This window comes from Vanessa cardui, chromosome 14 (genome assembly GCF_905220365.1).
Source record: "Vanessa cardui chromosome 14, ilVanCard2.1, whole genome shotgun sequence".
Classification (NCBI taxonomy): Eukaryota; Metazoa; Arthropoda; class Insecta; order Lepidoptera; family Nymphalidae; genus Vanessa; species Vanessa cardui.
The window spans coordinates 10,393,690-10,465,778 of NC_061136.1; the positions used below are offsets into that span (position 1 = coordinate 10,393,690).

Genomic DNA, 72,089 nt, shown 5'->3' on the forward strand with positions numbered 1-72,089 from the left:
AAATGCAAAGAACTCACTCGAGAAAAGCACATGAAAACTTCTTATGAAATGTTCTAGTTTCATTTACTTCTAGTTTACAAATTACAGTAACGGGAATTGTAGCTTTTAATTATTATTAGTTATAAATGCAAATATTATACAAGTACAACCATTCAAGCAAGAAATATAATAAAAAAATACTTGAATTTCTAGATAAAGTTAATTTCTTCATTGAGTTTTTTTATACCTACCTACAGAAATGTTATCTCCAATTAGCGTACATATACTTACTCGTACAGGAAACTGGTTATAAGATTGTGCGTGTAAAATATTCGTTCATATAATATATATATTTATAAAAATACCTCACGTATTGTGACGCTATTGTGTCGTAACAGGATTTTTTTATAGATATAAAAACACATAATAATTACTTCCGACCACTAATATAGCCAGTATTACCTACTCACGTTTCTTATATGTTTTATATTAACTAATCGTGCAAATATATGTTAAACCTAACAGTTTGCTAGCCTAAATTTCATTATAATTTATGAATCTATATTAATATTACAGCCTCTGTCTATCTGTATGTCGCTCTTTTACGACCAAATCGCTGAGACGAATTTGATGAAATTGGTACGAAGCAAACTTAAACTCCAAGAAGGGACATAAGCTACTTTATTGCCTGATTCAATAATTATAACAATACCCTAAAACGCGAGCGAACCTGCGGGCGACTACTACTTCACTATAAAGTTACGTAGCAAATAGATGATGTCAAATCGTTTATATTTATGAGATCTCCAAACTTTTACTAGAGGGGTTTTACATACGAATTCTGAGCAGTAAAGTAAAGTAAAAAAGTAAATTAACAGCCTGTAAATTTCCCACTGCTGGGATAAGGCCTCTTCGTCCATTAATGAGAGGGTTTGGAACATGTTGCACCGCGCTGTTCCAATGCGGGTTGGTGGAATGCACATGTGGCAGAATTTTGATGAAATTAGACAAATACAGGTTTCCTCAGGATGTTTTCCTGAGATGAATTCTAAACACATATTAAGCATATATATATAGTGGTGCTTGCCTGGGTTTGAACCCGCAATCATCGGTTAAGATGCACGCGTTCTAACCACTGGACCATCTAATTCTGAGCATTAAATATATCTTAATATAAATATGTATCTTTTATAATCCTTAAACCTTAGTTTGGTTCATAGATATATTGTTATCTTTCACGACAATCGAATTGATAATGTTATAAAAGAAGAACGTTTTTTAATTTACAAAAGAACACTGAGATAACAACGCGTGCTCAAAAAAAAATTGTAAGTTGTAAAGAAATAACGATATATTATGTCAAAAGTTTACGACCCGAACGTATGTATGCAATATCCAATATCAAATTTCTGATTAAAATATATGTCAAACTTAACCGTTTTATGTATGCGCATGTTTTAAAAATTAACTTTACATTTGGACGCAGAAAAAAAATTGTTATTACATTTAAATGTCAACTATAGTTTCTCCTAATAGTAGTCCCACATTCGATCTTTCTCAAAGGATGCAAATAATAAATTGCAAACACTGTTTACTAAACTATACACAAAATTAAAACTATAAGTATATAAAGACTACCCAAAGCCCCCCAAAAAATAATCCCAAGTGAACTTAAGACTGATTTAAGTTTATTAGAAAATTATTATTAAAATCGTAGGAAAATCTAGTAAAGGAAAACATACTTTTAAATCGTATTCATTAAAAACAAATATTAAAAAAGTATTTAAGTGGTCAAGTAATATATCGGTTCGAATGTACATACTGTTATTCGAAAAATAATAATGCTACAGATTATATTTAATATTCTTATACGACATATAATTAAGTAAGCGTATGCGAGAAGCATTCCGAATAAACCAATATAAATATTAAGTAAACTTTTAGAATACCCGACACAGTCTTCATACTTATACTTTGAGCATATGACATGCATACATATGGCATTATCTTCATAGATTTAATTTAGTCGAAACCGTATTGCAAATCCTAATTCTCTGCAAACAAGACAATCCTCCGAGTCTCATAACAGCTCGTATACAAAATTGCTTTTCCCATATCAGACGCCAGCAGGGAATTCAGTGTTTGTTGTTGTAATAGAGCGAGAAAGTTAACCATATTATGGGATAAAAGAAATATAATATGTAACTTATAAACGATACCTAACGCTCTGCTGGAATAATGCATATATAATGTATATACATAGTAAATGAGGAAGTAGCGCTCTTATGTATAATGTACGTTTATTGAGCCTATGCAGCTGAATTGATTTCATTATACCTTAAGTCTTAATACAGGATAGTAGACTTAGTGAAATGTAACTTCACAAGTGATTCAGTATGTTCGTGAGTTTTACGCGAACAAATTGCGAATACCTACTTATCAACACTGTTAACACAAACTATTTCATAGAGATAAATAATCGTTGGATAGTTTTTATAACCGATACGATGAAATATTTACACATATATAGTTATTTAAAAGTTTAATATGTGTGTGTGGAGGTTTGAAATAGAAATTTTATAGATATATTTCAATAAAACTTTTCTATTTGAAACAGTTCCCTAGGTTAATGTAATATCAAACACATATTACTATAGGGAATGGAAGAGCTCTATGGCGGAATGGAAAAATACATCGAAATTATGCAAACGACTGCATGCGGACTAACTTTTGAACATAGTATCATGTTTTTATTATGAAAACCCCGACGACCGATATATTTCCCTGAGTTTATTTTAAAGCTAGTTCCACGTTATGCGTTTTTTATTACAGCAAATTTAAAAAAAAATTATAACGACCTTCAATAAATATGTGTGTGTGTCTTCGGTTTAACTTTTAGCTCAATGAAATTTAAATTATAATTCAACCAGGAAATTCGATCTTCAATATTCTAGCATACATTACAAATTCAATAAGAAAGTACTATTAATATTACAATTATTAAAATCGATATTGTATTATTTAAAGCGATAAATAAAATGACATGATAAATTTCTACCTACAGTATGAAGGGCACTTAAGTTAACCCGCTTGTTGCTTTTATTTCATGAGTATACCGTATCAGATCAGAATAATTTTCCTACTAGAGTTAACGATTATTACCGATGGTGATGACAACAGGTACGACGGTTTTGAATTTGAACGCTACCGACGTACGGTTAGCAAAATTGTTACCGTAACTCGATGCCGTAACCGTAAAGGAAAGATTATTTGGTTGCCGCAGTATGTTCCGTATAAATAAGACTGCCATCTAATCTATGGCTTATGCATACTTTTTAAAGTATACGCAAATAATACGATTCTTTATTCGTATTTGCAATCGAGACATGCTCCTGGTTTAACAAATTCGTCATTATTTTTATTTTTATTTTTTACCCATAATACAAACTTTATTATTTTTGTGATTGAAGTTTCCAATTAATATTATAATTGTTCTTTAAGTATAATGAATATAAAGATTCATACTTTCTATAATATAAAAAAAATCGTCGTTTTTAAGATTAAAAAAAGTTTTATGGAACTTATCAGCTTCAACAGCTTATATAATCTCTGTCGCTATGATAAATAAAATCAGCAAAGACCCAATTCAGTACGACCCGTGAACATGTGAGTTCAAAGAGATCTTATAAATATTTTCGGCGAGAACAGCTTGACTTGTGTTGGTTAAACCAACACGAAGTTAACAACATTGTAAAACGTAATGGCTGCATGTTACTCGCAATTTCATCGTCCGCGTCGAGCGTTAATAGCTACTGCAATGCTATACTATAGATTGCATTTGGAGTTTCATTGCGACAGTATCTCGGTAATACAAGATAATTAGGGACGATATTTGCTTAAGCTTTCCGAACGCTTGTTTTTGTTGCGATCAATATATTCTTTACCAGTTTTCGCCCGCGGTTTCGCTCGCGTTTCAGGAGTTTGTTTCGTGTGTTGAAAAAAATAGCCAAAGTCCTTCTTACAACAATAACAACAACAGCCTGTAAATTACCACTGCTGGGCTAAAGGCCTCCTCTCCCTTTGAGGAGAAGGTTTGGATCATACTCCACCACGCTGTTTCAATGCGGGTTGGTGGAATACACATGTGGCAGAATTTCTATGAAATTTGTCACATGCAGGTTTCCTCGCGATGTTTTCCTTCACCGCTGAGCACGAGATGAATTATAAAGACAAATTAAGCACATAAATCATCGGTGCTTGCCTGGGTTTGAACCCGCAATTATCGGTTAAGATGCACGCGTTCAAACCACTGGACCATCTCGACTCTTGTCCTTCTTAGGAGGACTTAAATTTGCTTCATACCCAATTTCATGAAATTCGGTTCAGCGGTTTAGCAGTGAAGAAACGACAGACAGACAGGGTGACTGTCACATTTGTTCTCTTAGTATGGATAATATAATCTATACTAAATTATAACATTTTTCGGTAATATGTCAAATGGGCGATAAGAGGGGTAACCACAGATCGTAGATATCAGCACCGTAAAAATACTGTAAACTAGGATCTTAGGTCCTTTAGTTACACTGACTTACTCACCCTTCCGACGATACCTCTCGAAAACACAATATACATAATTCGGTACGGGATTTACTTAAGCTTTCCAGTCGCTTCTTGTGTTTCATTGCGATTTTATCGTGATAATAACGTAACGCAATATTGTTGAGACCTTCAAATATCATTGCTAAAAGTTTGGGATATTTTATTTTAATAAAATGACATCCTATCGACATCAAAGAAAATAATGTTTGCACAACTAACCTCAATGATTTTAGTGATATACCAAAACAGATTAATTTCATTCAAAAATTACAAAAAAGAATATGTTTTGATAAATGTATTATGAAGATTACCAATTATGTACATCGATATTTCAAAACCTTTAGAGTTTTTAGAAAAGAATCTGCATAAGTTCGAAAATAACGCGTATAATTGAATGAAATGGAATATGTCTCGTTATTATTTCACCGAAATTTCAAACCATCACTATGACTTTCTATTATATTGTAAGTATAAGAGTGCATAATATAAATGACTACACCCTAACACAGACTGAGATACATCTCTAAAGAAACATGTAAACGAAAGAAGTTGTGGACAAAGTAACAAACCGATTTGAAATTGCAACGATCGATTAATTGACATGTCTTAAATAAAATAGTCTTATATTTGAAATGGAGAAGTATAGTACTACTAAGTATGTTTCTTCTTTAAATAATAATAGAAAGCGGCGTTATAATAAATCTATGCAATTTTTATTAATATTGCGTACAATTAATACGAATAAGTAGATACCCGTTAATAACACATTGTGTTAAGTTATGAATACTATATCACTTAGAAACCGTTGTCAAAAAAATGTAGCGATGTTGACGTAACTCCATGTCAAATTAGACTTTATAGTTCTCATAATTTCAAATGAATTAACTCATGACTCATATTCTCGTTTTGTGAATTGTATCATAAGATTACGTGTACTGAAGTACCCTAACGTCTAAAATATTAAATCAAATATTTATATCGGGAAAAAAAATAAAATGTTTTATTAGTATTAAATCCCATCCTATATAGCTACGCAGTAATGAAATAAACAGTAGCTATAGCGGCAAAAGTACTATGACGTTGAATTTTTAATAATACCTCCTTATTCGAGTATAGTGTATGTTACAAATAAAAGGTTTTATAGAGAGTATTATCAAAATACTCTTTATTAAAGTGGGCAAGTCATGTTACATGATTAAAGGAGTACGGAATGTAGATTCTATCCAAAAGAAGCACAGGTAACTTTTGGTGTAAAAAAGTCAAAATAAAAGGCATTTGGTAAACGACTATGAAATCTTAACCATCGAATAAACTTTAGAAAGACTTTGTAGAAGTAATTCATCGCCTCTACTCTCTAGAGTGTGGACATATTCCATATGAGATAAATTTGGATATATATATGTATTAGAAAAAAGCGTAATATCTGTGCGGGGTGACTACCATGTATTGATGCAACATCTAAATTGGCGCGCAATTTAGATGTTCCATCAAATGGCTGAATCGAATGCCTTAGCGCATAACGGCATGACGCTTTCTTACAAACTGACGCCGGCCTGGCCCCGCTCCGGTGCTGCTCTTTACTCTCTTATATGTAGATACTACGCGTATAAGCCTATTTCTCTTAGAGACGAAACTAAGATTATTCTATCTTTGTTCATATCTTTTTTTTAATCTTTAAATTACTATCTATTATCGAATCTTCAGGATTGTTTGTGACTTTGAATGAACGAAACCCTCAATTTTTTTTTGTTGATGGCTTCGTTGTTATGCCGTATGATTAAATATATCATTTAAATCAAAGCATAGACTTGTATATAATTTTTCTAAGTAATTGATTCGTTACCTTTTTGTGTGATATTAAAATTTATCAGCGGGTAATTAATCATGTGTAATTAATTAAAGATGATAATTTTAAATCTGACAGAAATATATAATTTAATAACAATATATAGCCTTTATCTGATACCTATATTGTATTTCATATATACGTTTAATTGTCATTATATAATCGTGAAAAGAAGGCTCTTTTACGCCCTTAATATTCAAAAAACTCAAAAAAATGGCTCCGAATAGAAGCATTCATTTTAATTTCCCGTACCAACAATGATTGTTTTCTTTCAATTGTTTTATGATTAAGTCATAGCCGTTGTTTATTAAATTTTCTTATCGCGTTTGTCAAGATAACGTGAACCTTTAAAAATGAGAAAAGTTTTAATGCCGTCTATAAAACAAGACTTAGCGGCTTCGTCGGCGAAATCTCATCGAGGGTAAAGGTGATCAAAAGTTATATTAAAAGCAAAAGTTGTCAGGCGAATATGAACAGAATCAGTGAAAATGACTAGAGTCGAATTTTAATGATTTAAAAATGTGATGAATTTAAAAAATAAAAAAATAAAAATTAAACAAAAATAACTTATACGTTACCATAACAGAAGCATTGAGGGCTGCAGCTAAATTCGAAGCACGGCATCTGTAAAAATGCAAACATTATGTTTAATATTTTTTTCACAAAGAGTAAACGATAAGATAAAATTAATGTCAGTTAGAAGACTAGTCAAAACAAAATAGAAACAACAAGTCAACAACACTTGTACGCGTCACTCAGTGAAAGGTGAGGGTACAGAATCACATTAGGGAGCGTTTGACGCAATCAAATTATACCGGAACTTCGTCCCCGGGGACCTTTCGGCGAGTTAACACTAACAAATAAAACAAATAAAAGAGAAATAGTCACAATACATACCTTTGGATTCAGTTTCTATGAACATTGTTGAAATTGAATTTTAAAATGAATCTCTGAACAGAATTCGCATGAAGTGTCGTTATCGTCAGCAGCTCAGTCGCGTCTAACTTTGCGGCGAGCCGCGCCCCTACACGCTACTTGTACTGAGTCTCTACCCCTATTCCGGGCTTTGGGAGGCGGAAATATTCCAAAATGAACAATCATATAATTCCAGAGATGTAACAATTAAAATTCCACTTTAAAGCGTTGTACTACAGTTCAAATTAGAAAATACGCGATGGAACTTACGTCCTTTCAAAGTCTGCCGAGTGCATTTGGATACCCGGGGATGCTGCGCAAAATAGGAGCACGAAATATGAACGAGACTGCGAGGCGCTGGCGGGTGGGGAGGGGTGTGAACAGACAGGGGATATTTGAATAGACCTCGCCGGCTCTTTCCCGCGGCAATCAGCGGGGGAAACAGAATCCGCGGGCAAGTTTTGTATCGGAACTCGGAACTACGCTCCACGGTACAAATCGGCAATGTACACTGCACAATAAATGTGCACTTTCCATCACTGCTTTTATCAGGACTCGTTTGTTTCTTGTAGAGAAAAACAAAAGAACGCAGGATAATTGAATTTGCCCTCATTACATTATCTGCGAAGCAAGATGTTTCTAAGGAAATTGTGTACAATTCTTTTAAATTGCTACTATATACAATTCATTGTTATTCTACTTTTGTTTTGATTTCTTTACATTTAATTAAAGAAACTCATTTCATGTACAAAATAATCTAGCCTAAGCATGTAACTATTAGCTTAGAATCAAATTACGCATCCATAAATCGCTATACACCTAAACTGGAGGCATAAATTCATAATGTACAATGTCCAAGTCAGTCATAACAACAGATTGTCGGGATTATGTAGCGGTCACGCGTATTAAACCGATGATAAATCCCCATGTTGTCTCAGAGCGGCCGACTGGAATCCGAAGATAATTCTACACACTAAGTACTAAGATATTGCTGGATGTAAAGTAAATTAATAAAGATTTCGGTTAAACATTCTGGTATGTGATTAAAGTGGACATACAAGAGATCTCGTACATTGTTAACATAAATCTTTTTTTTAATGTTAGAAAAATATTTGGACGTACGTTACGTATGTATAATAAAAAAATAGGCCAATATTATCATTGGCAAAATATCAGTAAATATTGCAGATGGGATATGTATTTTTTTAAGTTTTAAACTAATTTTTGAGATCGCAATATTGTTAATAATTATTATATTAGGAGTGCAGTAATTAGTAACTATTCTAATATAATGCGTATACTACTTCTACTTAATTTCCTATGTGAAATCCATAAACATAGTAAGAAGCTAAAGCTAGAACACTCTCAAGTGATGCTGACAGCTAATGATTTATAACCATCTTACATCGCACGGGTTTAAGATTATGTATTTTCGGCTCCTTAGAAAACCTCGTCCTGTCAAGTGTATGAAAATAAGAAAATTCATCAAAAATATTCGAGGTTGAACATTTTATAAATGTTTCATGATTTCTGCTTAGAAGAAAAGAGCCTTGAATGAGTTTTGGGGTGTTTATCTCGATAGATATCCAACAGGTTTTTTGTGGATGAGTTTCTCGTATGTATAGCGTTATTTGTGAAGAAAATTTACCTTTTCATTACTTATTCTTGTTATCAGAAAATTATGCAATCGAAATATACAAATCACAATATCACAAATATTTTATTTATTTAACTAAACATAAGAATTAATACAAACTCATGGAATAAAGTCAATAAAGATTTTTTGGTATGAAAATTATAATACGTATCGAATTATAATTATAAGTAGTAAAAGGACACTTAAATTTGTATATTTAAATGTTTATAAATACGTATATTGTCAGCTGTTTCGGCACAATACGATGCATTATCGTTGAGTGGTTGGTGATTCTGGTTGTCAGCCAGGTAAGTGCGAAGGTCCCGTTTTACGTCGGATTAATGATTATGATCGATCACAATATATGAGTATTACTTATATTTGTCGTGCTTGTGTTTAATTAAATAAAATTATTTATGGTCCGTATGACGGCAACTCGTTCATCAAAAACTATTTAAAAATAAACAATAAACTAATTATAGTTTAAACAAATATATATAGGTATTTCAAAGATGTTTTCAAAAAATATTACGTAATTATTCTCAAATAATTTTGCAGTATCAAAATACCCATTTGCTAATTAATTCAGAGCTAAAAATGTACAAAAACATTTCCACTATTCCACGACCGTTCGTAGGGAAGTAAGCAAACTAATTAATGGAGTATGTAACAAAGAGGAAGCCCATACAGTTCAAACAATATCTACCAGTCGCGTATAGCAAGTTTCAAACACAAATTCGCTATACAAAACCCCATTAATTGGACAAGGCGACACCAGCTTGGGTCGCCGCCAATTTAATGTATTACTTGGCTCGGCCATACTAATCCTACGGCGAATATTATTACATTAATATACATTTGTAGCATTTAATACTAGCATTTTTAAATGTTTTTACTGAAATTATATTACAGCGTACAGAAGTATGTACCTATATTAAAGTTTTTGGTTTCTATTCTATTATATATATGAGTTAAAAGAGAATTAAAATTAGATATTAAATAACGAGTAAGTTTCGGAAATAGACGTACTTCTATCAGTTTGAATGATAAGTGCAATCCTTTGGTACCGTTCCAAATAGGTCTTGAATATTATTTTTCAAAATACGGAATGACTTCATAAAAGTTTATTTTTAAAACGTTATGTGACGATTTTAAATAAGTTACTTTCGTCCTGTCGTAACTGAAGTAGTCAATTAAATTGATTAAACATTCAATATTTATAATGCTTCTATATTTAATAAATTATTTTGACACATTCTGATAATTACTTTAAATATTTAAGATCGTTTTTAAGTAAAAAACATTTATCGTTGCTATATTATATTGCTTTAAATTGTAACCGATATTTTTATGTTCACAAACGTTGAACATATAATATACTCATTTGATTATTTCTGATAAAAATATGGACAAACACTCACACTTTTCTAAACATCGCAAATAATTATTTTCTAAAATTTTAATGGTCGCGTTTGTATTTTATTCTTTTACCATCTAAGTAAATTTCAAGTTGACTCTTTTTGATACTTTCAGAAACGTGGAACGCTTAACGGTTTAAACATACATGTACCAATCCACTTGAATAGAATTTAAATATATCTATTACTAGCAAACCGCCCTGTCTTCGCACGGTTGCAATGCTGATTTTCAGTCATTCTCTACTAAATTGTGCAAGTATAATACATATAAACCTTTCTCTTGAATCAATCTATGTATAAAGAAAACCGTTTCGAAATCCGTTATTTGATTTTAAAGATCTAAGCATACATAACAACAGACGGATACAGATATAGAGTGGTAAACGACTTTATTTTATACTCTACAATGACCTTATTTTATACTTGTATTTGCCCGCGGATTTGCTCGCCTTTTAGAGATTGCTTGTCATATGTTAGGCAAAAATAAAGTGTCCTAGGAGCCACAGTTTACTTCAAATCCAATTCGGTTCAGTGGTTTGGTAGCAAAAGAGCGACAGACAGTCAGACAGACAGAGTAACTTTCGCATTTATAATATTAGTTAGTATAGATATAGATTTTTTGACGACCTCCGCGGTCGAGTGGTGGGTACACCGGTTTTCATGGGTACGCCACTTCGAGGTCCCGGGTTCGATTCCCGGTCGAGTCGATGTAGATTACCATTAGTTTTCTTTGTTGTCTTGGGTCTGGGTGTTTGTGGTACCGTCGTTACTCTTAATTTTCCATAACACAAGTGCTTAGCTACTTACATTGGGATCAGAGTAATGTATGTAATGTTGTCTCATATTTATTTATTATTATAGATATTCATTTTTAATATATTTACAAATTAAAACAGAACTGTACCGCTGTAACAGATAATGGGTTCAATATTGACGATAGTTGGGAGTTCGCTTTAATTTAACATAATGTGCGGCTGATATGCGCTTGCCACGGACAGCTACAATTTAGGAGCCTATGAAGTTTTGTGTTTTGGCATTAATGCGAAACCCTTCAGCAGTAATATTCGGCCATGTTCTGTTTATTAATTATTACTAGAAACATTACATATTTAATTAACGCCCTTAAGCAACGTATTATAAAATATATTAAGAAGAATTTTAATTAGGAATAATATATTGGTATATTATTCCTAATTACAATGCTTTAGCATATTTTTTATTTCTTCGAATTTTCATTTACATATACTTCGAATATTAATTCGCTGTTGTCATAAATACAAAAAAATCAATAAATACCTACGTACAAAATTTCTGAAAGCCGATACAATGGGAGTTTATTGCAATATGCAAAGATTACTTCAATATTTTAACGGCTTAATATACACGAAACAGTAAAGTTATTTTGTAGGATATAAAACACTGTATTTTGACTGGTTGGTCGAGGTCGGTAAATTTATTTTAGTGACCCGTTCTCGTAAAGCTCCAAAAATTGGATGCGCTGAATCACAGATTTATTAACGCCAAAGTCTGGATTTATGCTATAACAAGGACATTTGGATGCTTTATAAAGTAAAAACTTTATTGAAATGTGTTTGTGAATTTTATTTTTAGAATACTCCAACATTCATAGATTTATATATAAAACGCAAACTGTACAATTTTCTTAAAAAATATATTTACTAGCTTTTGTTATTATTTGGAGAATAGCAGAAATAAAGAAATGACAACTTATATGAGAAATTGTTCGAATAAATGTTTTTTTTCCTGATGGCCGACTCTGTGTATAATTTTTTCACTTGTCTGGAATACTGGTTGCATAAATCATCATCATCAATAATACTTTAAGGACATCTACTACGGACATACATTTGATATTTCTTTATGTGACGTATGATGTCTTCCGAATTCAACCTATACATGTTCGAAAGGAGCAAGCTCTATCGGATCTGGCAAGCGTGCTGCAAGCGATACTTCGATTTCAATATTTTTACCATTACAATATTCAGCTCTTTTCCAACAACTGACCTTGGGTCGGATCTTTTCCGGTGTATAAATAAATTTTCGCCCATTTCACAGAATAAACCCTTTTCCTTATATTCTCATTATTCTGTTCTTCTATGATCTTCTATGATTTTGCTGTTCACTTCTCAATATCAACTATCTTAATTCGTTTCAAAATAATTCGTAGTAATAACTTAGATCCGTAATTAAAATAAAATTTATCGTCGTTGGCGATTCTTACCTTTTTGCAACCCTGTCCTTTCATCCATTAGCACTATCGACGCGAAAACCTTTAAATACAAGGTATAGTATAAAATATGCCCCATTTCAACTTATATTGAATTATTTAAACAATTTAAACTGAGTTATACAATTTTCTACTCGCAATATTTGAGCTTGACTTAAGAGGAGGTATCCGCTTCGCCAAGAACCGATTAAAACCTAACATTAAGTGTAACTGACGTACGTAACAAAATCAAAAAGATTTTTACAAGTATATATGGCGTAGATAGATTATGTCGAAGATATTATTAATAATATTAACGTCCCGGCTTCAATATTTATTAATATATTAGCTAAATATTAATATTAAGCTTTATGCGATCTCATATACGTATTTAACAATGTAATTTAAGCAGAATATTGAAGTTATGCTCACGACTATCAAGTACTATACTGATTTTGATAGAGAATTTATGACGTCATTAAATTAATGCAGAAATAGTGCAGTGACAAACAAATACGGTCAGCATAAAAAATATGTTTTTTTATGTTTATTTAATATATTCTAAGATTAGGGCATTATTATTGTATATTCACCAAAAAACGATTTCGTTAGAAAAAATAATGGATAGCTTACCAATATATTTTTTAAGACTAGTCTACCAAACGGTGAAACTTAAACTATATTTACTGGCGTTACAAAAATCTTTGACTCAATTTAAATTTCTCAATATTTTACAGAAATTGGAAAAAAATAATTTCATGAATAAATATGAAAATATATTACACGATAAATTCAACATAATCTAGTGTACAAATGTTTCCATTTAACATTGACAATGGCATAAAAAATAACTCTCGTATTTATTCAACACAGTATCTGAAGAAATTAATTAAAAGTCCATCGTCATCAGGTGTGAGTAACTTATGAATAGATGCTCAATATTATAGCAGGTAATAATAACATTTGTATTCTGTCTGTACTCCTCTCATAAATCTACGCGATAATAATTGTACGGTAGTTATTCGAGCTACAAGGACCAATACGATACAACACTGTAGTTTGCTTTGCTTGTATGAAATAATACCATTATTTGACTAATAATTCTCTAATTGATATTACCGCTTTGACATAAATTAGCTTAAGATATTATTATATAATAATAATTAATATCGCGTTGCTTCCAATAAATCAAGCATAATGTTGATTTATTGCTATTTATTCAACAGAATAGAATATAAATTACGATTCGCTAGCCAAACATGCGCCTTTATTATTATATTAAATTATTAAATATTCATATACTTATTAAAAAACCGTATTCTTTCATTATGTAGTATATAAAAAAATGATTATAAATAATGAATGTATTTGTGCAATTTTTTCTTGGTTGTAGGTCTTTGTGCAAGGTCGCCTGAGTACCACCTACTCATCAGAAATTCAACCGTCGAATAGCAGTACAGAGTATCTTTTTGTTCCGATTTGAAGGGTGATTGAACCAGTGTAACTACAGGCACGAGGAACGTAACTCTGCAGTCTTAGTTCCCAAGGTTGACGGCACATTGGCGATGTAAGGGATGTTTAATATTTCTATATTTCACAGCGCCATTGTCTATGAGCGGTGGTAACCACTTACCATCAGGTGACCCCTTTGATCGTCCATCTACCAATATCATAAAAATTGGAATAAAAAATATAGGTATAAATATATATAAACGAGTGATTGCTGAGTGTGCTTTAAAATGATCTGAAAATCCCTAAAAGTGGCCGAACATTAAACAAAGATTTCATAAATAACAAGGACTCCATTTTATCGGCAAATTTCTTGATTTTTTATTTATAGACGTTTGAATTTTTAACCCAACCCTTTCTCAATTTAACTCTCGATTTATATTCTACACACAACCCGAACCCAATCGAAGGTGTCTCTCAATTCCGTGTTTCTCTCACACGCGTCAAAAATATACAAGACAAATACATCGGATCGAATGCGTCTAACGAATAATTCAAAAATAGAATACAAAGCCATCATCCCATGCATGATCACGTATCTCGTACCACGGGGCCCTTTTCCGAGAGATTACGCATATCATGGCCGCTGGAGGTAAATAGGTCGGACCTATCCCTTCGTACATTTATCGAAATGTTCATGTAAATAATATTGAGACCAGGGATTCGATGTCCTTCCATATTCTTGATATCAGACAACATTTCATGTATGAATATTTCAACACGTAACGACGTGTTTTGTATCTCCAGGAATGGTCTCGTCTAAATCATATTTAGTGTCTCACTAAATCCTGCGTTCGTACTAGTTTTTGATTCTGCTTAAATTTATTCATCGACATTTTTACAGAGTGATGATACTTGGATATCATAGCTGTCTTTTTCAAAAAAATAACCAAAGTCTGAAGTAATTTCATACTGTACAGATGTAATTTGTATTTTTTTTTATTTTAAATAAAGAATGCTATTTTCATTCAATATCATGTATTTTTAATTATATACGATTTCTATGATTGGTTTTTAATGTGTAAGTTGCAAAACCAGTTCTTAATTTAATTTTTAATTAAATTCTTAGTTTAATGGGGAAAGAAAACCCATATGAATGTCATTAAGTCATATACATACATATAGGTAGAATTAATTACCACAAATAATATTAATATTATAAGGTAATAGTAAATATTATATATATTATATCGTTATAGGGTTGGTGGTGTGATTCATCGTTAGCATTCTTGCCACCATTCCACGACGTCATAATTTTTACACCCATACATTTGCATTTTTTTTTTGTATTTAATTAAGGTCTAATTATAAGGCCTTTGGAATTTTTTTTATGTTAGCAATTTTCATAAAAAATGTCGCATTTTCTCCTCATAAATGTACCAAATTTTTAAATGAAATCTTATAAAAAATATCGTAAGTTTGAAAAACGAGATGTTAAGAATATCGTATAGACCGTCCAATTCAATTTTAATTTGTGAAGTTGTAAATATTACATATTTTGATTTTATTTAATGATAACCCTTTTTAACACATCCACATAACTGAATAGCCATTCAAGGTTCCCTTAGTAAAGGGCCTGTCACCTCCTTCCGACCGATATTGGCTCTTCGAACGAACCCTTTTTATCTTTGCTTCGACCCTTACATGCTTGCTCAGGAATGATCGTTTCAATCCCACCCTTTCATGTAACGTATTCGTTGAAAGTAGTCTAATTTTGATAACAATAATTGTTTTGTGTGCAAATTTCGTAAGGGAATATTTTCTCTCATCTATTAGAATTTATCTTCAAAGAAATACAGAAACGATATATCGATACGTTGAAGTTTTCATTCGAATTACGAGTTTAATCTCTCAATCATATTTCACTCGCTGTGAAATTTTTCAACGTATAATATTTTACGAACTTTCAAGTAATAAATAAATTTCGAATACATTCCGCTAAGTACGATTTATCTTAAGTCCATTCAAATATTTATATCGATTAAATATTTTTGAGGAATACGCCTGGACTAAACATTATATTCTTGTCTTGGAATACATATATCTGCAGTTATACACTTGTAAATGAAGATACGTATTGAGCCAAAGTCAAAACACTACTGGGCTACTCTTTCGCAGAACAATTTAGTCTATAATATTTATGTATCTTCGATTCAGCGCTTAACCCGCATTAAATATTGACTATTAAAATGACACATACCAATCCCGTGATCTCATCTGTGTATATATTGTGCGCATGTGTTGGACATACAATGGATCTTTGATTGTGTATTTGAGAAAACCTAGGATGATATAGATTGGACCCGGCAGGTGGCGTGGCTATCAGGAAGAAAAGAAAAATCTTATTTCGGTCGAACGAAGTAGGGACGGACAGCTTGTTTATTTATAAAATAATACATGTTGTCACGCAAGTAAATGCGTCTTGTGAGCGTTGACTTTCGTTTAACATGTATACTGCTATTTTTACTCTGTGTTTTTAAGCATTATCCCTGTTAACAAAAGATATGATGTTTTGGCTAATTCCAGTCGAAAATAATAAGGATTTATTAAATTTGTTTATCAAAAACAAGCGAGTTTGTTATAATATTATTGACACCTTCTTATACACTATCAATTAGGTAATATATTGTATCTACGTAATTGGTAACGAAACCAATTTCATTCCTTAGAAACTTTCAATTAGAACTTACACCAAATTAACTTTTTTTAACATAAATTATAATAAGAAAAGATAAAAGCCATTAGAATCACACATGATAAGAATAAATCGCACATCCACAATCTGCTTGCTTCTGAAATTGTAGAGAATACTATAAATCGAGCGCCTTCTAGTACCGCACTCAGTCTTCGATTACCAACGAACCGCGAAACTAATGTATTACTCTAATGAAGATATAAAACTTAATGCTTTCAGACTAGATATCGACTCATCACAGGTATACAAAATAAAACGACTTTGGGGCTTGCTGTATTTTCAAATAAATAACGCAGTTGAAGTACATTTAAATGAAAAAAATCTACTTATTATAAATCGTTAGAGATTATGCAAATTTAAAGTAGCTAGTTCAATAGCACCATCGTCTGCGCCAACTTAAATGAAATCTTCTTAGTATTTGCAATAACCATTCGAAGTTATCCAAGAAATTTTAAGCGTAAAATACTCGAAGAGTGCTTTTTTAAATTACATTCTTTCACACTAAAGTGACTATATTATTAATTCACCTCCGACTTTAAACATCAATTGTTCTTATCGCAGTTTCCTGAAGAATTCCAATTCATACTTCAAGCTACTTTTGGTCAAATATTTCTGATTTGATGAAGTTTAAAACAATCTAGATTAATAGCCAATTAATTGCATGTTACTCGTTCAACTACGTACCTGCTATTTGTTTTTAAAGTAATAAAGAAGGTGACCTCACTTACGACCTTATGTCGCTTGAAAAATCCTTGTACCATATATTACCGGAAATAGGTCTTAATCGGGCAAAATAACACCCTACCCTTTATATAATAGGCGCTAATGATGAGGTATACGAATAAACGTGACGAGTGATACCGAATATTATATAGGTAGAAAGGAACATGAACAGGACATTTGTCGCGAATGTCTAATAGCTGTGCAAACATGTTGTTACCAGGGCCTCTAACAGATTTATATTCGAAAAGTCTATGCGAAAATTTGCGGTAGGAAATTCTCTTCGTCATACGACGTATCGTAGTTACGGCGCGGCACAGCGTCAGAAAGAGAGGCAATGATAAATTTATTGAGTGTAAAAGAGATGGCTTTACCTTTTGGTAGGTCCTATTGATCTTTCACCCGCCATTTTGGACTGTGCCATTTTCGCTTCGGGCGTCACATGTATACTAAAGCTGAAAAAAGAGGAAAGATGTTATTCGCTTGTCATTTTGTTTTTTTTTTTTTTAATAAAATTATTCTACAAAAAGAGAACAAGACTAATGCAAATTAGCATTTCTGATGTTGTGAGAATGAAGCGTTTTTGCGGGATTTTATTACAATGAGAAATATATTCTTTTATCCGGCGTTTTTCAGAACAAATTTAAAAGTCCTTTGATAAAGTAACAGAGACTTTTTAATAGAAGACAATGTACAGTGGCGGTCAAAGAGCAACTATATTCATTATCTAAAATAATAAATAATAATAATTTATAGATTATAGTAGGACTAAACTTTTAAAAGCTACGTACATGCATGTAACATACAATATAATAATAATAATGATTTTGGCTTACCTTCATATATTGTATGTACCTAATCATATAACTCTGTATACCAACCTACTGACCCAAATTAAGATCCAAAATCCCTCTTAACACTACTTATTTAATCCGAGAGCCAACACAGCTTCAACCTATTCATCTACTCTATCTCCAATAACCTTTATAACCTAATACACGAGGAAATATTTCGAAAATAAACAAAAAATGTATATTAATAAAATCTGCAAACAACCCTCCCGGAAGACCTCCAGTTCTGACACGATGTTCGTAATTGTGTACTGAAAGGGTCAAAAGTTTGTACAGTTTGATATATGAAAATTTTATTACATTTTTGTTGAACGAAACCTAATTTTAATTTATCTAATGAAATAATATTTGTTTTTTTATTACCATTATAAAAGGAAAATAATTCGTTTACATTTCCATAATAGACTTATCCTAATAAGCAAACATTCTTATAATACATTAAACTTAATATTGGATTAAAGTTATCAAGGGAAATGGAATATACGAAACCTTGAAAATGTCCAATTAACACTTACACGCGTCCAATAATTGTTGACCTGTAAGTTTGGAGTGAGATGCTTGGTAATCTTTATTTATGAGAGACCAAAAAGGGTAGCTAGAACAGTTGAGACACCTAGGGACAATCCCCACAGATAATTGTCATTGCTGGGGGCAATGAACTGTTACATTACGTGTGGGGTACGCAAACTACCTTCATGCATGCAGGGTTATTAACAAGCAACAATATATTGGATTTCAACTTATATTGCATTCAGTTCAAGCATATTTTAGACATAAAATATATATTCAATCAAACGGTTCTAAATATGATCATTTGATTTTTGATATTATACGTGTAATTCGCTTGCAAGATAAAGTTAATCCAAGTTAGTTCAGTGATTTGCTGAACAAGCATCACATATTTTTTATGTACTCCGCTTGTGTTTAAAATTTCGAATATGTCTTGTACAGCATTGAAAGATTTTATCGGAAGGAAATTTGCAACCTACGGCTGTGTGTCGGATGGAATTGTGCAACATGTTTATCCAGTAATTCCATTAGAGCGACGCAGTGAAAAATACTAAGCCTGATCCCCTGAGATAAGATGAATCATTTTTTACTTTACTTTTATTCATATAGAATGTTTACAGTAAACATTATAAGCGCATGAATCTCATAAATCAGTCAGTCAGTCTTTCAATCAGTCAATCATGTCATATTTAAAAAAAAAATGACCCTGAAATCAGGTGTAAAAATGTATCAAATCAAAAATAAAAGAGAAGCAAAAATATGAATATCTTAAAACATATTTTTATCTACATTTGACGATTAAAAATCACAAATCATCGGAACAAGCGGTAAAACGAAGAATAATTGCTGGCTGTTTTATTTTCCCCGCACCAGATTACTGTCCCTGACATAAAAAATAAATTATCCCGTCTATAATTGGACGGTAAATTTTATGACGCTCGTAAAATTACCATGAAACAGTGCAAATAGCTTTTCAAATCAACATTCTCAATGCAATGTTTATATTGGATGCGATATATTGAGATCACGATATAGCAATAAAAGTCGATATGATAACTCGTTGAACCCGTCAAGTTCTGGCAAAAGTTCAGAACTGTGGTGTTAACTTGGTCATTCGCAGCATCTGTCAGCTCGTTTTTAATAAAACCGATCCCCGCTTCATATATGCATAGTGTATGAAATACTAGGAAATATTACAATGGCGTTAAATGTCTATGGTTTTATAGTTTGTATGTGAAATTATCTGTAACAAATTATTACTGAATTGATTGATTGATAATAATCTATACATATAATGAAATTGAAGTGTCTGTTTGTAATATTAAAATAGCCCTCTCAATCTCAATGCATATGTGTTGTATTGTATTTATACACGGTACATATACCAAAATAACATTTTTTACAATTTTTGTCTGTCTGTCTGTTTTCACTGGCAGATAACTGATATAATAAGGAGTAACTTACGCTACAATATTTTTTTTTTTTTGTTAAATTCAAACGCGTACAAGTTCGCGGCACATCTACTTAAATACATACAAAACGAAAAGAATTGATAAATTTTGTAACAAATACTTAATTTATATTTACAAAATGCAATGAATGTTACTAACGTTAATGAATACTTGGGCAATAAAGACAATAAAATATTTTAATACAAATAAACATACCACTGAAGAATGTGGGTACATGTGTCGGAATTTCATTCCAAGTTTGAATTACGATGTTTTCCTTCAGCCATGCTAATATTCATTGTTGTTTTGTTTCCACCAGGTTTGAACTCACGTCCTTTGATAATAATCAATGTGCATCCACTGGTATCACCACTTGAAACTGCATGACAATAAACAATTTATATTATAAAAAATAGACTCGTTAATAGTATAAGCCATTTTATAGTATCAATACGTTGCCAACCATTGGATCGACATAAAGTCCCTCGAGTCTTTAATTACACTGGATCACTTAACCTCAAAACCCGATCACGGAATACAATGTATTGCTGTTTAGTGCGTGGAACTAATACAATTAATGTAGTTAACATATGGTATGGTGTATCAGTACACACACACAAATACATATATCATATATGTTAATTTATATAATCATAAATATAGATTAATATATTTAAACAAATTCCGTTTAGACCATTGAAGATTTAAGGTATACCCATCCAAGTAAAACTATCCATATGATACGATTGAAGAGAGTCGATAATCGATGTTTAAATTGAGTTTTTTTCGGCAATTCATTCTGACCAGTTGCTCACACAAGCTGATTTTTCGGCAATAAATCGAATGAAATTAATTTGAAGTCGATATCATCAATTGTTCGATGTGCGACGATAAAAATAACATGATCGTACTGACGAATGAAAAAGGCACAGAATTCTATTTTTAAAAACTCTAAACTTCAACACTATGAAATTAGTTGATTCGACTTCCAAAAATCGGATACATAGCAAATTTCAACTGGAACCTTACGTCTGCAAAAATGTTCACGATCGCTATCTAACTTATCCTGCACGGTTACTAACAAAATAAAAACAATATAAAAATAAAGAGTCTCTTATTGGTTATTTTATTCTTTATTCATAATAAGGATAATTTCAAAACCAACGGCGGCTACGGATCACTGCAGCTGCAGCAGCTGTCGACAACAGTAAATTAAACTTTACACCCAACACAATAGAGTTCAAATTCGTATGGACATTGGAAAACAGCCAATAGCCATACATTGAAGTCCTGCGGCGACTGGAGATCATTTGCCAACAAAATACCAATTATGGGTAAGAGATAAAATTAAATTGCCTTACATTGATGCTATATTGCATTATCGAAATATACTTGTTAAAATAGGGGTTTGCTGTTTTACATAAGGGATTAATTAATGACTTTATATATCAGACATATTAAAACCCTTTGCTGAACATATTCCTCCACATTTACAGTCATGTAAAGGGAAAAGTTCCTCTATAAATTACATTCACCGACAACTGATATGTCTAGTAAGCTTTTCTTGTACTTAATTCATATTAAATAATTAAGTTATCTGGCAAATAGTATGACATGGCATTCTTTACATCGTCGCTCTTGAGAACTATGGTTTCATATTTCCAGTGCTTTTAGGTAGTTACACTGAATCAGCAACCCCTGAAACCGGATCAGAACAAGACTTACAAACATTATGATTTTAAATTATATCCTCATTTATTTAAAAAATGTTTATAAACATATTTTTATGTAGGTAATCCATAGAAATTCATAAACTATTTCGAATACAAAATTAGTATAAAACGATGATCCTAAGCCTGCATTATAATTTAAAATATACTTTTAAGTTAACAGAAATCTACTAACATTTTCGTACAAAAGTAGATCAAGTTAAAAGACTCGAAAAATATCTCGGACTCGACGTATACTCAAGGGGATGAATATTAGTCTTAAATATTGGACATCGTATCTGTATGTATATATAGTATATTTATTTGTCGTACTAATAAATATCTATTTTATATAAAAGTAGACTAATTCCAAAAAATACTATTCTAAATAAATGGGTTGGTAATATTTATTTTAAATCTAACTTAAGACGTAGTTAACTTCTAGGTTAAGCTGGGATGAACATGTGCTTCAGCTTCTGTGCCAACTCCGCTAGTAGTTTATTTTAGAACATAATTTATATGAGAACATATAATTATGTTATTGAAAACAAACAAAGATACAAAGTCGTTATAACCGTTATAAGTCGTGTACATATACGCATATAAGTAAATAGTAAAGACCTTGGCCGATATAACACATCATTAGTTTTAAATAAATATTATGTTATCTTATTAAATGACAAATGTTCGCGTAGTGAACATAGTCACATATTGAATCGAGCAATGCAATATTTGTTAAATCACAATATCTACGATATTATTCCTCGAAAGTAATTGGTTCACTTTCACAACCTCTCACCGACTTAACTATTTAGGTCCATACTAGCTACAGAACAAATAGAAACACCCAATTCTTTATTAAGACGACCCGGGATTTGAACCTCATAATCTATGATACTCGAATTGGCATAATTATTATAATTACCTCTGTAACTCTAGTAAATAGTTTGGTAGTAATGCGTTATGATAATACGAATGTCGTAAAATAGTTGTACACGTCACCAAGCAACCAAAAATACTACCTTTACCATTTCGCAACTTTTTCCTTAATCAAAGTAATTTTCAAATCAATTCAGTAATATCGCTATACTAACTGAGTAGGTAACGGACCCCAGCTCTTACCAGTCACCCTATTTTATTCGTAAGTCGCCATACGAGACAAATTTTAACTCATTCACAACTTCCTCTGCAGAATCTGGCACGAAACTACCGACGAACAACTTAATACCGACTGTAAATTTGCAAGGAAATTAATTTCTCTAACATTTTGTTCTAGTGGAATTTCCTTCGAGACTTGAGTCGAGTTTGTGGAGTGCATTTTGATAATACACTACAGTAACATATTGTACAAATCAGTGCATACATACACGTTATTAAGTGTACTTATAACACGAATAACTAATGTAGGATCTAAATCTGTTAGATAAGCGTCGTCTGACACGATTTTTTTCTAAATAATCACATTAAAAAATAATAAAGTTATTTTGACTGCAAAAAAATTAACTATTTATTATTTAAATTTATTCAAAATACGTTTTTGTTTTAGCACTAATAAGTATTTTACAAGATGAATAGATTATATAGAATGGAAGTAAAATGTTATTAATATAAAAAATATTAAGTGTTAGTTTGACACACGTCTCTCTATACGAAGAGTAATGAAAATATTTCAAGCATTGACAGTAGTAGTTACTATTTATGAATATCATATATTATTATCACACAAATCAATTCGGAATAATTATTTTTTTATTTTTAATAAAAAGATATGCCGTCATAACAATTACGATATTGCTTAACCTACGTCAAACTTACAAGCTTTTTAATAGAAACCCATTGTTTTTAAAGGTTTCAATATTTTGACGTCAAAATAATTTTAATATCGCCAACAATATTTATACTTCGATACACTAATTAAAATAGATTAAAATATAAATAAAATCGTAACCAAGTTAAGTTTGTATTATGTACATAGATATAAAAGAAAGAAAGAAGTTAAAAGCTATATTTTTAACCGTAAATTTTATAATATTATATTTCATAATACATTGCCGCTTCTAACGATCCAATAGATTACTTTTATATGGTACAGTCATTTCCTTTTAAAGAAAATAGCAATTTCTTGATAAAATTCGAACTTTATTTCAACTGCATACGTTTCTTTCTATGCAGTGATATTCTATAGTCGTATAAGAACTAAATTTCATTATGACATCTTATACTATGTAGGGGGAATGAATTTCGAGTGTTTCAATCGTGGAACGCTTTGTAGTGTAATTGTTTGACACATATATGTATTTTAAATATATTTTATCATTCAAACACAGTCGGAAAGAAAATTGACTATCAAATACCACTTATATAATTTTTTATAATTATAATTTATACATGTATAAGTAAATTATAGCAATATGGTCAAATCAACATATTTGTATTCGTTATATATGTACCTATATACGTTTATGTATATGTTTAAGTTTCTTTGACTATAAAAAAATTTGAGCTATGTAAAAATGAGAAATATAAACGCCATTTTTATTCTCCTAGGAGGCTTTAACTAAAACGATTGCGAGGGTACCACTACTCATCAATTATTCAACCATCAAACACCCATACTCATTAATGGTCTATTTCTGTTAGAATAGTGAGTGAGCCAGTGTATTGATAGTCACAAATAATATAGTATCTTAAATATTATGGTCGACGCCGCCGTATTGACAGTTATAAGAAGTTTTTTATACATCATGCACGAAGTATTTAAACAAAGATGGCCACTTAGATTTACGGGGGCAATTGTTGTACTTACTAAAATAAATTAAAAAATAATACAGTAAAATGTGTGAAACTAACAATAAATTTTAGGTACTACAAAAATTATTTGTTTTATTTTTAAAATGGTTAAAACTTTTCTACTAACTTCAAGGTTCTTCAATGGTTCTATGATAAATAAAATTTTAACAAAAAGAAAAACCGACTTCAAACAAAACAGTATTTTAAAACAAATTAAAACGCACTAAAAGTAATAAAAATAATTGCATATTTAACATATTTTTGAGAGTCCTCCTAGGTAAAATGAAATGAAAAATATTAGACTACTTAAAAGTCGTTTTACGATTATATAACGTAGTTATAGTTATTGTTATATTTGGAGCCGGTGTCAGCCACAGGCACACGCTTCAACAATCAAAAGAAAGAAGCGATACGAGCCTCTTGATTGACCCAGTATAATATCGTATAAAAGGTAATTTGTAAGAAACATTTCTTAAAGTATTCTCGTATTGTTTTTTGATAGGTATAGGGTTGGCTGACACCGACTCCAAATATAGCAATAATTATAACTACATTATATAAATATAAATCGACTTTTATTTTCTTAATATGGATAGATTAAGCGTGCCGTTTCTATGAATCAGAAACTACTTCAGGGACAATTTCAAAAGAAACTTTCGAATAAAGCAAAAATAGACTTTCGAAAATGCGGCTTTAATACGTCATGCGGCATAAACTACAAGGTACCACCCTCGAATGAGCTGTAATCGACCTCAGTAAAAAAGCTTTGCAAAAGAGCTATTCGTATGCTATGTCGTACATCATATGACATCACATCATATACACAAAATTTGATTAAAGACAGTAAGAAATTCTGCCCCAAATCGCACCCTAACTGTAAGCCGTTTAGGAGTTCCGTCAATACATAGTATAAAACAAAGTCGCTTTCTCTGTCCCTATATCTTTAAAACTACGCAACGGATTTTGATGCGGTTTTTTTTAATAGATAGTGTAATTCAAGGGGAAGGTTTGTGTATATAATAAATGAACAATATAGTAAAGAAACACTGACAATTTTAGAAGTTTGTGATGTCGTAAATAAACAAATTCTTTAGTATATTTAGTATCAGTATTGCACCCGTGAGAAGTCGGGGCGGGTCGCTAGTTGATTATAATATTCGATTATGACAATTACATGAACATAACCACGTTCCGGAAGGTGATTCAAATATCCAAGTAGCCCATAAATAAAAGATTCGACCGAGTATTGCTAACGTGCTCCTCAGAATTGTTCCGTTCCCTCCCGTTCCCTTAATTTGTCATGGATCCTGTGCTCAGAACCTTACCAAACTTTCACCAAACTACCCTTAAAGTATATCCTTTATAATTAAAAAAGAATCATCAAAATTGGTTAACGTGATTTTGAGTTATTCACCTATTTGTCACGCATATACATAATGCAAATTTAAGACTTATGTCGTTTTCATACGGATACCATCATCGGAAAAAAATAAAAAAAAATGGGACCCCACGGGAAGCACTACCTTTGAAACAAAAAAAAAATTATCAAAATCGGTCCACCCAGTAAAAAGTTATGAGGTAACAAACATAAAAAAAAAAAGAAAAAAAAAATACAGACGAATTGATAACCTCCTCCTTTTTGAAGTCGGTTGAAAAGAAGATTTGATTGGGTACGACGTTTTTCACACCGGTACCATTTCGGTACACTACAAATACAATACCATCGGTACTGTTAATGGAAGAGTACAATACACTTTAAAAGTATAAATAAAGAAATATCTATAAATATACAGTTTAAATGATTCTAATATTATAAATGGGAAAATAACTTTGTCTGTCTATCCGTCGATCTATTTGTCACTTGCAAGCGAGCTTGAACCTCCAAGAAGAACATATTATTTTTTTACTCTTTGAGGGTACCCTTCAAAGAGTTACAGGGTTGTAAACAAATTTTTGAAGCAATTTCGTTACAAACTGGATTCTAAGTGAGCGACGAGTGTTGAGATAGTTAATTATATATTAAAACAATAGAGGTACGGTAAGTTTTATGCTAGTTGCGCATGTGCGGTGGTGCAGTGGATGTGATATTACTTGAATTGATGTAATTGCATACATTAAAACATATTATATTTATATTGAATCAATTTAAATCGTACCTTATTTTGTACCGCGGTGATGGTTATAATTATATTGAACAAATAAAAAATATATATCATTACCATAACGAAAACCGGAATAACTTCTTATTACTAGTAACGACTAGTAACGGTAGTTCTATCGGACACTATGTTTAATGAAGTTATAATATCGATTAAAGAAATGCTTAATAATATAGAAATCATATCATATATGAGAAACAGACGACATCTTCCTTTTATCACAAGTCAAACACTGCTTTTACTAGGATTTTTTCACTTGTTAACATCACAAAGCACACACATTTTATCATAGATGGCGCTTTTTAAATATAATGTAATTTAACAAGTATAATCATTTTACTACTGATTTAATTAACGTTAAAACAATTCAATATTAAATACTTGTAAAATAAATTTGCATTTATATTAAAATATAACAAAACATTCCAAAGCTAATGCTAACGCCATCTTCATGAAAATCACCGCACTAAATTGTCGTGAAAGCCTTCGAAATTTTCAGCAAACTTTAAAGCAATATTCATTATTTCAACTGAAAACGTGAGATGACACTATTCTGAAGGCACGCCACTAATATCTTTGTTCCTCCTAATAATTGATTTAATTTATCGTTTGACCTCAACATACTTACAAATTACACTCCTACACTGCTTTGGTGATTCACAGCGTAACGTTACTTGTGTTTCAAATATCCAGACAAAGTTCAGTTTTATAACTTGCTTTCGCTACTGAAGTGATGCACTTATTTTATCCATATTCCATATAAAAATCCACAGTACCAGCAGACGGCACAGCACAAACTGTTGACAGTGAGTAAACCATCTCGGGCTCAATGTCTGAATCACTTTTCTCCGTTGGCGGGAACGAATGCACTTTCATCTACTTTCTCGCTTCCACACACCGACGGCCCCATATCTCCGTCGCGGGAGCACCGATTAACGTAAAACCATTACTATGAGAACAAAAAAAGGGTCCCCTTTGAGCAAATCGTAATATATCATCATTTTGACGTTATGAGCTTGGGGTCTTCGGCAAAATAGTTCGCTTTTGTCCGAAGGCAGTAAAATTTATTGAGTAACGGTTGAAGTCCGTAACGATAGAAGTATATTCAAATTATATTATTTTGGTCATCAGCTGTCACTATCGTCATAGCATGGTGATACTTTAATGAACATAGTTTATCAGTTATCAAAATTTAAATAAAAATTTACGAGATCCCCAAATTCACTATTATTATTTTTCGAAACCAACTATATTTAACTTTATAACTTTATTTGCCTTTAGCTATTAACAAAGTATAAATTTCCTCAAATTATTTAGATTTTGGTACGGACTAAGCATTTTTAACGCCACAAAATCATTATTTTTTCTGATAATATAATTTTTTATGCAAACGTAGAACAGAATGCCTTTTAAAATAAGCCGCGTGACGTACAAAATCACACGTATCAGAATCATTTATCAAACGATAACAAAAGATTCGGGAACCGGATGAACGATACCAGTTCAGATCTAGATACGCAAACTAAAAATCCTCTAAATTATGAATGGTAGTTAAAGAACGAAATTTTACATTGCGTCAGTATACCTTGTATTAGAGTTACCTGAGGCTATATGATCAGGTCCATAGACGTTAGCGCCGTATACAATTTTAATAATTCCTTACATGACCAATGCATCAAGAACCGTGAGGACTAAGGTGTCATTTTTTCTTGTAGTATCAATCATATATCATATATCATCAATAAGTATGTATGTAAATCCACGATTTTATATAGTTCTCCAATAGATCACTATCCTTCATATAATTTTCATGTAGATCCTTTCATATACATATATTTTGCATATAACAGGGATGAAGAAAGCCATACGGCTAAGTCTAAACATTTTTAACTTTTCCGTTTCGTAAATTGAAATCTTTTATGTAAAATACATTGGTAAAAAAGGCGTATTATTCGATACAAGATTTTGTAGATGATAAAAAGCGTGGAATTAATACCTTTTGACTTCCACGCAAGATATATTAATTTAAATAATTGTATTAACTACTTAATTGTTAATTGACGATTCAAAAGTGCTTGTAAAAGCCCACTTGAATAAAGTTTATTTTGATTTTGATTTTTTTGAAGTCTCCGTTAGATAAAAACTACATGACATTTACATTTTAAGATCATCAAATAACTAGGAACTTAAAGTTTATTTTTTCTTTAAGTGAATAAAATGAAGCCTGTAATTGTTTTATTATTTATATTTTTTTCTCACAGGTAATACGCATGTTAAGAACGCGAGCATCTTAAGCGATGATTGCGGGTTCAAACCCAGGCAAGCACCGCTGATTCATGTGCTTAATTTGTCTTTATAATTCATCTCGTGCTCAGCGGTGAAGGAAAACATCGTGAGGAAACCTGCATGTGACAAATTTCATAAAAATTCTGCCACATGTGTATTCCACCAACATGCATTGGAACAGCGTGGTGGAATATCAAAAAGGGAGAGAAGGCCTTTAGCCCAGCAGTGGGAATTTACAGGCTGTTGTTGTAATACGCATGTTTGCCTAAAATTTATATAAACTACCTACTCTATCCTCAAAGCTATCATGCATTTTAACAACAGATGTTGATTTGGCTATTTGTCTTACTATTTGGATTTTGCAATGGAAGCTATTATAAATTATAGTTGTTAAGTGCCAGTTATTAATTAACCTGTCTATATATAATCTATGTAAAAGTAACTGACATTTGTTCAGCTCCAATGAACATTCATTTCAAATACACACACATAGTTTTCTTGAAGGTTAATAAATGACTAGACCTAAAATTGAGTCATTAATTGCAAGTTCACCTCCTACTTATCAGATATTCTACCGCCAAAACAAAAGTACTCCGTGTTGTTGTGCTCCGGTTTGAAGGGTAAGTGAGTCAGTGTTACTACAGGTACTTGGAACATAGCATTAGCCCTTGGTTTCTACTTTCTTAGCGTCATTGTCTATGGGCGTTGGTGCACACCACACACGGCACCACAACCACACGGCACCTGGTGGCCCACACGGCCCACAGAGGTTGCTGGTCATGTATTAAGCCTTTTGTACTGTGTATTTTTTTTTATTCTTTATTTAAGTAAGGGACTTTTATTTATAAAAAAATCGAGTATTTTTTTTTAGAAATATACGGTAAATGCGTCAAAGCTGATATTTATTTGTTATACAAAGTAGAAATATTATAATATATTTTAAACATACCCAAAATAAAATGTTGTCACAAAAACTAAATAATCAGAATTTATATTTTTATCTTAACGACTTTGGTATCAGTTGCAGTTATTTAGGCAAGAGTTCTATATTGCCTTCGACTTGCGTAAGTTGTGGTCATGGCGTCACATTATCGTTAGAAATAACAAAAAAAACAATTATTATTTTGATATTTTCTCATCAAAAATAATAATTGTTTTTGTTTTCTTTTTCCTCTTAATATAACGTTTGATGATATCAATATTGTATTTTGGCCTCATTATTTTATTACGTTGCGAAATATTTATTTATTTTAAATGACACATCTTTCGCGACCATTGTTTGAATCTAATTAATTTGGAAAATTTATTAATATTTTCCTATTGAATTTATTATGTCTGATTTGTTTGTTTCGCTGCTAAAATAAAATAAAATAATGTAATCGAAGATTGGATTGATTGGTGATACCAATATAATAAATGGTTGAATACATATCCGAGGTTCGATGTTGGTATGTATCTTCTCCTAGTTACAGCTGTGAAAATTATATTTATAGTATTTCAAATATATATCAATCAATTATTGTCGCTGTATTAAAAGTATAAAGACATACCTATACCATATCATAAAATTCGTAGTAATTAACACTCTAGCTTCTGCGATTTAGAACAAAAATTTCTTAGTTGTTACAACATGTGTAAAAAAACCCGTAAGATATATATTACATTGAAAATAGCTCTGAGTAAACAAAATGCTAATTATGTACAAATGTTTATCTTCATATGTAAAAGATATATCCAGATAAAAGCTATTTATAATCCTCAGAGTAAAAAAAGATAGCTATTATTAAGTAAATAAAGTTTTATGTTAATAATATAAGGACAGCGTTTTGGATATTAAAACACAATTTCTTTCAATCACATATTTAACGAATATATGCCTTATATTATTCAAATAGAGCTTATTTTAGAATTTAACTTATCCTATCGAACGCTAACATTATCGTTTACATTTTACCTTAAGATATCGGTTGACGAATTAGTTTTAAGAGATATATTTTCCATTATCGTAAGAGGGAATCTTAAGTAAGTAGTTTTGTATAAAGAAACAAGTATTTTAGCTACCGAAATATATTTTAACCTATTATCTTGTGTTCATTTCCTATCAGAGACCCGGTATGTCCGTCTTATCGTAAGCACACAAACAAATCAGGCAAGTCAAAATGTGGCACACAAACGAACAAAGTCATTACCAAATTAACGACATTCAGGTGAACAAAAAAGCATTTAGTAAACAAATCTTTAACGGTGCGGTCGCCTTAGTGCTTCTTGATTGTGTATCAGTAGCGATATACGTGTGCTATTAAACAAAAAGAGGTGTACCAAAGTTTGGGTATTGCTTATTAAATATGTCTACGACATCTCCATCCCCACCTCCGAGCCTGCAATCGGATGAAGATTCTAGTGATACGATTTCATCCGAGTTTTCAACTGAGGTGGCTCCACGTTATATTTGCAACAACTCAGAATCTAAGAAGAATGTATACAAAGTTAATTCTCTCACTTCCCATGGAGTAGAAGACATACTTTCCGAAGGAGTTAATTACATAACCCAAGATAATACATTTCCAGATTGTAAGTCAGAAGTAATTTCATCAATAACAAGTTCATTTGTGCAAGATTTTAACTCGAGAGATTCAACTGGATTTAGTATTCATGACATTCTTGGACTTCAACAGTCATACCACGCGAGCACTATTCAAGAAGAATTGGAACCTAGATACGAATACCAAATACAGCACTATGACAATGTTAGTAACAGCTCTAACAATAACTATGCATCAGGTAATGAAGATGCTTTGTCAGATCAATGTATAAGCAAAAATGACAACATATTTACCACAAATGAATCAGAAATTGGAGGTCAGGATATTTACCAAAGAGACGAAACCGCCCGATGTCTTCAAAGAAGTGATTTAGACAACGACGTCGTAAAAAATCCTGAAATGGAACATAATAGGAACGAATCAAGTTTTTGTAGCCAGGTAAAATCTATTATAGACCTTATGCTCTTCAAAATACGACTCAGCAATACATCATTAGAGCATACCTCGATTGATATGATTTACCACAAAATAACCAGATCTATAATGACAATTTAATTTTGTCATTGATAGTGGCAATTAAGAAATAGCCTGAATTTACCTTATTGCATTACTAAACACAGTTAATAGAGGACGTTTCACTATTATTTAAGTTTACTTTAGTTTGTGTGGTGATGTTTCAGAGTTCTACGTGGTGTAATAAATCATCTATTGTCAACAACCAAATCATCAGTGCAGCGTCATCTGTGTCAAACGGTAATATTTCATTTGTTTTATTTTATTATAGTATTTAAGTTTTGATTTTTTTATGTACTTAATGTATCAATAAAATATTATATGGCGTTCTTTGCAGATATGTCAACAGATTCATCTTCATATCCAAAAGGATTTACAAAAAGGGCGCGGACCGCTTATACGAGTTCACAATTAGTTCAATTAGAAAACGAATTCCATCAAAATCGGTACCTATGTCGGCCGAGACGCATTGAACTTGCTAACTACTTACAGTTATCAGAAAGGCAAATCAAGATATGGTTTCAAAATAGACGTATGAAATATAAGAAAGATAATAAACATAATAAACCGAGCTCATCGGTAGACGATAGTAGCCCATCAACCAGCTCCAAGGAACTATCGCCCAGTCAAGACCATAAAATGAGTCACGGAAGAAACTGTGGAGGTCATGATCGCCATGGACGGATACTTATGGAAGGCCATGCCAGTCACCATAAAATGTATCTTTCTTCAAACGAATCTCTCTCACGTCCGCCTGAATATTCATCAGTAAGCCCGATGAAGTCTGTTATAAAAGGGCCTCAGAACAATATTGAATTACCAGCTTATACGCCTAATCTATCTTATTCATCGTACTATGCGACCGGAGCCACCAGGAATGCTTACTCACCTATGGCCGAAGTTTATCGATACAGCAACGATGAATCATTACAAACAAGTGCACAGACATTGTCAGCGATGCAATCGGATAACTACGTTCCAAACGGAGTTAATTTTAAACTTACCGATGATATGGGACGTTACCCATCAGGATCCACGTATTATAATTCACTTTCGACCGGAGTTGTAATGCATACTCCTGCTACGGAAACTTATGGATTTAGTTCAACTGTGCCTACAATAAATACTCCTACGTATGAAGATATCACTTCTCAGAATAGGACAAACTTACAATTACCTCAAGATTCTTACTTTCAATATTTATCGAATTCCGAAGGCACTAGTCAACACAATTCATCTACCGCTAATAAATACTCTTCCTACATTACTTTATAAGTTATTTCCTAAATAAATTTAAAAATTGTAATCAGTTGTTCACTGCATTAATCAAATGTGTTTATTATATAAGAAATGTGTAATGTGACTTAAAAAGTGTATAAAAATGTTCTCATTGTATGTATATTTTATTTTATTTTCCAAATTAAATGAAAAAAGATATCGTGTCTCCATTATTTTTATGTCTGCTCATATTAAATAAAGTCTAATCAAGTTCACTTGTCACAACACGAATGTTATGTTAAGTAATGTTTCTTACAATACTTTTTAAGGATTAAATTAATAATAATTATTACGAATATATAAATATCCAAAATCACATTCCTATAATACTTAAAAACAATAATAAATATTTATGATTATATTTTTAAATATCTATGATTATTCATGATTATACCTCGGATATTGAATGTGATTAGAAATCAGATCACATTAATTAACTAATTACTTGAGAACGATTCAGAGATTAATTAAATAAAACTATATTTTTTAAATAACTGGGAACTTTAATATTGCATAATTTTATGAACATATATGTTAAAAGAATAGTAATGATTCTAAATCTGTTACTTGGTCTGACGATAATGATTCGAGTTGGGGAGTTACATAAATATCTTCTGAATTTTCGGATAAGCTTACTGGCGATATTGGTTCATATATGACTTTAGTTTCATTTACAATTGGCTGTGTATGTTCAATATCTTGGGACAAATATTCATTGATTACGTTAACTAATTCATTCATGGTACCATTGTCTAATCGCACAAGTCCATATTTGTCGGTTCTTTGGTTTATACTAGATTCAATTGTTGTTAGTCTATCTAGAAATGTATCTGACATATCTTCTGATGATAGCGAATCAGATCTATAATCTTTACTCCTTTTATCCGTCAACCGGCGTCTATTCTGGAACCACACTTTGATCGATTTCTCGCTTATTTGCAATTTTTCCATCATAGCCATTCTTTCTTCTCGGTTAATATACGGTCTCTTGTTAAACACTTCTTCGAGAGCAATAATCTGTTCCGTTGTAAACATTGTTCGTTTTCGCTTCCTTTTCGTAATAGTTGTTGATGTATCACGTGTTTTTACTGCAAATAAATTAATTTTTAGTAAAAAGTCGAAATACTATTAAATTTTCCCAAACTAGTTAATATAGGTACTTACTTTTATAATATGAATGTCGGTGACAAAATCTATTACGATTATTTTGATCATATGTTCTATGATTATAACTTTTTTCCGGTGAATAGTAATTCTGAAACAGATAATTTCATTATTTTATACGAAATACTTTAATGTATCACATTATTATAATATTTGTATGTCTTTGGTTCGTATTGTAATGGAAGAAAAAGAATAATATAATACTTTTTTTACTACTATACATCTTGATAACACAAATGAAAATATAAATTAGACACTTACGATGGACTCCGCTGTTGATTGATATGGCGTAACCCTATCAACCTCTGTAATTCCACAATACATTGTAAAATCACTTGTAAAATTTGCACTATTCAAATTACCACTTTCCTTTATAGTAAACATTTTGAGACAGTAAGAGTTACCAATATAAAGTGAATGCTACTGTGCATAATTGAAACCCTTATATAGTCATTAAAACATTACCCTCTCCAAAGATGCTACCTATTATTATTATTTAAGCCATCCCTCATTAGTAAATTGGGATAGGTAAAGGTGAGAAATGGTAATTGTTTTGTTTACAGTACCTCTAACAGTTATTAATCCCTTCACTTTATTATACATCTAACTGATTCAAAAAAAGCGAAAACATTAATTTGATTTTATAAAACAGTGTTCCTAAAATATTTATATTTTATTTAAGAATATTTGTTACCAATTATGCAGTAAATTCAAAGATCAGCATAAATAAAAATTGATTATTTTACATTTCTTAAAAATATAGCATAATTTAAGCTTAAACTCGCTTACAATAAAGCAGATATTTGCATATACACTTACCATTGCATATGAGTATGCATTGTAACATATTCTTTTATAACATTTAAAATAAGAAAATATTATTGCATTTGAGGGTAGTTTGTTTTTTTTTTAGTTCATAGGAACGATCGCTAAAAATCAGAATATCGTTTGGAGCTTGCGAAGTCTTGAAGCTTAATTTGGACACATTTAATTAATTTTAATTATATATAACCGTATAATGTTTCAAAACGTTCTTATGACCGCGTTAACTCCCTTATGTGACACGAATGAGGTATTTCTAAATATATACTTAATAAGTGTTTAATTAAAAGCTAAATTTAAATTGATATTTCTTTGGTTGATTGGTATTTCAGAATCGAATGTGAGTGCACTTCTGTGTAACATTTGAGTGAAACGTATCTTGCATTATTGCCACATGTGCTACAATTTTATTATGACAATTATTTTATACCAAAATTATGCTAATAATTTGATCAAGAAAATAACATTCTTTTTTTTCAATTCTAGGTTCAACAATGGGAAAATCAACCGTTTGCAAATAAGTGGCCAGAACCGAAATATAGCAAAGGTGAGTGTTCTCATTTTGGATTTTTAATGGAATTTCATTACATGTATTATGACGATGCTATTTGCCATTATATAGCCAAACGAAAGACAGTTTTTGTTTTTTATTTTTCATAAAGTTTTGTTTTAACAATATACACAAATGTATTATTATGTATACGAAGGTGCTCCGCACTTCCTCCTTAAATAATTATTATCGGCGTTCATTATTATTAAGTTACGTTCGTGCATACACGATGTATGCTAAGATGATTTATAGCATTAACAACATTTTATTAACAGCCATAAAAATACAATTAGACCTTTGTTTTTAAAATGTACGTGTAAATAACTATTTTCGAAAAATAAATTTAGAAAAATATTTAATAAAAAAACAAGATGTTATCTATCACTAAATATATCATAACAGATTAACTAATGAGCTAGTTTTGGTTAAGATTTGAATGAGACAAAATTTTATTACTGATCAAGTTCATTTGTTTTTTCAGAATCGAGTGTTACTAAAACAATAAAGAAGAAAAATAAACGCAATCGGACGGCGTACACAACAGAACAATTAAGGGTTTTAGAAAAAACATTCTGTCGTTCAAAATACATAGACGCAGAACGTCGCAAGGAGCTCTCGCAATGCTTAATGATCGGAGAGAAATGTATAAAAGTTTGGTTTCAAAACAGACGAATGAAGGAGAAGAAAGAATCATCTGAATCGAGCTGTGACTCTTCGAGCGAATGCTTTGCCATCGAACCTGTATCGCCCCCACCCGATAACGTAATAATACCGAACAATACTGGCCAATACGTCCCCAATAACAATAACCAAAAAGGAACTATTCCAACAACCGCTACAGAAAGAGAATGCTATTTCAACCCATACGAAGGAAATATTACCACTGAAGCGCTTTACGCGGGTTATTATCAGAATTATGATGCAGTGTCGTATACAAATTACAACACAGCTTTCCAAACTGGTGAGTATTTTCGAAATGATTCAAGTGTCTATCCCACACAATATTATCCAGCCACGAATACTGAATACACGAATTTAGATGATCAAGCTCATCATCGAAATGATAACAGCATGTATAATTGGGTAACTAATGGTTTCGATTTAAATTATTTTTAAATATTATATTTTTACTCAAAGACCATAGATTATAATATAATTTTTAAGTCTGTTAATATATTACTCAGAATTATATAATAATTATAACAGTTATGTTATTTATAGAAATAAAATCATAAATTTATTAGTTTTAAGGTATATTATTTTTACACTACTCAGTGATGTACTTTTATAATTAAAATTAATTTAATTATCATATACATATGTTTGTTCTTCTTTTTAAGTTTAAAGTTTATTGTAATTTATAATAATTATAAATTTTAAGTTACTTTTAAGACATCTTCTGAAATATTGTTAATAATAAAATTTCTATATATTATCTACAGTTGCTATTCTATTTTCTACAACATTTTATGTTCTTTTGTTAATTATTGTTATTTGTGTCTCCGTGTTTCTTCGAAAACTGTGCTCAACTAGATTTTATATTAACATTTTGACATACAGAATAGTTTTATATTAATTTAAAAAAGGTGAAAGGATCCAATGAAATAAATAAACACATATGAATAAAACTAATTGAAAATATTCATTTATTGCCCTCAATATTTCATTAAATACTTTATGTCATGGATTAAATTTTATTAGCTGAATTGCTAAACGGAAACGCAAAAATATATTGCGGCTGCGTGCTGGCGACACACTGTGGTCGCGTGTTGAGCCAATGCGGAGGACCATGACAATTGCAAGTTCCATCTTGATTGTTTGAGGAATTATGTGTAACAGAAAATGGTGAACATGCCGCTAAACCTGGCATAGGCATCGGCATCACGTTGACGGGCTTCCAAATGATATTACCAGGATTAAATGTCGTAGCTGTTAATTGCGTTGGTGCATAATATCCCTGGGTATAAAATGGCGTAAATCTTTGATCAATGTTTGAATTAACTAAATCAAATTGCTGATGATCTTTCATATTCCTATTACTCGTTGTTAGATCTTGGGCAACTTCACTTTCTTTTTTATTGTGACAAGGAATAGCATTTCTTTCTTGTTTTGTAAATCCATCGTTTAAATGTGCAGTTTTAATAATCTTTTGAGGTTCTGCTAGCAATGTTGTGGTCTCACACTTAATTCTTGGTGGTGTAACAGACTTCAATATATCTGAATGTCTATTGTCTTTTGTTCTGTTATGTTTATTATTAGACATTTTGTTATTTTTAATCTTTATTTGATTAGTTAGAACATGTTTTTCATTTAAATTATAATGGACCTTTAGGTTTTTAATTGTTGATTCTTTTGATTTATCCCTTTGATTTGATAGCAATGTTTCCTTAAAGCCGAAATCATTATTCGTTTGCATATTAGTATTATTTAACAGGTCCCTGGAAAAATTATAAATGTTGTTTTTGTTTTCTGAATGCGACTCCTTATTACCATTGACTTCTCTCTTCTCTTTCATACGTCGATTCTGAAACCATATTTTGACGGCTCTTTCCGAAATATCTAAAATATTAGCTACTTCTTTTCGATTTGTGTTTCCAATATATGGAAACTTTTTAAATTCATTTTCTAAGTAATTAATTTGCTCCGTAGTGAAAGCACTCCTATATCTCTTTGATTTTTTTAAACGATAGTTTTGGAAAAAGTTCATATTCTGAAAAAAATAAAAATGTCATTGAATTATAAATTGACATTAGTACTTTAAAAAAAATTCAGTTTCTAGTCTTTATTATTCAATAAAGACTAATCTATCCGATAATCTATCAATAAGATAACATTACTTTTTAATAAATTATTCCAAGTTGATATAAGTACTTACAGTTGCGACCATTTCACCACCCTTATTCAAAGCTAGACCAGTGTCACAACTCATATTAATATTTAGTTCACTTTCAAAACTCTTTAAGAAACATATATATCATAGTATGTCACCAAAATTTGTGTAAATTACAACCAGTACTTATTTCAAAACACAATAGAACTAAGCAATTCAAAATAATTAAAACGTATATATAGCAATCATTTCAAAACAGTAATTAATTGCTCGTCGATTATAGGAATATTGTGCTATCATTAACTAATTATTTGAAAAATCATTTATTAATACATTACAAATTATTCATCAAATATTGAATCAACGATTTGGTCACTAACTATACACTAATTAATACTAAACGTCTTGTACTAGAATTGTGATAATGAAACGTAATAATTAGTTGAAATGACACTAAATAGTCTTGTAATTACATTAGAGCTTAGAGGGAGAAAACAGAGTAAAACCAAATTGACTATTTATTGTAAATTATGTAAATTCAAATCATAATTATAAATCTTGTGTATTGATAAAATATAAGTATATCAAATTCAAAATTAATTTTCGAATCATTGTTATACTTACTATTAAGAATTTTTAAGTTAAAAGTGTATTCTATATATTAGTTGTAGTAAATTATTCTGAGTTGTGTAATTTAAAGAACTAATCAAAAGGGCTTATTAGACAATGACTAACCTCTACTAACCTAAAATCCTTTTAAGACGTAAGTCAGTAGCACAGGTTTTATCTCGAGGGGAATCCCTGTTCATTTACTTAGGCGTTGCATCAACAATTTCCGTACAGTCATTATAGTTAGGTACATACCTACTAGTCGTAGACCCAGGTGTCCCTCACTTTTTTAGGGTGTTGGTTGTCGTTCGATTTGATTTTCTGTGTAACACACACAGAAAATCAAATCAATTTCAAAATATTCTTTATTGTATGTGCATTTCACCAACCCGCATTGAAACAGGCTGAAGGAATATGTTCCAAACCTTATCCTCAAAGGGAGAGGCCTTTAGCCCAGCAGTGGAAATTTACAGGCTGTTGTTGTTGTTGTTGTATACCAATAAATAACTAATTTAAACACGATTGAGAAAGAGGCACGAGAGGCGGCCTTATCGTTATAAGTGATCTCTTTTAGGCAACCTTAAATGTATGTCCTTTCTGAGCGTTCAAGTTTGCTTCATACCAAATATCATCAAATTCGGTTCAACGGTTTGGTAGTGAAAGAGCGACAGACATACAGAGTTACTTTCAAACTTATAATATTAATTTAAATTTACTGCTTTATGGTTATATATTTGGCTTTATATTAATCTCCGATTATACCATTATGCTCAGAACGTACGTTGTTCCACGTAGTTGGATGGTCTCAATTTCAAGAAATTCGTTCAAAAACAGTCAGGACGTTTACAACATAGCTATAGGCCTTAAATTATTAGCGTTATTGCGGTCTAACAATATAAAATAGAGGAGAAATCGGTACTGGTCTAATCTTTGCCTATGTTGCTATTATATACTTGTATAGATGTTCAAAACTTAATTGATGCATTTTTTTTATATATATGGCTTTTATTTGCGCCAAAAGAGCACAGATTATTTCGCCAATGTCACGTGCGATGGAGAAGACACGATGGAGATTAAACGGTGTGGTCGAGATTGCAGGCTTATTGATACATTTAATAATTATGTTCTAGTTTGAAAGGTGAATGTGCCAATGTTATCATGACTTAACATCTTACATCCTCCAGTCGGTAAGTCGCTTTGACGGTTGGCATAGTCTGTATTCATTTGTCTATGGTATGACTCACTTAACATTATAAAACATCATATCATGACCAACCCATCTCATTTTTATTGCGACATGTAAAACAAATGTTAAGTCGGTATTTGATAGTATATATTTAACAAGTGTTGGCATAGTAAAAAAATATGTATTTTCTTCATATGTTGAATGAACAATAATAACAACATTTAAATAATATAATAACCACTGAGTTACTTTACGACCACTTCTCATCATTCACATTTTCTGGACCACCTTTCGATTTAAATATGGATAAATAATATGTACACTACTGGAAATTATAAAGTAGGTACAGACCAATATGTTATTTTAAGTATCCAAATAAGTTTTTTTGACATACTATCGCCTGTGTCTACTACATGGACGATGGTGACGAAGCTATCGGCAGATTCATTGGCCGAGCGGCGGGTGATTCAGACAGGGCCATCACACAGCCTCAAGACATCTATACATAAACGCGACATCATAGTCACCGATACTGTATTCTCTCTGATCAAGCGCGAAGCAGGGCCCGTTGGATTGTAGTAAAAAGAATTACGCATATACTATTTACTATACATTATTTGTTATAGATTATGTGTATATATTTAAAAATGAAAAATAAATGAAAATAGTCAGTATGGGCCACGTCTCCCAAGGAGACGACAAGAATGAAATCCAGCTAGGATTAGTAAAAATATTTATTGCAAAATGTAAAAAGGGCACGGGCAACTGTGAGCCTGTGGATGTTGCAAATTAAATTAAAAAGTTTAAGTGTTGCTAGCTACACGTGTTTTACTAAAAAAATTCCGTTTTTACTTATTTCGATTAAATACAATATTTTTAATATTCCTTTTATATTTGCAAAGATATAGTTATAGAATTCAATCTTATATTTGTATCAATAAAAACTATCTAACAACATCTTACTAACATTTCATTCCATTTAGTCCCATATCTAATAAAATAACTTAGATTTCCCTTATTTTGGGGAAAAATTTTTTTGCTCGTCCTGTGTGTTGCCAAAACTGCCGGCGAAATTACTATCACAAATGACTCTTAAGTATTATTATTCTAAATAAAAAAGAATATAACTTTATAAGATTATAACTTTTTGTAAGATATAAACCTAATTATAATGATATAAATGAGAAAAGATTTTGTTAAACTAACAGAAAAATCATCTTGTTTTTTGCATGAAGATAGTTTCATAGCTCGACTGCGAGATGTATTTTTTATTTCAATAACAAAAGTAATTAAACATAAAAAAAACTTTAGTACCTTCAAAAGATTTAATTTTTTCATCAATTATTTTAATCAAGTACACGTAACACATTAAAACAAAAACAGATTTGTTTAGAAATCTACTAAAATCTTATATATTATCATCATAACGATGATATTTTTATTTATGAAAATACGAATAAATCTTACAATACATAAATAAAAAGAAATTAAATTAAATTTAAAAACATTTATTACTATTTATCGTCATCAGTTTCATGCATTGCAATAAATTATATCTATATAAAACTATCAAGTAATACCAATAAAATCATTATTAAAGAACTATTTGAAATCAGCCTTTAAGTACATAATACTTGTCACCGATAAAACGTTAACAAAACAATTAAAATGCAAAACATTATAAAAATTACAGCTCCTCATCGATGTCTATACTGCGGATCCAAGATAAATCCCAGTTCTGCGTTTGTGGTTCATTAACAGACGCGTCGTTGGTGCTATTTTCTGACTGATGCGAGGAATCTTCTAATGGCTCGTCCTTGCATTCAATTTCTTCATTCTTATTATTGATTGAATAGCCGTGCATTTCGATATTCATTTGTCTATATTGCATGTCCAATTCTGATAATTGGAGATTGTTCTCAACTACAAATGTAGAATATGAATTCATCGGTGCATTCTCAGCATGCTCCACTAAAGGCGGCACACCAGTCTGTTGAGCTATCATACCAGTAGACACTACTGGATATTGCTCAACATATATGTTCCGGTTATAAACGCCATTGTGAGGATATGGATCATACACCATCATTTGCCGACTATGTTCTGGTGAGATCTCTGTAGTGCTTGTCGCTTCAGTGTCTTCAAGATTTTCAGTCCTGTCTTTCTTCTCCTTCATTCGTCGATTCTGGAACCATATCTTAATGGTGCGTTCGTTCAATTTAAGAATTTCTGATAACTCTATACGCCTGCTACGGTCCAAGTACCGAGTTCTCACATATTCATTTTCAAGTTCCATCATTTGCTGGCTGGTAAACGCGGTTCGGATACGCTTTGCCTTTTTGACGCCGCCGCTTATTGGCTTTGGCGAATTCCATGTCTGTCTTGACACTAAACGGTCTCTGGGACCAACTGGAGTTGCCCACGTGTTACTAACACTGGGTACTAATTGTACATTGTGTGATCCGTGGATAATTCCGGGATTGTTGAGACCGTTGTACGTATTTTGGAATCTGATATCCTGTCCCGTTGACGTATTCGAAACACAGGCGCTAGCGTAATGCGGGGGATTGAATTGCATCTGTCCATTGATGCAATTTAAGTTGTTGACGTTGTTTACTTTCGGCGTATTGTAAGTAGCACTGGAACCATTGCAGGTTACAGGGGTGATTCTGTATTGTTGCTCGGCCACCAGATATTGCTGAAAAAATAATTATTTTATTTTAAATACATATTTCATTAAATATATTAATCAACGAATGGTTTGAATGCAGACGCTTTTTTAAAAATGGAATATTATTTTTTGGAGACATAAAATTTAGTCGCATAGTTGAATTTTAAATATATTTACCGTTTCACTAGGCGGATTAACGTTACTGGTATCTTGGTTCCACTGGCTCTCACTGGAACTGTTAGGATAGAGATTTGAATTCGTCATTGATGTTGATACGGACATCGTGAAAACAAACGTAAAAACGGGACTTAAGTAGCTCTGTCTAACGATACTACAAATTTGGAAAGCCAAATAGCTTTTGATTGTTTTGACATGAAAATAGGACATTATATATACCCCCACTAATCGTGATCGGTAATTAGCGAAATTAGATAATTACTTGTTGTTATTATGTCACTTTTTACATCGTTTGTTATTAAAAAGTTGTCCATACTTATTATAATAAATTCAAGTAAATTTCATTCAATACACATTATAAACATATTTTTGCTAACATATGATATTATATCATGTTATATATGTGTCAACATAGTGTTCACTTGGGATGAGAAAAAGGTAATATTAAAAATATAAATTAGTAGTTATTATGTGTTTCGTTGTAATTTTTTATCAAAAGTTTCTTTAAGGTAGGATTTTATGCAAAGTCGTCTGGTACCACCCTCATCAAATATTCTACCGTCAAACAGCAATACTTAGTATATTGTGTTCCGGTTTGGAGGGTGAGTGAGCGAGTGTAATAACAGTATGGTGGCATACTGGTGCGATGTAAGAAATGTTTTTTTTTTTATTACAGTGCTTATATGCGTTGATGATATATAAATACAATAGTATAAACAGTAAGCGTTTTTGTAAGGAGAAGAAATGCATGCGCAGCTATGGAACGGTAATTTACGGCGCTATTTACTTACATACTATAAGCTACTACAAATCTCGATAACGTGATTTAAAAAAGGAATCTTTATATGTTTCGGAAACATTCTCGAATGTGCTAAATAAAACTTTTACTTTAACATTAAGATATAGATAATATCTATGAAACATATGAATAAAACTTTTCTGATGCATAAATTTTAAACATATGTCACTTGTACAAAGTTTCACGTTCTTAAATTTTATATAGAACACAACTTTTATTAGTTTATGATTTTTAATACTTTATAAAAATCATCTATGTATGTCATTGTAGCAAACTCTACTAAAAGAATAACTAAGAGCGACTAAAATAAAAACAACAGTTGCCAAAACTTTATATTATTTCTAATTAGAAGAATATCAATTAAATACCATAAATATCTCATCTCTAAGCATGTTTTAATTATGCCACTTACATAGTTAATATATTTATTTTTAATTATAATTACCTACTAACTACTTGAAACAGGTATTTTGTGTATTAAATATCAACACATTGTTTAATATTTTTACAACTGTCATGACTGCATTATAATAAAAATTGAAAGAGCCTTATTTTTTTTGTTTTTTAAGCAACATAATGTATGATGTTCTACATTACAAACTACAATTATTTTATATATAAAATATATAATATTATACCTATATTTATACAGAAGAAAACGCCACCTGACGGTATATAGTATCAACTGCTTCATACTTAGGAACATAGTCCCTTTACTCACTCGCACTAAGCGAACAATTGAATACTTAATCGTATCTAACGAATAAATATTGATACTATATATTTTAATACAAAACAAGCAATGGCTTATTAAAAAATCAAGCTAAGTATCATATTATCATCAAACTGTTACATTTTCGTCCATATTTAAGTCATACTTTCAATACAATAGAAATATTCCACGTTCGTAGCGAGAACAAAATACTACAGGAAATCGTACCGTAGCCATTTACGTTGTAAGTCGACTATTTTCTAACAGATGGCGCTGTAATAACAAAGTCAGAAATTTACTAAACTAAATTACTTCAAATTTAAAACTTGAGCTATTATATAGCTATTATAAATTGATATATTCTTTTTAATCTGCTTATTTATTGAGTAATTATTTTTTGTTTGATTTACAGATATTAAAAAACCATACAGCTATTAACAAAATAGTTCAAAAAAATCTTATTCGTAATAAGTTAGCGAATTCAACAGGGATGTAAATAAAAGTCAATATGCCAGTGAAATATATATTTTATATGCGAACTCAATATTCGAAGAAGTATTTAAATGAATTGTGATACCTACATAGAAGGAACATCTAGGCATAAAATTGTAATGCCGTAATTTTTTTAATTATTAATTGTACAAATTATTACCAAGGCAGATGAAAAAATAAAACAAAACCTTATTTATCTGTACGACTAGACAGACAGTTTATTTTCTCAATATACGAACTAAACAAACGTACTAAATCAAATGAAGTACTTGTACTAAATAGATATGTTTGCTCAGCGATAATATATTTAAAAAGAGGGTCATACCTGTACGCTATACTGGACCTTTCATTACTCGAGGCAAAAATGATAACACAAATTCAATTATTTTACTTGAATTAACCAAACGACATGTTGATTAATGATTAAACCATATTAAAATGATGTGTCGTATAAATTATTTTATTTCATAAGATACAATCTATTTCGGAAACTTTTATTTTGTAACACGCGAGGCCATATGTGTACCACATAAATGTACTCTACGAAATACTTTGAAATCATTGCTAAGGCAACAGTTGACGAATGTGGAATATTTCGCCAAAGTACTTTTACTGTGGCCTATGCTTGAGTTTGCTTATATTGAATAAACGTGAGTTGAATAGTGGAATAGGGTTGTCACATACGCCAGAAATAGAATACTAAATACTAAAATTTATTAACACATACCTCATAACTTCGGTTTTCGAATATGTAGAATTAACAATAATTATAATAAATAAAATATTTGTTTAAGAACAATAAAAATCAGCAAATCGAGATACATCTCAAACTGACCGGACTTTACCTATTTTATTTGTTTACTGATTTCCTAATCACTTTGTTTTTGTCAATACTATAGAAATACAATACTAACTTTGAACATACAATAACATCTTAATTTGTTTTTTTCTAGAGACTATTTCATATTTGATAAATAAATACATTTATTTTGTAAACAAACACCTTCATCGTTTGGTAAATATTTAAAGGTTTAAATTTTTTTTTACTATTATTATTAATCTGTACAAAGTTATTTTCGTATCTATCTATGATACCAGTTGCCAGTTGGCAGTTGGCAGCTTTCGAAAGGTGATGCAAGGAGAAAACTTACTAGAAGTCTATTTAGATCTAGTACTCTTACATTCTGAAAAAAAAACGAATTGTAAAAACTTATATATTTATAACATTCGAGTTTATCAATTATCATTAATAAGATTTCGTATATTATTATGTTAACAAAACAAGAAAACACGTAAACAATATCATTTATATAATACATTTTTACAAGCAATTCCACAAACTATACCCATGTAGGTAGTAGTACTATGATTAAATAGTTTTTGTCTGCGGCTTTGTCTGCGTGTTTGGGTCCTGTTGTCCTGGAGATCATGCTTCTCTTCATTCCAAATTTCATCAAATTGAGCTTATCGTTTAATTGTAATACGAATACATACAGACAACGTTACTGTGGCATTTATAATAATAATAGCCACTAAAAGTTTTTATCTTGCACTCAACTTGTTACGGTAAGCAAGGGATTTTCATTTAAAAAATATACAATACAATAAAATGTATGCATAAACAGTTTCAAGATATAGTACCTACTACGTCGGTTAAATTTAATTTGTATTTTTAAATATAAAAAATTGTTTACTACTGATATAGATGATAACAGTAGAAAACAAATTTTATTTGCAAAATAAATTACTAAAATAAAATGAGTTCTCAGCCCTAGCCGCCAGCCGCCGGAGATCATCAATCATGCCGAAGACAATCACAACCGGTGGCGCATCTGCCACGCTCGTCGCGCTACCATCGACACTCGATCCCATCACTATCGCCCTAGTGCTGAGCAAATACCTCGCTATAGGGATGCATAATTGTTAATTATACAATCGATGAATTAATACGTACCTATACATTCAATATCATTAAACATTTACACAAAAATGAATATTTTTAATGAGAGTAAAAAATTAAAAAATATGAATGATTCATAGTCATTAAATGTAATTACAGTATTACATATATTAATTAATTTCATACAAGTACTTAAAATTACGTTAAAATTATTTAACGGATATTTAACTAATAATTTAAGTCGTTATAAATTAATAGACATTATATAATTTCATTAGCTTTAAAACATTAAATGTCGCTCATAACGTAACAATTTTTTTGTTAAAAAAAACATTTAACATACAATTTTTATTATATTCATTCGTCTTCTTATGAAAGAGACTTAATGTATAAAGTCTTAAGCGTAACATTATTTCATTATACGTAGATTCAGAATTTCATTATAATAAATTGTGCTCAACCCTCTCTTAAGCGGGACTTTTAATCCGGCAGCCGTATACACCTTGTTATTTCCTCGTAAAAAATTACTTTCCATATTTCACTAGTAGAAAATTGTAATATCGCAGCGTATGCTGTGCGTCTTAATAAATATATATTTTTTTTCGTCGCATGAAAATGACATCCTGGCGTCACGTGTGACATTGATGAAAAAATATAAAAGAAATGACAGGATCGACGCGATGCGACCCACTCATATTCCTTGTTCTTTGTTTATATACGTTTAGAATAAGGACGACGCTAGTGGGCACACATATGTTCCCTTTTGACATATTACTGTGAGGTATATTCTTATCGCGGTTAACTTATTGTAAGAACGCGTGCTCGGTTGGAAACTAGCCGCGACTATTTTATTGTTTTCAGAATTTTATCGTAGTCATTTTACATTTGACTCTGTCGTAAAGAATATTGATAATCGTTCTTTATTCGAAAAAACTCTCGTAGATCACAATTTTTTTCTTTAATTTATTAGGTAAGTCTTACTAAATCGAAGAAAGTAATCCTGTTAGGTATAAAAACTAATTGAAGTTGTTAATGATTGACTTCTAAAATCGTAAACGTTGCGATGTAGCTATACATATTATAATCTGTTGGGTAATATATTTGATCTTATAACAAAGACGGTTGTCGGTGTGCGTCCGGATCGCGTTTGACAAATGGGTATCATTATTTGACAGACGCGATCGGAGGCATCTCGTCAACATGCTGTCTTTTGTTTTATTAAACACACCCACCCTGTATCGGTTTTATGACGAATTTATATCTAATATGATTTTTTGGATAATATTAAAACATACGAATAAAGCCGTATGTTAGCCTCCTTAGTATATATGTAGATATACTATAGTATTGCAAGCATTTTTTTTTCTTTACATTGTCAATACACCATGGTATAGTTTTAGTTTTAAATTTATTTCTAAAATAAAACCCTTTTGTTGTAAAAATTGTGATATTAATTGAACCAGAGTCGAGATGGCCCAGTGGTTAGAACGCGTGCATCTTAACTGATGATTGCGAGTTCAAACCTTGGCAAGCACCGCTGTTTCATGTGCTTAATTTGTCTTTATAATTCATCTCGTGCTCAGCGGTGAAGGAAAACATCGTGAGGAAACCTGCATGTGACAAATTTCATAGAAATTCTGCCACATGTGTATTCCACCAACCCGCATTGCATCAAAAAGTAAAGCTATGATTACATTTACCTGTTATCAGAAACAGCTAACATTTTAGAACTTATTTTATTTTATTCTTCGTGGAACATCCATGTTTCAATCATTATTGATTGGATGTGCAATTTTATTATTTGAAAAAAATGACGTGTGTGACCCTATCTTTGTGCCCTTTTTCAATCAAAAACGTTTTATTTTACTAAGAATCGTTGAACTCAAATTGGCATTAAATTATATTTTCATCGATCCCTAAAATGAAATTCCCTCAAAAAAACTACTCTCATACTAGTTTTATTTATCACAATACTTTCACTTTAGGCTATAATATAAGTAAAGTTTGTATCAAACAGCATCCAATTAAGCTGGTGACTTTCAATGGCGCCAACCTAACCTAGGTTAAGTCCGAAATATTCGGCTAAAATCTAAAGTTCTGTTAAAATTACCATTTTGGATCATATAATCTGAATACCTAAAAATTACTACTCATAATAATCACCACTAATAAGCCTAACTTTAATGATTTAAAACACATTTAATTAGATCAATAATTACCTTTTAATTGCGAATCAATTAAACACCATTAAAGAAATTACCTAATTTCACACTTAAACTCGCTGTATTACCTAATCACCCTGTACGAATTCATTATATTTAGAACTAATAAATTAATTTGATGATTCATATATTTCATAATTATTATAAAATGAAAGTGTATTTACAATATCATTTCTCACTAAAATTATTAAAGCTATTTCCAAAAGACCCTTCACATTCGCGTTAGAATCACAGCAACTCTCACCGCAGTACATCGTAATAGCTCGTGCTTAGTTTCTTTATAGATGATTAGTATCGTTGTAAACCTTCGAGCGAGGAGAGGCCGTGATAAATAGTCAAAGGCTGGCGATAGGCCAACCTCGCGGAATAATCAAATTTTGTTCTTCACGTTGCCTTCGAGAATTTCGTAGCGCTGCCGTGTCTTTTATGGATTTTATTCCCCCTAACAAGATGCTCGAGGTTTCGTTGCGGTTGCTTGAATTAAATTGTCGTTGATAAAGTCTTCGCGCGCGGTCTCTTATTTCCTGTTGAAGCTTACAATAGATAATAAATGGGGTAAAGGGTACAAAAATGCTATCTAAACTTTTTTAAATGTATTTTAATGATATATTAGTACAGATTTTCGTCATTCTATGTTATCTTTTAATTTATTCAATAGACGGAGCTGGTACCCCGGGTAGGGATGTGCCGAGTAGCAATGATGTGTTTATTTGTACTGGAGTTCACTGTTCATGTTTGACTAACAATCTTTATAAATAAACCGAACCCATTGCCTATTCATGACCGGGCAGAATTTGCCCCCCTCCCCGCTGTCAGCTCACCCCCGTATCAAACAAGCCCCTTCATGTCAAATACTCCGCGCCCCTCGTCTGTCAAACTCTTCGCCAGCGTTTGACAGGGATCCTCCCTAGCCCGCGGGGCGGTGGAGTGCCACCTTGTGCAAGATCCCGCCAAGGGAAAAACAACATTAATTTGATGTTTATAGAGCGCAAAATCGAATTATACTTTAATCTACACCCCCGCCGGTCGCGGTGCTGTCACGAGTCTAGGTGCAGGCGCCACGTCGAATGATGGATGACGTCAGGGAAGGTCGGCAGCATCACGCGTCATTCATGTGTACACAGGCGTAAGGGATACGTTTTTCGCGTGACGATATAATATTGGTGATATGCAAATTTGCTGTCGGGCTCCCGTCGAACTGCCGTTTGTAGACAATTGTCGATCGAATTTGTTTTAAATTTGGAATCCCGGAAATATAAATATATGTATATTTATTAAAATGACTTAATATAAACGTTAGATAAGAATCATAGGAATATTAATCCAAAGAGATTCGTTCCAACGTTCGCTCCTACCTAAAACGACTTGTTCGTGTAATGTAAACTTTATGAAAATTAAATATTTCACTCGAAGCGGCTTTGAGATGTTTCGCAGAGCAGGGATTACAACAAATTTGCATTATTTAATGGATACTGTGCGTGAGGATTTGTCACGAACTTCACTGGTTTAGTTTGCGCTGGCATTTTGTTCGCTGATTTTGATTGATTGTTTGCTCAAACTTTGCGTAGAATATAAACATTTAAATTAGGATAGAAATGCTCAAATTAAATACATTTACATTTGTAATTACTGTTCTTATAATAAAGTTGTTACTAGATAATTGATTTAGTACGGGGATAGATGATATGATGTTTAAGTGCTTCGAAGAGCAAGCAAGTTTTGGAGTGCGTGCAATTGTTTGCCTTTCTTTATTTTCCTTTCTTTATTTTTTCATGAATAAAACAACAGATTTCTACTTCCGTCGGGTAACTTCTCCCTCCCACCTTCGATTTATTCGTCGGATAAAGAAAACTTCCTTTAAAAATGTAAGAAAAGTTCCCTTTAATATTTGCCGTCTGTTAGCTATCTCGCGGCTTGCCGTTCATATTATGCGCATTTAAATTATTGTTTTTATTTTTGTTTTCACCCATTTTTCGTTAAAGAGTTAAAATTATGTGTATATATTTTATTATTTATTAAATTGCAATAAGATGAAAGGCACACAACTAATAAAATTCACTAAATTACGTTTATGATAATTATCTATTGTTTATGTTTTTAGTTCACGCGCGTGTTCCAATTTATTTTGATTAGAAGTTTTAATAATAAAATAAACAGTACCAGTACAATCTTAATGTGCACTACGTCGTAAACAAAAACGCACAAGAGGAAAGCCAATGGATAGTTATTTATTTATATAATAATATTAAAATGCATAAATGTGAAAATAATCATTCAAACGGCATAAATCGTGCAGCGTTTATAAACGACATATCACAATTTTATTATTTACTCGTCTTCACGGTGAAGCCACGTCTGAATAGGAAACGGTTCCAGGGAATATTATTATATATTATCCTTGAATCATGGCTTTAGCCACGCTCTTGCAATATTCTCCGTCATGCTGCGGTAACGCATAGTCAGGCCTCATTTGTAATTCTAATGTCCATGTATGATAATAGTAGAGCGTCTAATATGGAGAAAATAACCCGCTATTTTCAAAATGAAGAGATCACAGAGAAATAAAAGAATAGGATGTTTAAGGAAGTATTGGTAATATAATTTGTGAATATGTTGTGTGTGTTGTTGCTTCTCATTTTGCATAAAACAACTGCTTTAGCTACTTATATTAGGATCAGAGTAATGTATGTGATATTGACCAAAATTTTTTATTTATTAATATTACTAATTTTAGGTTAAAATATAATGTATTTCATTTATGATAATAGACAAATAATTAAAGGCGTATTCAACGAGTTCAAATTAAATATAATCGTAGAAAACTTCTTGCCATCATTTTAAAAACACGTCGTACACACTTTCATTCATATGTAATCCTTCCGATATATTCCCAATCAATCACCGAGGACAATACTGTTCTTAAAGTATTTTAACGCCACTTACAAAAATAAATATATAAATTCTCATTTGTAATTTAAAATTGAAACAATAAAAAACTAACATTTTGTAAATAATAACATTTGATGTTATATACAATCAAGTACTATATTCCAAATCTTAAATATAACTCATGTACAATAAAATACTTTCCAATATTTCACACAAATATTTAAAAATATGCTGTAGAGATGCAATATGTATTAGTATCACGACAATACAGGCTTTTTATATAGTTGATCAAAATATATTTGTTCTGTATTTGAATACAAAAAAGGCCAGAATATTGAGTTTCGTACATTTGAAAACTTATAACTAAATAGTTCTTTGGTTGTACCATTTAAATCTATATATCTATTTGTTTTATCTGTGTAAAACGTAATAAGAAACGTGAATCGCGATGCACTCATATCATGAGATAAAATCGGTGATCTATCAAGTTGCACTAGTGACACTTGTTAGATAGACGCGAGCAATTTAAATTTTAAATCCTTCCCAAGCCCTCGCCCTCCCTTTAATATCGCCGCTTATTGTTTAAAACCTACGGATTTATTTTCGTTTAAGAAATGTATTTACCAATATTTAGGACTATATTATTGAATGTGTATTGAAAACAATGTCATTATTATATTTGTCCAATTAAGTGTATATATATGTACAATAAAAAAATAATTAAATTATGCTATTCTATAAGTTTCATTATATTTTATAGGGGGGCATTTGTATATAAATAACAATATTTTGTACACGATATTGTATGTCATCAGCAACAAAGCTATTTACTATATTTTATTTCAATCGTTTTAGCAGAACAAGCTTTCTAATATAACAATATACTACTAAATAAATTTTACTACTAAATAACTTTTTATGAAGCTATTTAGTATAGTACTATCAACGTAAAATAGATGGCGCGCAACACGTAACTCCAATTCCTACTATAAGAAATTTAAAAATACTTTGCAAGAGTTATTTAGTTCTTCATTTATATCACGTGATTACGATTTTAAAGTAAAAGTTATTTTTCAATTACTTTTGATTTATTTAAAAAAATCAAAAAAGGAATTATGTATTATATCAGTACGAAATTTAAAAATAAACAATTTGAATTGAATATGACCAACTCAAATACACGTTAAATGTAACGTGTCCTTCTATTCGCTCGTGTATAACTGTAATTGTTTTTCGTTGGAAAATATTTTCATAAATATTCATGCGATATTAGCATAGGGAGGTAGATCCCGACTCCCGCGCGATGTGTCTCATTATTTCGCCATTTGCTGCAAAAACAGCACACTGCCGCTGCAGCTTTGATTTAAGATTGTTTACACGTATGCTTCTGGAAAAAACAACGAAATTTTTATTTAAATAAATACGCTGCCGTGTTAGTAAATTTGTTTTTGAAACCATCATATTATCTTTTACAGCGAAAAGGCTGAGCCGACATCGTAATATTCGGATGGAAGAATAAAAAAATATTGTAATTATGTAGGTACATATTGCGTATCAAATTTATTTTAAATAGATTATTAAGTTAATCCAACACCAGTAACCAAAATGATGTTGGAATTCCAGAATTATGCCTGGTGCCAGAAAGAAAAAACTTGCCTTCATTTCTAGCAAAGAAAAATAAACTTTACCGGTAATTTATTTAATATTTAATAATAATTATTTAATAATAACTTTACGGTAGCATCAGCTACCAGTTGACTTTATTTTTGCATAGATAATAAAGACCTTATAGTCCTACATGTAAGTAAATCCGTGCTTCATAATCCATCATCATCCGTTAAAATCCTGTAAAATTCAGATGGTTTCTGTTGCCCTTTAGTTATCATATCCAATGTCTAGAGTCTTTATAAGGTTTTTTTAAATCGTCACCATCGACGAAGATGATGACAGCCGAATCGCGAGCTTAAGGATGCCCGTTGGTTTATTAGTATGGTCTGTTTGTAAAGGTAAAATACTGGAAACTCCGTACAAACTTTTCTGCAAGAGCAAACATAGTACGTAAGATGTTGGCCGAACTCATATATACGAGGCTCCGATCGACGGGTTCATCCTGCTTGGCCTAGGTCAAGCGGGGTACGGGCCTCGAGGCGTACCTCCTTGCCCGGGCATGTCCTCAACGGCAGCCTACATGCTGCCGTGTCATTTTATTTTTGGCCCAATGGGCCAGGGTCCCATGGACCCAGTGGTATGTCCTCTATTTGTTACTTCTAGGTTGCCATCTCCGGGTGGTTGTCTAGTCCTTGTGGTCGTCGTCATATACGAGGCAATAGTTGACATAGTTTAGTTTAACCGGTTTACTATAGATGGCACTGTTGTCAGTGTTTGACCAAACTGTTTCGTGTTTTCAACTATACTATATTATTGACTCACTACCTTTTATTATGATATTAATATAACAAATAATTAAGTGTATACCTGAATATATTGTAAAATAGTTAAATGATTAATAATATTAAGCTTTGTGCTGAGAATATAATATATACACCTTAGCATCAGTCACCAAATTGCAACCAATGAACAAAATTCATGGCAAATGGTAACGAAAGTCAAACGACATAAATAAAAATGAAAACAATGTTATTATAACTAAAGACACAGATAAAAAAAACAATTTGAGTAATATAGCACGGTTTTGTGAAAGCCCATCGAGATACTATCGATTCATCATATATTATACCGTCGAGCTCCAATATTTAATATTTCGGTTTAAAAAGTGAAGTAAGTACAGGCGCAAAGGACATAACATCTTACTGACAAGGTTAATAGGATTAACAATGTAATTGTACTAGCTATTACTAGTTAGCTACTTCAAATAAAAAATCACATCAACTTTAGTGATATCAATAAAGAGTAGGTAATTCGAAATCTAATATAAGAATATTAGAGATCATATTTATTTAATGCTTAAACAGATCACGCCATCTATTAGCGAATTAAGTAAACGTTCTGTCTATTATAACTTAGAACATCGGGTAAAATTCTTATTTTAAAAAATCGGGTTTAGCATTCGACAGAATTAATGAAAGGACGTACGCCCACAAAAGAAAGGGTAAAAGAAATTATAATCCTTTCTTTTAAAATGCAATGAGAAGGTTCTTAAAAAGGTTTGCGGGAAATCTACAACGGCTGCCCCGGCAATTAGTGATCCGGGGTAAATTAAAACAATGAGAATAGGGAACGAAAGCCACACGACGAATTACGGGTTACGAAAAGGACTAAGGAAAAGAAAAACTATTATATTCTAATTATTATAACGGAAATAATGTACATTACAATGCTTTATTTAAGATTTGTTATATGGGATGAAGTAATTTAAATTTATCACGCTTTCTAATATAAAATAATTAACGAATTCGAGAACAATAGGCATAATAATAATAAAATGTTTCGCTTCTATAATGAAATCCCGGAAATACTTTTCGCCTAGCTTCACCAATTACTGAATACCAACTCAAAACGAACATTAATAAATAAAACTGACAATTTACTAAAATATTATATAAATATTAAATTGGGAAATAACATTCGTTGCTTTTTAGAATATTTAAAAATATAATTGTAACTAATTAACATCCGTGTAAAATTTTATAATTGAAAACAGACTTTCAGCTTTTCTACTTTAAGAAAATAAAAACATTAAAAATAGTTTGTTTGAATAATACCTTAGCGTATAAATATGGAATATTTATAGGTATAGTACGACACAAATTAGATGTAGCATCGAAAAATGTAATAAAACCGAGTTCTACCGATTTACTCAACCAATAAAAATAGCTCCCTATCGCGCCATTCGACGATATTCGTCGCTACAGATTCGCGTCAGTTCAACCCGAGAAAACAAGTGCCTGTAAATCGACGTTTCAAATTGACGAATGTATTAAGTCATATTATGATATAACAAGTTTTTACGTTTGTGCAAAGATCATATTCACATAAGAAATAAATGTTGATAATTTGGAATATCGTACCTAATTCGGATGTGATTGGTTTTACGAATTTTGCCGATGTTAAATCTAAGTTGTGTCGTACTATACAAAATTTCTTAAAAGCAAAGTCAACTTAGACATTTGATGTCAATCATTTTTTCTATTAAAGGTACTTAAATCTCGCGACAAGTATTCATATCATATATATAGTGTTAAATACCTGTTGACTTCCAAGCAGGATACATTATTCTAAATAATTGTATTTAATTAACATGACTTTGTAGTTTTTAAATGTTAAAAAAGAGTAACTACTGAGTTTCTTGCCGGTTCTTCTCGGTAGAATCTACTTTCCGAACCGGTGGTAGCTTCACTTAATTGTAAAATGACGATTCAAAAGTGCTTATAAAAGCCTACTTGAATAAAGTTTATTTTGATTTTGATTTTTTTGAAATGTGTTAAATGACGCTGTAAGTGAACAATAAAAGTTTTAGTGTAAAAGTATTGTTTTTCTTTTTTTTGCACTTTGACTTAGCACTTCTAAAGAAAAGCTTGTTTTTGAAAATGTTTTTTACTTTTAATTCATAGTTATACATATGTATATGTCTTTGGAAATATTATCAATATATAAGAATGAATGACTGTGTTGATTTTAATTTGAACAATATTCATACGCAAAACAGATTTTATTATTTTTAATGAAAAAAGAGACAGGTAAAATCATCTTCGTTCATATAAATATATGCTTAAAATTTTATGACAACTAAATGAAGTTCTATGTAGATATAGCCTCGACCTTTTTTGATAACAAACAAGTCAATAGAGTAAAACGCAAGTACCCTTCATATTCGCTCTTGCCTTATCAGTGAGGCGACGAGTTTACGAGCAATCAGCGCCGCGATAGCGCTGTGACGTCACATCCGCTTCCCTTCCTCATCCCGTCCAGATATTGCACCTCTGACTAAGACGATACAGCTCGTAGCTCAATAAGTTACAATTATTACATTTCTCAATATCCGAATGTACAAATAGCGGTGAATGTAATTGTTTGATAAATTATTGGTTTATCAAAAAGTTACTTGCCACATTTTTTGCGTTAGCTTTAAGGTAATTGTTTCTAAACTACTTTAAAGTGTGCTTTGTCCGTATGATTATTGTAATTTTTTTAGTGCCAGATGTTATTTTGTAACAGAAAAACCAGACAGAATTTGTCCTATTTGACCTATGTGCATATTCTAACAATCATTATAAGTAGATGTACACTAACTGAAGATTTATGATTTGTCTTAAGTTAATAGTATAAAAAGGTTCTCCTTGATAAACTACATGCATCGTGTCAGAGTCTCAACATTATTATTATTTGGGTTCTAATCAATTAAATGTTTTAGTTCTTATTGGAATATTTGCATTTCTTATAAGATAGTTTTATAAAATTTTAAGATACTTGCGCCAATATGCATTTTAAAGTAGGTATCGCTTACAATCATTTTAATATTTAATACATTACAATACCTCATATAGTGTCTATTACAGATATGTAATATGTATCAATGTTTATCTTCTACAAAATGATAACATTATGGCACTTAGCTGCTTACTATAAATATTAAACCTCTAAGATGATATTATACTAAGTACAATGTCTTTTTAATCAAGCTTAATTTTAATTTTGTTTTCTGATATTTTTAATAAATTAGAATACGGATTAAATTTAATATATTATAATCATATGTTCAGTGGCGTAGCTAGGTGAGGAAGGGCCCAGATGCATTGAAAAAGAATCGGGCCCTCACCCCCTCTTTCTCATCCCTCTTAAACTAATAATTACCCTTTAAAATTATAGATACCAAATAAGCAATCTTCTGAGCAGGGTCGTGATTTTCTAGCTTCAGAACCTTAAGGTTTAGTTTAGAGGGCCCCATGAATTCCGGGGCCTGGTGCACTGGACCACCTGGCCCTACGATAGCTACGCCACTGAATTGTGCAACTAAATTACTCGATAAACCTTTAGCACCATTTAATTTAATAATATTGAATATAATCATGGACAAGCGATAATGATTGGACCTTGGTCAATGGTCAAATTGGCTCAAAAATTTGTTGAAAATAGAAAACCATCGTACAATATCAGCTTACAAATCTATAGCATTTATTATTCGTATTGAGCAATTTGAAGTTCCGGACTGAAATTATTTCTATGGTAAAAATATACGGGAAACGTAAATAAAGACATTGGAATAATTGTTTTAATGACACAATTGTATAAACGGTCATGATATCTTATTTTATTTAAAATATCATTAGTATAGTTGGCCGATTGTTATTTGAGATTTTTATCGCAAAAGCACTGTATCATTGTGAGATAATAAAGGCGAATGACAACGTATTATTCGCGTTATTCATTTCCCGGAGGCCGGTTCGATTCAAGCAATCTCAGCGGGACACCAGAATTTTCACGAAAGGGATCTGACTACAATTGGATTTTTGGTTACGAAACCGGAATAATACAAACGGGTATCGTACTGAAATCTCTGATTTGAATCGTTTCAACGAGGCTTTGGTGTGAATTGGGGCCGCGAAGGTATTTTTCCGCGATCCGTCGAGTCATGGTAACTACGGAACTCGGCTGCGGACTGCCATTCGAATTTGATGCGGGAATACTGAATAACGCCAATAGCATTATAATGGTGTAGACTTTATTAAAAGATTTGCAAAAATACTTATAATGCTTAAATTAATCTTTCACAATTTTTAAATAATAAGATTAATTACGTACGCCAAAGGAGTTAAAATTGCAACAACGAAACAAAATACAACATGCAATTCTTCAATCGTTAACAGATGAAAGATTAAGGAATCATATTCAGAGCTTGCGTAACTTACTTAAATAAATATAATATATCAGACAAAAACATTTTTGCCTTTCATGTATTCTCTAGAACCAGCTTTGCGAGCAGACATGTGCTCATTAAGTTTATCTGTTTGGCGGAGCGACGCACGAAAGCGCTCAACTGGGATAACATGGCTTTGTGATTGCTCGCTGCTGATTCTAAACGCTGCTTTAAAAAGGATACCTTCTTAATGTTGCAGGATTATAGATCGGATTTTGGGCTATAATAAAATATAAATATGGACTAAAGTCGTATTATATAAATGAAGTTACAATCCAGTTAGAATAATTCCAATTGCTTTTTATTTATTTATTTGACAATGGTTCAAATTAGTTTTCCACTACTAATGAAAAATATATGACTATGTTATTCATTGGTACTATACAGATGTATGTATCAAATTACCTACACTTTTTGTTAACATTTATTGAACATGCCTTATAGTATCAAAGCGCATTGCAATACAAGGACGTCGGAGACTGAATTCCTGTGTGTCAACAATGAATAATGGAATAATGTGACGCCACTATTGAGATGTATGAAACAAGTGAGAAATTCCACCTAAATCACTTTATCCCGTTCCTATGTAAGTCTGTTACTAATGGTAAGCGGCGTTACAAAGGCTAGGCGTGACCTCAGAGGCGTGAGAACGCGGCACCGCCCGTGTTGCCTATTCTCCCCGGCCTCCCCCCATACCCTCTCCGCTGCCCTCCCGCACCTGACCGCATAGCATGCTGCAGGTCACGAACAATACAGAACTATAGATGGGAAATTGGTGGAATGTGAAAGGCCAAATGAAACTGTTATGAATAAGAAAATACGCTGGAATAATTTGAAACTGAATTATTTTGATATATGATTTACATATGTAATAAATTATTATGACATATATGTAAAGATTTTTTTTTTTTATTATTGAGTATAGGTAGATTTAAGCTTGATCATTAACATCACGAACAGATATGGACTCGTTTAAGAAAATGTTTGAATTATTTGATTGTGAAACTAAGTTTTTTTATCCATTCGTAACGTTTAATTCTATTAAACACGACTGACCTCATTAAGAGAGGGTTAATGCTCACGCTTCGGACGCGTATTGATGACGACTATACGTCATCGCCCTTCGGTCGAATGAATGCCGCCGTCACAATAAGAGCACAACTTACATTTATGACAGGTATAGACCATGCGTTTAAATATCGAACATTTAAATAAGTTTGATGTGAAACTCTATTGGGCAAGATGAGATTAAAAATTCAAATTTAGAATTTTATGAAATTCTGAGTTACCGGCAAAATTAGTAGAATAAATGGTATTAGGCTATGGCAAAGGAACTATGGCTGTAGGAACAGATGAAGTCTCAAGTAAAGTAAGACTAGTCAACTAAGTGGACGTGAAGAAGGTGATAGCACCCAATAGACTGCAATCGTGATTGATGATGATGATGATAATGGTGTGCGATTCTGTCAAATGTATTGAGTTCCACGACTTCCATGCAGTCAGTCAGTTATCTGCATACTGAGGAAAGACAAGTTATTCACAATCCATCCCATACAATTTTTCTCATGATATTTTCCGTTACCGTCTAACAAAAGATGAATAATAATAAATTAAATACGACTAAACGAAACAATGACACTATAAAAATCTAAAGACCTATCCTGGATTTACAATCAGGATAATTACAGCATACCATTTAAATATGAAAATCAAAGAAACAAAAAATTTGGGCTTGCAAGATTTTACCCAATCATTTTGACAAATATTACCTACAAGTTAAAACAAGCTTGGTTTGACCATTCGTTTAACATCACGTGTTTTACGCCTCCATCTCGGCTCCACTCATCCCTACTTAATATCGTAAGCGTAAAACTTAATTGGGTTATGCTCCTTTCATACTTCATCCTCGTTGTTGTAATTCAAAACGCTGATTTCATAACGGAAGTACTTGGATAAAGAACAAAAATTAATCTTGTCATTGCTTTATATATAACTGCATATAAATAATTATGCCGTACAACTTCAATCGGCTAGGTTTTTAAGTACATAAAATTAAACATTTATTAATACAGTTTACAGTTCCATAAAATTAAATTATAAAAAAAATATTCAATCTGCAAATATATCTGAAGTGTAATGCGGGATCACAAACGCTTAATATTCTTACAAGATTTTTTTTGATTTATAAAATAATGAGGTGTGAAGGACCCTCAAATATTTTAACACGGATTATTAACTGTGTTAGTCGCGCTCGCTAGATAAATGTGTTGCTTGACAGTTCATGTTTTCATTTTATTATAATCCATTTAATTCGTGCTTTTATTACCTGCCAGAGACGTCAATATTTTGTCACGAACGTTGCACTCCGGGACATGGACTAATGTCGTCATTAATTTGTTTCTAACGAAATTAAGTAACCGCCGGTCGCTTTGATGTATTAACTTTGTTACTGGCATGCCTACTATTGGGCAAGTTAGAACTGTGTTATTTTAATAACATTACATTGTTGTTGTAAATCGAACCGTAACATTCGTGTTAATATTAGTAATTTAATTATAAATATCCAAAAATCGTTCGCTATGTTTTCGTAACTTTACGAATGGAAAAAATACATCAGACATTTTTTAACTGTGAAGTGGGATGAGAATAAGGTCACCTGATGGTAAGTGATCATCACTGGCCATAGACATTGACGCTGTAAGACATATTAAGCATTCCTTACATCACAAATGCACCACTATCAATGTGTTCTGTCCTTGTGCCTGTACTTACACTGACTCACTTAGCCTTTAAACAGGTACACGACAACACCAAGTATTGCTGTTTGGCGGTAGAATATCTGATGAGGAGTGGTACATACACCACTGACCTTGCACAAATACTCCAAGTCAAATGCGTGTTAATTATTTAAAATGTACCAGGTAGGTACCATTCACTCAAAAATTTATACAATTACCAAACGATAAAATTACATATTGCTGCATTGATATGTAATATTGTTACGTATACCTTCTAAGAACATATATAGTGGGTTATTCTTGCTGAGTTAAGTTTGTCTGATATACAGACATAACAGTTACCTACCTTAAGTAAGTAGTTTTGCCGCGCATTCCTGAAATAAATAAAAAAAGTATTATAGCTGATTCTAATAAGACTATAAACTATTATAAATATATTATTAAATGCAGATTTAAAAAAAAATCATAAATTAGTTGTCATTGTACTTTCAAATTTAAAAAGCATATTCGACCTCGAAAGATATTAATCAGTCTCATGGGCATGAGCTATTGGAGCCTTATTACATAAGCAATAAAGAATATATTTCAGCAATAAGGTTATATTATAAATCTGTACGTGTAATCGTACACGGTAAATACGCATAGAAGGCAAGCACCGAACAATATTTTAATTGTAAACGCACACCACGCCTACTGGTCACGCGAGATCGCGTTTGGGAATACCACCGAATATACTCAACCTTACACACGACGACGACGAACAAGTTTTACACAAAACACGTGCTATAAACATTCTGATAATGTACTATCAACTGATCAATAATTATTAATATTATATACTTAGCACTAGTCTTATACCATCGTAAAGTAAACGTTATCAAATTATAGATCCTGAGATATTGGTATCGTTATCGATACCCGATTGGATTTCAATCGACCAATCACAATCGATGACTAAAGTCGATATCGTGTTTTGAAGTAGGTGCACCTGCTATAAATTTTATTTCCTTGAAGAACTATAATTTATTTGTGGCCAATAGGAAAAAGTTTATTAAGGTTCATAATAAATATTGTTATAAAAAACCGGCTCATACGCACCGAGTCGTAGGGGGCGGATCGGATGCTCACCGCAGCTTGGGTTCGGATACAACCTGTTTTTGGTTTTTAAATTCAAACATATTTAAACTTACAGCTGCCATTAATAACGATATATTATTTGATACACAAATATCCCAATAACTGAAACATTGTGTACGCTTCTCCGGCTACGATTTGAATGTTACAGCAATAAGATTAAGACATTTAATATTTAAAACTAATAATTCTTTACATGGTGATTATTTCCGCATTGTTAATAACAAATTATTGGCTTAGTATTTAAACGATTTCAAGAAAACCGTAGCCGTAGGCGGATGCCATTCACATGAAAATACCGAGGCGCCTACCTAGACCCATACATAATTTACCAATTAGATCGATAACCGGTCATAACATTACCACTAGAGCTCCAAGGATCTAGCTTCAAGTAAAGACTGATGGTAGAAAATTATATATAATTGGCCGATTACCGACCCGCCCGAAGGTAGTAAGCCGGGCCTTCAGACATAAAGTACTGATTATAAATGGAAACATGTAATCGCATCGTTTTCGATGCAGGATTCAGCGAGGTTATTATATTAAGTGGGGACCGAATGTGGAGTCGGTGACGGCGTAATCGTTCATAATCACAGTGTGAGCTCCAGTTGCGGTGGAAGTCGATCTTGAGTTATTTAAATGTGTAGCTCCTTTTATGTAACAAATATATGTATTTTCGATATGGTGTTTTTTTTTATTTATGAAAGAACCTTCGTTGATTCTGCTAAACTGTAATCTAATGACTGAGTGTTTTCAAAAGTTACGCTGTTGCAAAATATGATTATGGGCACTAATTATTTGTTTCCTTGAACGATTTACTTAATTAGTTTTTTTATGTTATAGGTTGGCGTACGAGCATATGGACCACCTGATGGTGTGGTCACCATCACCCAAGGCAATGACACTGTAAAAAAATATTAACTATTCCTTACATCGTCAATGTACCACCAACCTTGGGAACTAAGATGTTATGCCCCATGTGCCTGTAGTTACACTGGCTCACTTACCTTTCAAACCGGAACACAACAATACTGAGTACTGTTATTTGGCGGTAGAATAACTGATGAATGGGTGGTACCTACCCAGATGAGCTTGCACAAAGTCCTACCACCAAGTAAATTAGTTTTTATTAAATTTAAACAATTTACCTTTGTATTGTCTTTTAATTATTCTTTAATAATAATATATAAATAACTCAATCAACATCGTTTGTACCTTAAAACTCTTAATTTTTCGTGTCTATCTAAAGACGGTTTTACATGATATATATCTTGTAACTACAAAACATTTCGAAGTGAGAAGATATTTTTGTAAGAGTAATTATTCAATGACAAGTCAAAGATTTACAACTTGCTTCGCTAAGCAAGAGTAGCCGCGGGCAGTCTCTAGTACAAAAGAGATAGCAATAACGACACTCTACTTGTATGTCTCTTTAGATATGCATGTTAACTATTTTAATCGCATTTTATAAACTTAACAAATCAAAAAAATATATTTAAAAATAGAACATTTTCCATACATAAATTATTTCATCAATATATTTTCTAACAAAATAAGGAGTGACGCAGGTACTTGTCCGGAAAAGATTCTTTAATAAACTTAGTAGATATCGTAAGGCCGGCGTTCCCTTAAGGGTCATCCCTTTATTTCTGCAACAATCGCTCGGAAATTGATATTGATGCGGAAAGGGCAGGTTTTCCATAAAAATAGGGTTTATTTGAATAAAGGATGACCGGGTCGTGCGGGACCTGACGTGTAATAGTCAATGTACTTTATAAGATAGTCTAGTAGAAGCCCCTCGGTGATGCATTACTGGGTTGCCAGATGATAGTATAATAGCTAAAAAAAATATCGAGTGATTAAAAGTTGTATACAATAAAAATCTACGTGGACGATTTCAAATTTGGAACGATTTTGAAGATTGCAAATTATTTTTTAATCTGTGCTTGATATTTTATTAATTAATCTATTCAATATTGAGTATAACACAGATATACATAACACAGAACAAAATAACTTTACTCTATCTCTTAATTATTTGATTACTTCCATCCGTAATCAGATTCTATGAAATCATTAACAGAATCCAATAGTCGAGTAAAGTCAGAACAAAGAAATATAATTCCCAAATGGATAGAAATGGCCAAAAATAAAAATATTGACGTCACCGGAAGATATATCGACGAATAATAGGCGTGACATTAGAGCCGTCGGTGACCCCCCCGGGAATCGAACAGGAGACCGACACATGGTGTGGTGTCCGCGGAATTAGTTTTACCCCATTTCACGGAAGTTTGTTATGCCCTACGCTCTATTATGTCGCCGGTAGAACAGAACCATTTTATTCAAATAAAACGTTAATTTCTTACAATTCCTTTACAATTTATATTACTTTGATTCGGTGGAAGATAAACAATGCTATTGCTACATATTTCGAAATTAAGGAAATAGACCATTTAAAATAATAATCAAATGGTTTTCCGACAAACTTTTATTAAAAATATTGGATTAAAACATTAAAATATCATACGTAGTTACTAAACAAAACATCCATCAACTATGTTTCGACTTTAGTGTGGACTCAAATTAGACAGTGGTAAAATTAAAGATTGTCGTTTAAAAAAATAATGATAACGTAATATAACATAACTAAGCCATGGAATGAATTAAATTAGCCGTAAGATTTTGTAAAAGCTGTGTCCGGACAGGTATTACCAGATATTCTAATGATAATTATTTCTCAAAGGAGGATCAATTGCCGAAGTCAATTGCCAAAGAGTCGAAATATCGAGCTCCACCGAACAAAAATTAAAAAAATGGTTAATATCCCAAAATTAATAACAACAAAACAACAACAGCCTGTAAATTCCCACTGTTGGGCTAAAGGCCTCCTCTTCCTTAGAGGAGAAGATTTGGAACATATTCCACCACACTGTTCCAATGCGGGTTGGTGGAATACACATGTGGCAGAATTTCTATGAATTTGTCACCTGCAAGTTTCCTCACGATGTTTTCCTTCACCGCTGAGTACGAGATGAATAACTAATAATAAAAATAACCCTGTTCATTTAAAATCTTAAACATTTATCATCAAATTTAAAATATGATTATGTCATTACCATTAAGACAACGTCCATGTACGAAGTGCAATACTGGTCCAGGCTCTTAATGACAACTAACGCTGTAGGTCTGCGTCAATTCTTGAACTAAACTCTTAGCATCAATATTCAAAGACAATACAAAATAACCATAAAGAAAAAATAATTTAGTTCACGTTTTAATATTGTAAAATATATTTAATAATACATTACCATTGAATCTGATTTATACTGTATTTAAATTGAAGGGATTTAATTTAACTAAACTAACCAATTATTATTCACTTTCATATCATTGTTTTATTTGTTCTTATACTGGGTAACCTAAAATTTTAAATACATTCAGATTTTCATTTATGTTAGTATGTGTGAACTCTTTACACAATAATAAGATAAATAAATTGAGTGTCAAGATGGCTAATGAATGTCAATTAATTACTAATACCTCGAGTATTTTATATTTTGTGCTTATATTCTATATCTTATTGATCTTTTCTATATCTTATGACACTTACCAATTATTAAAATAATTTTTTCTTTGTTTTTTGCTGATTAATTTTGGTGAAGTTTCTGGACGTTTTTCTCTACCTTATTGATGTTGTATTCTACACATTTCTATTATTACAAGATTTCACATACCTAGAGCCGAGATGGCACAGTGGACAGAACGCGTGCATCTTAATCGATGATTGCGGGTTCAAACCTAGGCAAGCACTACTGAATATTCATGTGCTTAATGTGTGTTTATACTAACTAACCAATTATTATTCACTTTCATAGCATTGTTTTATTTATTCTTTGTTATTTTACGAAGAATGAGTATAATTACATGTACTAGATAACTGAAATACAACGAAGTAGGTACATGAGACAGATTTTGTGAGACGTGCCTTCATAGCCAGCGAAGTTGTTCTTATATTGTGTAACCTACAATTTAAAATACATTCAGATTTTCATTTACGTTAGTATGTGTGAACTCTTTATACAGTAAGAAGATAAATACATTGACTGTCAAGATGGCTAATGAATGTCAATTAATTACTAAGACAGTCTCTAATACCTCGAATATTTTATATTTTGTGCTTATATTCATCTTATGCTCGGCAGCTAACGAAAACATCCTGTAGATATATGTCGAGATATGTTACATGTTTTCATTTGCTTTATCTTTAGATCAAACCTATAACCTACTTATAGAAAACAAGATATGTACTGAAAATTTGGCAACAACAACAACAGCCTGTAAATTCCCAATGCTGGGCTAAAGGCCTTTTCTCCCTTTGAGGAGAAGGTTTGGAACGTATTCCACCACGCTATTCCATTGCGGTTTGGTGGAATACACACGTGGCAGAATTTCTATGAAATTTTTCACATGCAGGTTTCCTCACGATGTTTTCCTTCACCGCTGAGCACGAGATGAATTAAAAAGTCAAATTAAGCACATAAAACAGCGGTGCTTGCCTGGGTTTGAACCCGCAATCATCGGTTAAGGTGCACGCGTTCAAACCACTGGGCCATCTCGGAGTTGAGTCGAGAATATTTTGCAAAATAATTTTAGATTTATAAGATATCGGGTTGTCTTCAATCCTTTATTAATGGTAAGAATGCACACGTGCAAACAGCTGGCCTGTTTGTTCGGACATATACATATTATTAAGATCAAGCGTTAACGCCATATATGACCATGTGATTTCTTATACCTATAATACATATGTGTGCGTGGCTACATGTTTTCTTATTTAAAATTCCTACTCAAAAATTTCCTTCTCATTTATCCGTTCGTGCTTGTCGAAAACACTGTGACCAATCATAAACGCAAAATAAGCAAATTACAAATGAAATATTGAAAAACTTTTAGCACCGACACGCATATAAGTATAATTACGATTCTCAAAGACTAAAACCTAACTAATATTTACTGGTAAATTTATTATTCATGAATTAATGGAACTCTGTCTCATTTAAACATGTTTGCGTGCTGAGCGTGTTTGCCGATTGAACAAACAAAGCATATGTTTACAGAGGTGATGGCCGCTAATCGCTTAATTTCAACTTGTTTCAGTTTTAAAAGACAAGTGTGGGAATAATATGGACATTGTACATTAGTACTAACGTCCACGTGCGCATGCTTTTTTAAAGAATTAATTAAAATTGATTTTACTTTAAACATGAGGAACATTATAAAAGAATGGACATTCCGTTTAAAATGCCGATTTAAATAAGCAAGCATTGATAAGTATCCACGTAGTTGTCCTTTAATTTATCTTATTGTATATCAAAAGGATAGGTATATTTGTGTGTGTGTGTGTGTGTGTGTGTGTGTGTATCGACACACGGTGATACAATGCGTAGTTTACCCTGCAGCATCTTCATACTTACGATATATCTATAAGATTTGTTTGTTTTGTTTTTGTTTTTAGAAGCACAATAAATCTATTCCATATTATATATATTTTTCAGGTAGCTTTATATAGTCATTATAATGTACTTTAATGTCTTCACAAATAACACATTAACTTGTTATCATTAGTCTGTCCGTAATTCAGTAAGTTTTTTATTTGTTTTCTTTATATGTAAAACTTATCTACAAAATAAATGTTAAAAAGATCTGCTTCTAATGACTTTACTTCAGGAACAGATTACTTATTTATGATTGCTTTATTATAATCTGGTAAATTTCCTGTATTGAAAATCTGCTTTCCACAAGGATCAATTTTAGATCATTTTATATTATTTTTATAGAAACATATAAATTAACAACAAAAAGTTAATTATGTATAATATTATAGGAGACAAAATTGATTTACTAGTAAAATTTTGGTTTTAACGCAGAATACGTTTTAAGAAAATAAACATTTTAAATTAATTGAATTGAAAAAATATAGTGTCTACCTTTTTTAACATCCCGAACACACAGTTACAATATTCTTAACTCATCACCCATTACTTCAAAAATTAATAGGTTCCAAGATAACACTTATGCAAAACGGAACAAAATGTACCCTTCATATTATTAACATCATTTGAATTCCACAACATAAAATACAAATAAAAATAATTTTAATAATTTAGAAGATAGAGTTTAAAATCGAACGCTTAGACCTTTAAGCAAAACCAAAGAATTGACATGTACACCGCAGTTCAATTAGGCTAATGGTATAGGGCTCTAAGGGATTAAATTAATTAGAAAGAAAGTTTTGTTTCCATTCCGGTACGCCTTTGTTTGTTTTAGGTTGTCTTGAAGTTTTATCATATCAATTTGCTTTTAAGTGATATCATTGACGGACACTTACCAATTTTTAAAATCATTTTTTATTTGTTTTTTGCTGATAAATTTTGGTAAAGTTTGTGAAGGTTCTTCTCTACCCTATTGATGTTGTATTCTACACATTACTATCATTACAAGATTACCCACACCTAGAGCCAAGATAGCACAGTGGATAGAACGCGTGCATCTTAATCGATGATTGCGGATTCAAACCCAGGACAGCACTACTGAATATTCATGTGCTTATTGTGTGTTTATAATTCATCTCAAGCTCAGCGGTGAAGGAAAGCATCGTGAGGAAACTTGTATGTGTCCAATTTCATAAGGAATTCTGCCACATGTGTATTCCACCAACCCGGATTGGAATGAGAAAACAGCGTGGTGGAATATGTTCCAAACCTTCTCCTAAAAGGGAGAGGAGGCCTTTTGCCCAGAAGTGGGAATTTACAGGATGTTCTTGTTATACACATATCTAGTTAAAATAACAGAAATGTATGACTTTATGTTATTCATACAAATTCAGCGTGAGACCGTATAATAAATTCACACGTGTACTTAATATTTGACATAGCAGTAAACGTTATAAAACGAGGAGCAAATGCGACTAAACGCTCGTAACACCTAATTAACGATATTAAAATACGTCCGCAACCGCAAAGCGTCGCAAACAATGCATTCGCACATCGTAAGCCATAAAACGCAAACGCTACCCTCCTTATTTATACGAATGAGAATTTTAAATTAACTGTGTAAAGCATCCCTAGCGGACGGCGCCCTGAACCGAGTACCGAGGTGGAGTATCTTCCGCTTGCGTCTTATACACACAGATGATATTTTATTTAAAATAAATATGATTAATAAAAAATTGGTAATCATAGGCAGGGTGCAGAGAAATTTTGATGTATAATATTGTAAATGTATGAGTTTGTATATCTTAAGTGTGTTTCTTTTTTTTTTTTTCAAATAAAAAACACATTTAGAACTGTGAAAGTTCCGAAAAAATTCGTGTAAATGAAGTTATTCTTATGTTCATATGTAATGTAAAAAAATTGCCTATAATTGTTTACTACTTATCAAAGGGATGGGAGGCCTAAGCACACTTTCAGTAGGATTTAATTGACGTTAGACACATTTTCCATTTTCATCAAGTATGAGACGAGACATGAACTTAAATTAAGAAATGACAAATAAATTTACACTGTAAGAATGCATAGCTAGGTTGAACCCGCAATCAGCGATTAAGGTGAACTTACCTAACCAATCTAACCAATCGGCCAATCTCAATACACCATTGTGTCACATACGATTTTATAATTGAATGCTAACATCGAGCACCAAGTGGAAAATTCTAATATTTTATAGGAGGCCATTATGTCGTGTTCTTGTAAACAAGTCGTAGGCAAGCTGATATATCTTAGAGCGGTCAGCTTACCCACATTAAACCTTTTCGCCCTTCGAGCTTTATTGTTCACATTATTCAAATTTTTTTATAAATTTATATCTCCATTTAGTTACTTTAATGGACAAGCAGTTACCATATACTAAATTGAATATTTTAATGTTAATATTTAATCAACATTTTAAAATTATATTCTTAAAATCACCCAATCTTGTTTTACAATGAAAATATTCACATCACACTTTTTATAGACTGGTATACATACTAGACGGTAAATTAATAAGTCAAGTCATTGCTATGCTTACTGACTAGGCGTTGTTTTATGATTAGTGTTTCTGTGTGAGTCGGTCGTAAACTTTTGACAATCAATAAGAAAGCGTTCTTTGTAGAGTAAAGATATTTGAGTTTAGATTTCAATATTAGTGTACGATAAAGTAAAAGTATAAGCTGTCACCATATAAGTTAGTCCCACAAATACCACCTTAGTCTTTGACCTCATTATCGTACAACGCCATCTTGAATTTGACGAAGATCATTTTAGATCTTGTATTTATACATTATATAAAATTTAACTTCTTCTTCTTCTATTACATTTTGAATACTATCTCAAATTATGTGTAAGATACTTTACAAATAGCAATTGTGAGTATGTCGGAAAATCGGAAATATAATTTATATACTAACATGTTAAGAACATCATCTGTCGAAAGAACAAGTGCTTAACATATTTTCCATATAAAGTAAAATGTTTAACTTTACATGTACATTATTTGTATTACAAGTCCAGTATAAGATACACGAAGTCATTAAAAACAATATAAAATGATTCTGGCTTCTAGGATCTAGAAGGGCTTAAGTAGCAATTATTTTTGTAAACAAAAATATTTTTTATATCTACAATTTATGGCTCGATATGTTTTG

General features: G+C 31.6%; 5 protein-coding genes across 5 annotated transcripts; 2 read left to right on the plus strand and 3 right to left on the minus strand.

The window, feature by feature from the left end:
- Window positions 1–31,645: 31,645 nt before the first annotated feature.
- LOC124535224 (homeobox protein engrailed-like SMOX-2) lies at window positions 31,646–33,631 on the plus strand. Its single transcript, XM_047111351.1, has 3 exons — window positions 31,646–32,281; window positions 32,524–32,596; window positions 32,694–33,631. Exons 1-3 carry the CDS (start codon window positions 31,646–31,648, stop codon window positions 33,629–33,631), a joined length of 1,647 nt encoding a protein of 548 aa, XP_046967307.1.
- A 537-nt stretch (window positions 33,632–34,168) lies between these two features.
- LOC124535412 (protein zerknuellt 2-like) lies at window positions 34,169–34,669 on the minus strand. The gene has a single exon (XM_047111623.1). It carries the CDS (start codon window positions 34,667–34,669, stop codon window positions 34,169–34,171), a length of 501 nt encoding a protein of 166 aa, XP_046967579.1.
- Window positions 34,670–35,816: 1,147 nt separating this feature from the next.
- On the plus strand, window positions 35,817–37,286 carry LOC124535413 (homeobox protein Hox-B3a-like). Its single transcript, XM_047111624.1, has 3 exons — window positions 35,817–35,870; window positions 36,107–36,167; window positions 36,652–37,286. Exons 1-3 carry the CDS (start codon window positions 35,817–35,819, stop codon window positions 37,284–37,286), a joined length of 750 nt encoding a protein of 249 aa, XP_046967580.1.
- Window positions 37,287–37,857: 571 nt separating this feature from the next.
- Window positions 37,858–39,099, minus strand: LOC124535414 (homeobox protein 10-like). The gene is made up of 2 exons (XM_047111625.1): window positions 39,046–39,099; window positions 37,858–38,880 (listed from the first exon to the last, which is right to left on the minus strand). Exons 1-2 carry the CDS (start codon window positions 39,097–39,099, stop codon window positions 37,858–37,860), a joined length of 1,077 nt encoding a protein of 358 aa, XP_046967581.1.
- A 3,383-nt stretch (window positions 39,100–42,482) lies between these two features.
- Window positions 42,483–43,748, minus strand: LOC124535415 (homeobox protein Hox-D4a-like). Its single transcript, XM_047111626.1, has 2 exons — window positions 43,644–43,748; window positions 42,483–43,493 (listed from the first exon to the last, which is right to left on the minus strand). The coding sequence occupies exons 1-2, from the start codon at window positions 43,746–43,748 to the stop codon at window positions 42,483–42,485; spliced, it is 1,116 nt and encodes a 371-aa protein (XP_046967582.1).
- Window positions 43,749–72,089: the final 28,341 nt, after the last annotated feature.

Bases quoted from the DNA above. Each gene is read 5' to 3' on its own strand.
- LOC124535224 (XM_047111351.1), top strand. From the start codon at position 31,646: ATGTCTACGACATCTCCATCCCCACCTCCGAGCCTGCAATCGGATGAA. The intron at 32,282-32,523 runs GTAAAATCTATT...GTGATGTTTCAG, and splicing joins AATCAAGTTTTTGTAGCCAG to AGTTCTACGTGGTGTAATAA. The intron at 32,597-32,693 runs GTAATATTTCAT...CGTTCTTTGCAG, and splicing joins AGCGTCATCTGTGTCAAACG to ATATGTCAACAGATTCATCT.
- LOC124535412 (XM_047111623.1), bottom strand. From the start codon at position 34,669: ATGTTTACAACGGAACAGATTATTGCTCTCGAAGAAGTGTTTAACAAG.
- LOC124535413 (XM_047111624.1), top strand. From the start codon at position 35,817: ATGTTTCAAAACGTTCTTATGACCGCGTTAACTCCCTTATGTGACACG. The intron at 35,871-36,106 runs GTATTTCTAAAT...TTTCAATTCTAG, and splicing joins CCTTATGTGACACGAATGAG to GTTCAACAATGGGAAAATCA. The intron at 36,168-36,651 runs GTGAGTGTTCTC...TTGTTTTTTCAG, and splicing joins AGAACCGAAATATAGCAAAG to AATCGAGTGTTACTAAAACA.
- LOC124535414 (XM_047111625.1), bottom strand. From the start codon at position 39,099: ATGAGTTGTGACACTGGTCTAGCTTTGAATAAGGGTGGTGAAATGGTC. The intron at 38,881-39,045 runs GTAAGTACTTAT...TATTTTTTTCAG, and splicing joins GTGGTGAAATGGTCGCAACT to AATATGAACTTTTTCCAAAA.
- LOC124535415 (XM_047111626.1), bottom strand. From the start codon at position 43,748: ATGTCCGTATCAACATCAATGACGAATTCAAATCTCTATCCTAACAGT. The intron at 43,494-43,643 runs GTAAATATATTT...TTATTTTTTCAG, and splicing joins TTAATCCGCCTAGTGAAACG to CAATATCTGGTGGCCGAGCA.